This window comes from Callorhinus ursinus, unplaced genomic scaffold (genome assembly GCF_003265705.2).
Source record: "Callorhinus ursinus isolate GAN/ISIS: 27379988/994484 unplaced genomic scaffold, GSC_fseal_2.0 scaffold11, whole genome shotgun sequence".
Lineage (NCBI taxonomy): Eukaryota > Metazoa > Chordata > Mammalia > Carnivora > Otariidae > Callorhinus > Callorhinus ursinus.
This window is the reverse complement of record NW_027397073.1, coordinates 31032401-31104489: the sequence shown is the minus strand read 5'-3', so window position 1 is coordinate 31104489 and position 72089 is coordinate 31032401. Positions and strand designations below refer to the sequence as shown.

Below are 72089 nucleotides of genomic sequence, written 5' to 3'. Positions count from 1 at the left end.
AAGAAATTAGGTCTTAAGTGGTTTGTAGACACATGGTCCCATATCACCTGCTACACTCACGTGAGTTAGCACAGCCAAGTCTTTTGCCACATGGGTCAGTAACCAGCACAGACTGACCCTAATGTCACAGACTGTGTGCTGAGAGAGCCTACCCTGGTTTAGGGTACACCACTGTGGTTCAAGCTTCTCAGAGTGCAAACAAGGGCAGATCACATTTACCTTGAGAACACAAGCCCACCTGAATTCCAGGAGTACATTGGCCAGACTGTGTACCTTAGAACTTGAGCAGAGCCAGCCTGGTGTCAGATGCACAAGGCTCACCCTGGACATCTACTGTGTGGATGGTCAGCCTGACCCTGATTCGGATCCCAGCCCCCGCCCAATGCACTGCCACTTGTGGCAGCTGCAGTTAGTATGGACGATTGGTTAGGAGGGATAAAAACAGATTTCCCAAACCAACTGTATTCAATGCAACATATTTTTCATATGTTTAATGGAACAGAAATTTTTATTTTAACCGACATTTATGGGCATTACTAGTGTTCTGTGGAGGGAACAGAAACCTGGTGGGGAGAGATAGCAGGTATAGGAATCATATTATTTTTATCATAAGATTAGGGCACTCTGTATTTTCCTCCCCCAAGGCTCCTTTCTCCTCCTCCCAGCCTAGAAAAACAAGAGATTATAGATGGAGGCTCAGCTGTACAAAGCCCCAGCTCGGTTAACCCTTCCTCCATTGCAGTCCGGGTACCAGAGATCCCATTATTTAATAGTAATGTATTGTTTTTCCACTGCCTGGCTCTGGGAGATCCAGATTCTTGGCGCCACAGACCCAAGCATCAGCCAAAGCAATAAAGAGGAGACAATTCTTCATTATCATCCCTGGAAGCTACTCCGTGACAATGAGGGAACTGTGGTTTGGGTTGTGTTTCTTGTATATATTCAGAAAGCATATCCTAAAGTTGTAGTTTTAGTGACAATCAGCTTTTTATCTACTTTAACCATCCTCCTCCCCTACTTTGCTTTAAAAAAATTGCAGCTTCCACGAGATCAACAGAGATGACAAACTTGAGAAGGAAGGTCTTTGAGACAAGTATGTCCTCTGCTTTAGCTCCCTCCTCCCCTCTGATTCCCACCACAACCTCGATAACATTTTATCCCTTGGCTCCTCTTTCCCTCCATCTCTATCTCAACTGCTCTATTTCTTCAGATATAAAGAAAACGCTGGCTGTGAATCAGCCTTGTAATCCTCGCTGTAACCTTACAAAGCTGTGTAAACATAGCTAAGTCAATCAAGCGCGGCTGCAGTTTTGTCTCCTGTGGAAGTGGCCCTGAGGCCTTTCCAGATCCACAGAATATGGAAATATGATTTCACATGCTTCCTGTGTGCTCTCTACCACCATAGTTTTAGAAGCAAGTAGGAAACACTGAGTAGGAACCTTCATTTCATTATTTTACCCCGATGAAACAATGCAAAGTAACATCCAAGTTTCTGGTAGTGGAATCATCTTTGTAAATTGCATAATCTAGTATAAACCTCAAAGTTCAATTTCTAAATAGTGTTTAGTATTTGCACAAAATCATTTGCTGGACTTCTATGCAGCTGGCCAAACACACTTAGCTGACCATTCGCCTGGACACTGGATAAATTAACACTGTGGATCAAAGGAAATGTGGACCAGTACTAGAAAAGCCAAAGGCAACCCCATGGGAGTAGTCTCATGTTTGTAGCGAAATCCAGATAAACTTTCCCTGTGGCAGTGTGAGCAAGGAAGCTTGTAGGATTAGGCTGGCACACAAGATGAAGTCCAGTGAATATTCCATCCTCCAATCTCTGTTCCCCATCATGTACTTCTCTTTGTGTGTGTTTTAATAAGGATTTGGAGTCATATATACTCCTTGGCTCAGAAAACTGCAGTAAAGTGGCCTCAGTTCTTTTCAGCCTGGCTCTGATGCTGAAAACCATACCTCTTAGAACTTATGAGCATATCACAGATGCTGAGCAGGTGAGCTTTAAAAAATGGGGTTCCATCTGAATAATCTGTCAGGCTACAGACGACAAAAAGCTACTTCTGACTCCAGCCGGAATGAGTGATTACTTTGATAACAAATTAAAACAAGCTTGGAAATTGGAAATTACCAGAATTAAGCTATCTCCAATGAATGACTAAGCTCCCCCCTTCAGTACATTTTCTTCTATATTAGCCATAAACATGAGCTCTTCATTAATAGAAATTGGTTCATTGCTACTGGCCACAAGGGGAATCTACTGGATGTGTGGCACTAACATTCAACCTGATCAAAAAGACAACTTGTTCTTAATGTGAGTGCTTTCTTGGGAACTTAAAAATTCTTTATGTCCCTTTTGGCTTCTTGCATACAAAGCCAATTATAATGTTTAACTTTAAATATTCGAATATATTCTTTGTATGTGATGTTTATGGCACCAAATAATTTCTAGATGATTACTGTTTTTAATAACTAGCTAATTACCATATTAATCAGAAATGTCCTTTTGGCTTATAGAAGGTACCAAGGGACAGAGGTAAGAAACAAAGATATTCCTGTTGCAAGCCACTTGCACAAAACTTCTGAGCTTCCTATTCAGAAGAAGTGTTGCTAATAGGAAGGCTCAATCCTTAGTAAAGAGGAAACAATTCAGCGTCCCAGATAAGTGTTCAAATCACTCAAAATGAAATGGGCATCCTGTGACCTCCCAAAGTCCCGTGTATCCTGAACACATAATTGAATCACCCTTTTGTACTTGAACTTTGTATGGTGGGGAATGTTGTCATTTGGTCTCAATTGTATTCAAACATTTTCTGTTACTGCTTTATTTCTTGATCCCTGATCCATAAGCAGTGACCTTATGCAATGATGAACCAGAGAGGCTAATATTCCAAAGACACTGTGATTTTTCTTCATATTTGTTCTAGCCTCACCAAGTTTCCATTTCATCAGGTGACCCTTGCCATCTATTTAGCTAGCAAGTTTTGTCTAAATCACAATGGCCACATTCCCTGCTGTCCCTCCTACCCCCATCTCCCTATGGTGGTATTTGTGGATGGGTCAGATATGGAAGTGATAATGACATCTGTTCTAGCCCTCTCTCACTCATTCTTATGGCAAGAATGTGTGTGTGTGTGTGTGTGTGTGCGTGCACGCGCGCGCGTGTTTCTAAAGAAATAATGAAAAATAGCCAGTGAAAATTTTGCAAAGTACTGAGTATATCATTAGTGGAACTGCACCAGTATTTTTTGTGTTTGATGAGATGGTGATTTTCCTGCTTCTCTTTCATACTGAGCTTGATGGACAAGCGCTTCTTTAATGTACAAATAATCTTTATGACCCTTGTAAGCAGGTCTGATGATACTCAGCTGAGTAATGTACCAGAACTGAAATTTCCATCTACTTGATGTTTTGCACAGAGGTTTTGATGAAGTCACTGTCACCTGCTATTAACTTAACATCAATTCTTATTAGGGTCCCTCTCTCACCATCTCCACACTGTTGGGGTCCAAATTAATTACTAAGTAAAAATTCTGCCACATAAATCCACACTTTCCAGGGAGAAGGGGGGAAAGTTTTTAATCTCATTGGTAGCTCAGAGTATGGCCTGTGGAAGAAGATTCACCTTCAAGACATATCTAAGAAGTCAATGAGAAAACCAAAGTTCCCTGAAAAGTGAGGCTCACTTCTTCATGCTCAAACCCTGTATCTTCTTTTTCTCAGCCTCTTTATATTTATTCTCAAAAATCACTAAACTCTTCACCTAGTGCTCTATGGTACTCAGGTATGCCTAGGGATAACAAAATACTCCTTAAAAATAACATGTTCATTAGAGGGCCCCTGGCTGACTCAGTCAGTTAAGCATCTGACTCTTGATTTTGGCTTATATCATGATCTCAGGTCATGATCTCAGGGTCCTGAAATCGAGCCCCGCATTGGGTTCCACACTCAGCGTGGAGTCTGCTTGAGATTCTCTCTCTCCCATTCCCTCTGCCCCTCCCTATGCTTGTGCTCTCTAAATAAATAAATAAAATCTTAAAAAAAGAGAAATAAGTTTGTTATTAAATGATAATAACCCTCAAGAGTCAGGGGAAGGGAAGAAGAGAATAAGAGTGATAAAAGGAGCTTAATCTCTATTAGGCACACATGACTTCTGTGAATTTGATTAGAATATCTCTGGTAGAGAAGACAGAGTGCTTAGGGTGTTCAAGAGAATGCAGGCCAGTGGGATACCCTATAATAGTTGAGAAGATGGTAGAGAGTCTTTCCAAATCTTTGGTAGAGTACTGAGAATAACTTTGCCTAAGTCACTATTCTTACATTGCAGACATCTGAGGACAAGAAAAGGAAACATGGGTAAAGAGTAATGTTAGGACCTACAAATTAAAAAATTTTACAAAAAGTGAAATAATAAAAAGCTCAGAGATACCCAAAAACCCCATTAACATGTAGAACCTTGACTTCAACTGCTTATCTGATGCTAACAAAACAAACAAATTTCTCATTTCACCCTTTCTCCTAAAATCAAAAACTGCCCTTCTGAAGCTTCTTTCAGATCCCAGTGGATCCCTTTTGTTGTCTCTATCTTCCATTTTCTTGGTTCTAACTGCCTACTTTTAGCTCTTCTTTAGCTGGATTTCTACCCTTAGCTCCTAAAGCCTATTTGCCAGCTCAGGGAAAACACAGAAAGTGCCTAGAAGTTGGCGTGGCCAGGCCCTTAGCCAACAGCTGACCACTAAAGGCCACAGCAGTATGACAGCCTTGCTCTCTTGCCTCAGGAGGGATGAGCCCTGAAGCATGACTCACACTGCAGAGTCTTCCTGGGTCAGACTGAGGTCACCCTCCTCAGGTACCTGCCTGAAATCTCAGTCTCACTTGGCTTCTTCCCTTTTCCTGAATTGCTTTACCCCCTTCCTTACTAGATTCTTTACAAATCACCTGTACATTGTTCATCATCTTAGGACTGCCTTCTGGGGAACCCAACTAAGATACGCTGTTGCTGGATATATCCATCTGAAGACCTGGATGAAAATTCCAACTTATTGTGACCAAAGCCAATGTATCACCATGCCCCACTTATCCCTTCCCCCTACCATTTCTGTTAGGAGTGCCAACATTTTTAGGGTTACCCAGGCACAAAGCTTTGGAGCCATCTTTAATTACTTCTTTTTTACTTAATGCTTATTACTAACATTTTATTGTCTACAAAACATTTGCAGTTATTTAATATCATCTGGTTCTCAAAATACACTTTAGAAATCTATAGGCCAGATTTGATCATTTCAGTCTTAGAGGGAGGCAACAATGGATAAAGGAAATTAAACAGCTAGTAAATTGAGTAATTAGAACCAGGACCTGTGCCTTTGACTTTGATTGACTACTTTTCTACAAACCCAGATGTTCTTCCTTCAGGATATCTCTCAGACGCTTCCTTTTTTTCCTGTTTCTTCCATACAACCTTGGTTTAGACCCTTGATATCTTTCTCAGGTTATAGCAATTGTCTACTAAATGGCTAGTCTGCCTCCATTTCTCCTTATTGTATGTCTGCATGCCCCTGCCAGATTACAATCCCTACATCACCTCTGATTCTCTTCCCTGTGGTCTGGATCCTGCAGACATTTCTAATTTTTGCTTGTTTGTTTGTTGTTTTTGTTTGTTTTTTTAAAGTAGGCTCCATGCCCAGCATGGAGTCCAATGCAGGGCTTGAACCCACGACTCAGAGATCAAGACCTGAACTGAGATCAAGAGTCGGACGCTCAACGAACCGAACTACCCAGGCACCCCCAGACATTTCTAGCTTTAACTCTTATTCTTCCCTTCAATCTAATTCTAGGGTTTGTTACTGAATCACAGCATAACTATGCTTAATAGTACAGAAACGGACACTTCGCAGTGGGGTGCCACTGTAACAAACACCTAAAATGTATGCCACTGACATAGGAACCAAACAATGAGAGGCCATAAAATTGATGTAAGAGGCTAGAAAGATTTCTGTGCATGTATGCTCTGAAAGAAGTACTAAAGTTCTTAGTAGAATGGTTGCCTGCTATATACCTGGGAAGGAAGATCACATGCCTAATGAGCTTATTGCACTAAAGGAAGAGGTTGGTAAACTTAATAGTATGCACTAGAGAGGTAATTTGTTTCTAGTCTAATGGGATGGTCACACAAATGATGAAGCCCCCTCTATGTCTGCACATGAAATCCACCCTACGCAATCCTGCAGCTCTCTCTCCCTCCAAAGGGACCCTGGAAGCCTTATGTAGAAGATAGCAAAATCTTGAGATGGAAAGAACCTCAACCCCAACAAGTGATAGAAGATTTGTCTCCAAGAAAAACTGCCAGGACCTGAATTGGACTCAAATGAAAGGTAAATAACCTGTAACTGTGTTAAACCCTGAGACGCTGTGGTTTGTCTTGATACCAAAGCATGTCCTAGGGCATCCTGTTTGAGAGCCCACAACACCTACATCTTCCATTCCAGCACCAAGCAGAGCGCTATGCATAGAGCTAAATGTTCAGTGCTTCTTAAATTAAATAGAAACAAAAGCTCCTATCATAAACTGATTTTAATGAATAAAAAGTACACAGCCATTAATGGATACTAGGGCACAATAACTACATAATACAAGAAATAAACATCAAGGAAGAAAATGGTGATTATGTTTAATATCTCAAAATAATTATTCTTAACAGCTATGATTCAAATTATTCAATTATAACAAAGTGAACAGAAAACAACAATTAGTTGAGACATTTTCAGAAAATACTCATCATAATCCCCCAAATTATTTTTATTTATGTAAATCATTAAGTAAATGGGTGAAATATATAAGCCACACTCTTTATAACATATTTATTATTTTCTTACTTAATGCAATAAAAATATCCTAGTGGTGATTTATTCCCTGAAAGGGGTAGAAAATATTAGTAAACAATCTCAGCGAATAGTTCAGAGCAAGGGAAGTCAGGCTTGCTGGAGTGTGTGACATCCACAGCATTCAAGACTGTGTTCACAAAACCGCTTCTGCATTGACTCTGGTTTGCAGTGTCTGTTTCTGGTGGCCCTATCCTGCTGCATCAGTCAAGGTGAGTTCCTTAAACATGACGAAACCTGACACAGTGACATGTTACAAGCCAGCAGACACCACGGTTCACAAACTACTAGAGTGACTTTCAGAGACACAGCCTTCCCCACCCTACTGGCCTCCAAAGCTGCCAGTTTGGTCTCAGCAGAATGTATCATCCTCCTTCTCTAAGTCTCATGGCTGAGAATTCAAGGACCTATTATAGTAAACCAAACCTAACTCATTCCAGGTCACTATCATTTAACCTTCTAATCACACCCTCTGGATGCCTTCTTCTCATTCTACCCATACCCCAATGTCTGGTTCATTAATACCTATATAATGAGATCATGGCTTTTTGTCATTAGGGTTCTTTTCAGCTTCTCTTCAAGTTTTGCTGCTCCATCTCTTACACTTCTTGCTAGAGTCCACCCTCACCCTGCTTCCACTCATCCCAGCTCTCCAGTGTACCTTTCCTCCGGTCAGTACTGCAGCTCCCCCTGCACTGAGTTGTCTGATACCAGCTTGGGCTCCAGAATGCTGGCTCTGCCTCTGGGCAGACCTCCATTTCATCCCTGAACATTAGAACTCTCACAGACACACACGGCACCTCACACTAGCTTCTTCTGGATGTAGTTAAAGCAAATCCTTAAAATGTGGACCAGTGAAGCTAGTCAAGAGCATTAAAACTGACAGGTGTACTCTTGGGCTATCCTTCTCAGTGCCCCAAAGCAGAGTCACTATGGTATACAGGGTTTCTGATGCTCACCTAAGACACTCCCATATGCCCAAATGCAGGAAACCATAGCCTCGTAGTCTTTCCTATATTTTCCCCTACATGGCCTCCAGCCCCAACTCCTGTCCCACAGGAGACTTGGTGGATCTCACATAAATGGCATGAAACAGGTCACAAGGCAGAAAATATCCCAAGACTGACTACTGGTAATATTAACATATACATGAATATTGGCAGGAAGAAAAAAGAATGATGGTATGCCAAGTGTAATACAAAGCATTATTTATTTCAGGAACTATACGGGATAAAGAAGTGACTGTTTTCCAGAATTTCTGGGAAAATATCTCCATGAACAGTGGGGCATCTTGTGTCTGGGCAATTTGCCTAGGGAATTAGTGTCAATAGGAAAACATTCCTAAGGCTCCAAAATGGTCTCAGATTTGTTTAATTGTGCTTCCCATCTGTGAAAAGTGTGAAAGCACTTATCTCTTTTATATTTATAAATCACATCTATATACCATTATATGAATGCATTACATACATTATAAAACATATTCAATAAAAAATTTAAAAGATGGAAGAGAGGAAAAATAAACAAACTCTCTTTTTTTCCTCACTCCCAGTGAACTGTCTTATATACTCCCTGATGAACATGAATATCATTTTGGTATGGCTATTCTAACAAAAGTATTGTAAGCCATTGATGTGGCATTAAAAAAGTCAGTGACTGGGGCACCTGGGTGGCTCAGTCGTTGGGTGTCTGCCTTCGGCTCAGGTCATGATCCCAGGGCCCTGGGATCGAGCCCCGCATCGGGCTCCCTGCTCCGCAGGAAGCCTGCTTCTCCCTCTCCCACTCCCCATGCTTGTGTTCCCTCTCTCGCTGTGTCTCTCTCTGTCAAATAAATAAATAAAATCTTTAAAAAAAAAAAGAGTCAGTGATATGACCGACATCATTCAGTAAGGAATAGACACACAGGTGGAGAGGACTTTAAAATCCTATTTCTAAATTCCTGCTCTGTAGCTCAGAATAGAAGTTTTCTCTGCAGCTGGAACATGCCCATTTGTTTCCCTTCTATTGACAGAAATTATACTATATGTGTTATGGATGCCATGGGTAAATCTCTCACCATCTCATCATAAAGAAACCTAGGGGATATTCAACATTTCCCAGTCATCTTTGCCACCTGGTTCTCTTGCCCAGATTTCCAATTTGGATTGTCTCCTTGGGGATTCATGCCTCCCATTCTTTACAAGACTTCTTTCCATGTATCCGTCTACCAGATCCTTCTATGGGAAGATGTGAAGGTGCTGGTGGGGAAGGAGAATCCAGATGCCTTGGCATTTTTGTTTCCATATAATAGGCACCTACTGAAACCAGCTAAAGGGCATCGTGAGCTGTCCTTGAATCTCCAGAGCACAAATAGCATTTATCTCTGGGCAGCGGGCAGCTCCAACGCGGGTTTTTGTCAACCTGTCAATTTTTTTTCTTAAACAGAAAGCAGAGTTCAGTAAATAAAGATAAATGATTGTGCTCCTTCTCTGCAGACCCTGGAGCTAAACTGAACAGGCCTCTTATGGTTTGGCCCTGCTTCATTGACTGTTCAGACAGCCCAGTAATACGACAGATGTACCCGGCCGTTCCCTCTTCCCCGCTGTCCATTAGATTATGTTCATTTTGTCTGAGATGCCATTAGAAGTCTCAAGGTCAAAGAAGTCACAGGGAAGAAAAGAGGATGACTAATTTTTTCCTGCAGTCCTTCATTGCCCAAAGAGCCTCCAGACAAGTGGGCTCTTGCTTTGTGAGGGGCACAAATGGCAGGGAGGAGGCTCCACACAATTTACTTGAAATAAAATGCAGGTGTGCAATTAACCCAGACACTTCTGGCAACCAACACAGCCCGGCACTGAAAGTTTCATTTTCATTTGAATCAGGGGAGAATACCATTTGGGATATTTTCCTAAATGACAAATGAATGATTTGCCTGCAACAACACACTGAGGAAGAGCCTGGGGAGCAGAGGGGGCTTATATTTCTCTCTTTCTTTTTCTTTTTCTTTCTTTCTTTCTTGAAGAAATAAAGGTAATTTTGGGGGGGGGTCCCAAACAGTGTTGCCCTTGGGATTTCTTGAAGATATCATGCAAATAGGGAATTTGTCCATGCTTAGCAACTGTGATTATGCACGTAATGGTCCTTGAATTTAGATAGTGTGTTACTCCTGAGCTCAAAGCACTTAATGCACATGGCCACATCATTAACACTTAGAATCATATAACGTGAAACCTGGAAGAGACTGAGGATCATCTGCTTCAATTCTTCCACAGACAGAAAAATAGGCAGTGCCATCATATGGGGGCCTTTACTTGCTTCATGCATATAAAGGAGATTATCTTTCTAAACAATGGCAGGGGCTACATTTTCTTCATCTTTAAAAGTCCCCACAGCATCTAGCATAAGCCTGAATACAAGAGAAACAGAGACAAGTCATAGCATTGACTGGTAGTCAGAATTATAGAGCCAACAGTTGAAAACTAAAAGACCACCTAATCTCTCCAGAACTCCAGGAGTTCTGCCCAAATGTCCAGAAAGGGCGTGTACAAGGGGAAATTACACAGAGGACTCCAGGGTCCATTACTATTTCAACCAGATCCACTCTCACTTAATTTTTAAATAGTTTGCAAGATTATACGATATGAGATTATTGTTTGAAGAAAAGTTCTCCACTTGTTTTAAGAAAAAAAAAAAACTTAAAGAAATCCTCATATAGCATCTCAGATTATCAACTAACTTTCCCTTGAGCAAGTATGGGAAAAACAACAGAATTTAACTCCTGTTCTGTAACACCTTGCTGAGTTAGGGCCGCATGAAGCAAAGGCAAAATGTAACAAAATGTACAGAGTCATCATGTGCATGTTTCTGATGCTCTTGTTCCTTTCCAGCTGCATTCAGCAAGTATTTGTTGAGCATTTTGTGATTACTACTGCACCAGAATGAAGGTTGTGTGGAATACCAGAAAATAAACTCCTTATGAGCTTTGAATGTATCTGAGCAGAGAAAATTCGTAACATACATAAATGAAACAATTAAGAATATAAGCACTAATGTGCATAGTTCAAAACATAAGGGAATAAACAAAAGTTAAATGAGGTCAAAAGAGGGGAAACGAAGTCTGTTGTACTTAGGATCTTAGATACCATTTCTTTATCAGATGGGTAAGCATGGTATGAAAGAACGTGATAATGCTCAAGATTACCCAACCTAAAAGAAACACAACTGATGGCTATTCCACACATCTCCTCGCCTCCAGTTTGGTGTCCTTTTGTAGAATGTGCTATCTTCTTTAGACTATGAGGAACTAGACTAAAAAGAAAGCAGGGTTTAAACCAGGAAAGGAGAGAGGAGAGTTCTTTCAGTGAAGGAAGAACACGGAGGCAGCACTCAGTAGGCCAAAACCAACTCTCCCAGTAAAGGAAGTTAGATGATCACAGAAAACAACTGCATTTGGCAAGTCATCAAGTCAGATCCCTCTGTAGGGCACTGTGCAAAATTCTGCAGGGGTAACAACAACAACAAAAAAAGGTAATGCAGTTTCTGCCCTCAAGTAACCCTCTCCTTGAGGGTAGCAGGGGGATGAGAAATATTGCGGGGGGTGGTGAGAAATATTCACAGATAGATATAATCCAAAATAAGGTGAGTGCCATAGTAGAGGGGCAATCACAGTGCTTGGCAGACTGAAAGTATCTACAAACTAATGACTGTCAAATCTTGTCCAGATTTAGCTCCTGCATTCCAGATTCATACATCCAACTGCCTGTTCCCATCTCTACCTGGATGTCTTACACTCTCCTCAACTTTGAAAATCCCAAATGGAACTCATCACTGCCTCCTCCTTCCTACATCTTCCACTTCCAAGTTCCTTGTCTCAGCCACACACCTCAGGTACCCATCTTAATCAGGGGAAACATGACCTCACCCCACCCCATCTCTACAGTTACTCAAGCCAGAAACCTGGGAGTCAGCCTTGACTCTTCCCTCTCCTTCACTTTCTTTATTTTTTAAGGTTTTATTTATTTATTTATTTATTTATTTAATTTATTTATTTTAGAGAGAGTGTGTGTGCATGAGTGGGGGCTGGGGCTGCAGGAGGAGAGGGGGAGGGAGAGGGAAGAGGGGAAGAAAGAATCTCAAGCAGACTCCATGTGCTCAGCCCCATGCTCAGCCCCAATGCGGGGCTGAATCCCACAACCCTGGCCTCATGACCTAAGCCAAAACCAAGAGTTGGAGGCTCAACAGACTGAGCCATCCAGGCACCCCTCTCCTTCACTTCTTATATCCAATCAACTCCTGGGGGTTTCGTCTCTGAAATAGCTCTAAATTTGTCTATTTTACTCAAGACTCACTGCCAATATCCTAGTCTAAGATGTCATCATCTCTTGAACCTGAGCTGTGATCTCCCTGTTTCCTAGCTTTTCCCCTCCAAGATGCACCTTAGAACCCAATCGATCACCTTAAATTCACATCTGATTATTGTTTCCTTCTCTTACCACTGCTCTTAGGAATTTAGTACAAAACTGCTTAATGTGTTACAAAGTTTTTCCCTATTCCCCCCTACTCACCTCCCCAACCTCATTTCCCATGAACTTCCTTCCCTCTTAAACTCTCCCATCTTAATTTCCCATTAATAATAGGCTCTGCTGCATTCCCTGATTTTGTCCTTATTGTCATATTTTATTCCCTTTGCCCATGCTGTTTCCCTCGTTGAATCCCTGTTGTACCCTCCCACACAGTCAAACAGCCACATGCACACTTCACACAATTAGCTCCAATTCATCTTCAGAGTTGAGCACCAATCCCACTTACTCCAAAATTTCCCTGATCCTAGACTAAGTTCAGACCCTGTCTCCATGGCATCTTATTTGCTCAGACTGTTTCTTTAGCATCTTATTGCTCTATCATAACATACACACTATGTAGTAATTTTTTCCATGTCCATCTTCCTCATAGGACTTTGAAGTCTGACTTGTGCCCTGCTCCATCCCTAGTGCTTAGAAAAACAAATGCACATAGTACTTAATAAATATTGAATGAATGAATGATTAATCGGGGATAAACAGAGCATTTAATCTCAGGTAAGCAAGTCTCCAAAGGTTTAAAGAAGGACACTCTTTAAGTGAAAATTAGGTATATCAGAAACAATTTAAAAGGGTCTTATCCCAGCGGGCTGGTGCCATGCCTGGATCAGACCACAGCTGAGATTGTCATTTTACTGAGCATTAAATTCATTCACAACTGTTAATGGGTCTGAAAAAAAATAATTACAATGGTAACAAATTAGAGGTCTGTTACACTAACTAACTTTTCTCTATTAACACAGAATTTACTTTGAAGAGCAGAAAGAGCCAAGTGAGCAGATTTCATAATTGCAGAACTTTATTTTCACTTTGCTCTAACTTTCCCAGTGAAACAGAACATAAAGAAAGCCTTTTGCAAATGGATAATTACACACTACATCTCAGGATTATGAGATACTGTGTAACCTTTTCTCCTCCTTTTCTAATGTGACTGAGCACCATCACAGAGCTATTCTTGCACTTATGAGGGAAAAAAAAGCATTTCAAGTCACTCTTCATATCTAATAGCATGATTTCATGTTTATTAACATATACCCATAAAATGTATAATTTTTCAGCACCTGAAGGGACCATACGGATCAGCTAATCCAAACTTCTATTTTAAAAAGCTGAAACTAAGGTCAAGAAAAGTTAAATGATTCTTTGTAACACAAAAATTCTGGAATAAGGGAAACTTCTATCAAATGAACAGTAATGGCTGCCTTTTTGGAGAAGCGAAGTGCAGGGTCATCCTTACATATGGGAAGAGAAGATGGAGTGAAAACAGGTGTCGAATTAAAGGTAAATCAAAATTTGATTCACAGGTCTGTTTGCTTAGCTCAGACGGTTTAAGATAAATTATTTATTTGACATTTACCCCCTGCACATACAGGAGGGTAAGATATTATAACGTTAGGAGTACAGAATATGGAATCACACAGACTTACCTCCAAACCAAACGAATCCCAACCTACCACTACAGCCTTTCTCTGATGTATGTTCCAGCTGCTCATCACACAAAGTTTCACCTATACATTATACGTGGTAACTTTAGCAACTCTCTCCATTGTCATTACCAAAGTGTCCAGAATTAATCATATGTGTGGGCAAACTCCCAGAAAGCTCTGTAATAATGATCTTTCAGATGGATTCTCCTCCTCTTATCTAAGTGTTAGGACAAATTTGATTAACTTCAAATTTTTAGATTTAAAACCCTGTCTCTCAGGCCTTCAGTGTTTATTGGGGTGATACCTATCTGAGTGCCTATTGTGGGTAACCTTACAGTTCAATCAGTCATTTGGAGTAACACAGACCAAACAACAGGTTGAGTGCATCTTATCTTTTCAGCACCTTGTATTTGACTTTGTCCATTTGAGAAGCTTTCCACAGTCAAGCAAATTAGTTCATTTTTCTTACTAAACACAAAAACTTAAATCCCTTCTAAAGAATCAAGGTATCAGAAGATCCATCAGTAGAATTCAAGGAATAAAAGATTCATAAGATCTCTTCTTCACTAAGAAAGTAACATTTTTATCTTCACAAATAAGAATTCAACTTTGGAAACCTTTGATAAATCTACCGAAACAACTCTCATTAAAGTCAGTGATGACCTTTAGTTGCTAAATATAATGATTAAACTTAAGTTTTCATGTGGCCTCTCCCAGTGGCAGTATTTGTCATGACTAATTACTCCTTCTTCCTTGAAGTCCTTCCTTCTTTTGACCTTTGGGTCACTGTTCTCATTTAATCTCCTAGCAGAATGACTCCTGCTTCTCAGATCCCTTTTCTATTTTCTCCTCATTTTACCGAACTCTAAATACTGGGCTGCACCAGGGGTAAGCTTTAGATATTTCCTTTATATACACATATATATCCAAGCTTGTGGCTTTAAATGTTATCTAAGTGCTATTAGCTCTCAACACAGACTTCTCCACTAAAATGCATTATTTTGTAACTATCTGCCTTTCAACATCACCAACTGGATGTCTAACAGGCATGAGACTTTAACCTGTATAAATTAATACTCTTGATTTTACCCAAACCTCCTGCTACCTTCTCCATCACAATAAATAGTAGTTCTATTTTCCCACGTGTTCAGGTTTAACATCTTGATTTCTCTATTTTAAACTCGTGACTTATTTCCAACCCCAAAACAAATCCCATTGGCTCTACTTTCAAAGTCAAAAGAGAATGTAACCATCTTTCTACCTCCAACAACACTTTAGAACAAGCTACCATCATTTCTTGGCAAGAACGGTGCAACAGCTTCTTAACGGGTCTCCCTATTTTTACATACAGAAATTTGAATAATTATTTAAAACTTATGTCTGATGACATTTTTCTACTCAAATTCTTCCACTTCCCACATCCCTGGAGTAGGAGACAAGTCTTCCCAGAGCCTACTGGATTCTACAGAACTGAGATATCACTACTTCACTGGACACATCCCCTGACTTCTTATTCTTCACTGGGTTCCAGCCATACTGGTTTTTCTGCTCTTTTCCAAATGAGGTAAGTCACTTCTGTCTCGAAACCTTTTTTTCTTGCTATTTCCCTGGCTAAGAAGACTCTTCTCCCAGATATATAAATGATTTGCCCCTTCTTTCTTTCCTTTCTTCACTAATCTTCCAAAAATATTATCTCCCTACTCTGGCTTCTTCCTATGCTCATTTTTCTGCTACATTTATCTCCACTGCACTTGTCATCATCTTATCTGCTATTTACTTATTTAATATCTGTCTTTCCCCACCAACTCCATCAGAAAGGTAAGTTCTATATAAGCAGGAAATTTCTTCTGTTCACTGCTAATCCTCAATACCTAAAATAGTGCCTGGCACATAGTAGGTGTGCAATAAAAACTGCCGTATTTGAATGAATGAATGGTAACTGTATTAAATAAGTCTTAATTTGAGCCTAAAAAGAACATGGCCTCTTTATTGTAAATGCTGTAAAGAGCCACAAGAATTGGGGCTCAAATTATCAGTCAAAATACCAGTGGTACAAAAACAAAAAAAATATCAGAGGTGCCTGGGTGGCTTAGTTAAGCATCTGACTCTTGATCTCAGCTCAGGTCTCGATCTCAGTTCAAGCCTCCATGCCCAGCATGGCTTAAAAAAAAAAGGATATCGGTGGTATAATTTGAGGAACATTGGGCAAGTTCTCCAGCCCAAAAAGAACCCTTAAGTTGAATGGCATTGAGGCTTAAATTTCATATCTAAATATTAAAAACCCAGTCGAAAGCCTGTCTCACTCATAAACCCACTTATAAAAAAATTAAAAAGCCATCTAGTTATGGTCACTGAAAGAAATCTTTAACATTTCCAGTAAACATGACTCTAGCAAAAAAAAAAAAAAGAAGGAAGGAAGGAAGGAAAGAAGAAAAGAAAGAAAAAGAAAGAAAGAAGAAAGAAAGAAGAAAGAAAGAAAGAAAGAAGAAAGAAAGAAAGAAAGAAAGAAAGAAAGAAAGAAAGAAAGAAAGAAAGAAAGAAAGAAAGAAAGAAAAAGAAAGAAAGAAAGAAAAAGGAAATTCCTGTTTTTCTTACACTGATGTGTAAAGACAAGTCATGATCTTTGTGAATATAGTTATGTGAGACAATTATTGATTCTTCACCATCATTCCAAGGTAAAAGTGATGATCCTGGTTAATTCTGCATATTGTTTTTATCTTTTAAATACTTGGGTTTTGATTTTTTTTTAAGTTTAGTGAGCCAGTTCTGAAGTCTGGCTCTCTTTGCAAAAATATTTCCTTTTCTCTTATGCATCCTATGACCATGCATAGGTGATTGATGGAATCATCATCAATTACTCCTCTGAATCCCTCAGCACTATGGCCAGCACTATACAATTAGCAGTGCTAATACTAATAACCAATGATATTCTCACTGATAGTATTTATTATAATTTCACGTATTTTCATCATAGTGATTGATTAGCACATTGCCCTTCTCATACTAGCTACATAATAAATATTTGTTAATTTATGTACACTAGTATTCATTTAAAAGATCTGGATTTGGAAGTTAAAGGAACTCTGTTCATACCCAGGGTGTGCTGCTTATTAGCTGGAAAACCTTAGGCAGCTTAATCTCTCTACACTGAGAATTTCTCATTATCATTGAGATAATGATGTCTATCTCCATTCACAAGACTGCAGTGAGAAATACAAGAGGTCATTCATGTGAAGCTCATAGCACTGCACCTTGTACATTACAGACATCTCTGCAGTTGGTTGAATTTGAGTTAATCTCTCCTGTGACTGCAGCCTCTCGAGCCTAAGTTCTCAACTCTGGCCATGTTGTAGAATCTCTGAATAAATTTTACAAAGCACTGATCCTCTGGCCTCACCCCAGATTAATTAGATTCTCAGGAAAGAATATGGTCATAGGTAACTTTTCAAATGTGTTCAGGTGATTCTAACGTACAAATAAGCATAAGAACCACATGCTGAAGTCAATCTGCCTAAGTTCATATCCCAGCTCCACCACTTACTTGCGATGTGACTTTGGTAAAGTAAAGTAATCCCAGTAGGCTTTATCCTCCCAATCTGTAAAATGGGATTAATAATGGTACCTTCTTCCCAGAGTTGGTATGCGAATTCAAAGAGATAATTCATAGAAAGTGCTTAAAATACTACCTAGTACATATTTTTCAGCTCAATAAATGAAAACCAACATTATTAATAAAAATCATCTCTATTTCATTCCTCTCAAGGACAGAGACTACTGTGTGCTCATTTCTCATCACAAAAATGAGATAATGTAACTAATACATGTTCCATTTATGATTACAGATCAGTTAGGGCCTTCTTTTGGGTATGTTATAATGCATAACCCTACAGAATAAAATCTCAGTGTAAACTATATCCACTCACAGCTCAAAGAAGATCAATTGGGAACCACTTAGGTTACATAAGACATTCACCTGGGAAATAAATGAGAAGAGAAATATCAAAAAGGGAAATGAGATATCATGCAAGCTCACAAAGTTATCTTTGGCTGGCCTTAGTGGGGAGCAAATGGGAAGGAAAAGAAAAGCTGTTTCAACATATTTAAATTATGAAAAAGAACAATTTGGAGGAATCCCAGTCTTCAAGACAAGGGCAATACTGACTATGGGGCGGGAAATCCCTGGAAGCTCACTTCTTTGACATGAAGACTGAACATTCTATTATTACATAAATAGAATATTAACAAGATGATATTAAAAACCTAGTGGTGATCTATGTTTCAATCTTCAGAGCAAAACTTATCAAGAAGGACACACTCTATAATGGCTAAATATGTTTTCTTCATTATATTGGCACTTTACAAATTCAGAAAGGAACATTTAGCTCACACTATTTGTTTTCCTCAGACAGTTCCAAGAAGAAAAATGCTAAATAATTATATTCTTGTTACTCTCCAGAATTTTCATTTGATATTCAATATGAAGACTAATATGAGGAGGTGGGACATAATTTCTCTTCACCTGTGTGATATAGTACTTTTATTATCCAAGCTCTTTACTGAAAATTTAATAGACTGCTTATAGCCTACCATTTAATCTATGAACTTTGCATTCTGTTAATTCCCACACTGACTACATAACACAGGGAGTGTTTTTCAAAAAATGAGTTTGTAGTAACAGTAACTAAGCTGACATACGGTGAATTGTTCTATTTTCTGGCATTTTTTATTGAAAAAACATGATGCTTGCTACATTATAGTAATGATGATGATTATTTCCAACATATTTAATAAAGTGCTTTAGATTTGACTATTTCTATTAAATTAACCAGATGGTGATAGCACATAATTTAACCCAGAAATGTACATTAATTATTAACAACAAATGTAGGGCAAAACAACAGATTTCAGCAATAGAACTGCACATCTGCAAAGGAGATTGCTGGCGATTTGAAAATGCTAATTCTGTGATTAATCTTCCATTTGGCTACTGAGCAGCAGAAGTCGTGCAAACAAGAATGATGGAGCATGCAGACTTCAAATTGGATTCTGATCTCAGACAGCAGGAGACTTTGGTAGGTGGTAGGAATTTCTCAACAAAAATATGTACTTTTATCACAGAACTAATCAGAGGAAGATGTGTTCTGTTGTCTTTAGTTGAGGCATCTGTCCTTGAGATAACATAGGAAACCCTTTCTTCCTTCTTTTCCAAAGATTTCAAATCCACCATCCTGTAGCCTCTCACTTCACAGAATTACCATTTTCACATAGCCTGAAATCTCCTTTCCACAATACAAGAAGATTATCCTCTATTGTTACAAAATCATGGTGCCTTCACATCTGAAATACAGCAAGCAATTCTGAGCACTTCACCTCAAAGGAGACAGAACAACAATGGAAAAGTTCTAAATAATCAGGTGGACTGATTAAGGACTTTCTGTGGGAGGACAGACTGGGAGAAAAGGAACCTTCAATCCAGAAACAAAGACAGAGGGGAAAGACAACCAAAGTCTTTAACACTACAAACGATGAATCTTAGGTCAACTCCACATTGGATGGGCAAAACTCAGATGGTAAGAACACAGATAATCAATTAGAGTTCATATTATTGGCTTTTTGAAATGGATATAACATAGTTTATAACTTAAAAAAGCAGACTGGGGAAAAATTTAAGGAAGTCCTCTTTACAACTTCCTGATCTTTGCAACCCAAGAAGGAACAGAAATCAAAAGTATAATTTTAGAAATTTTTCATGTTTTAAGTTTTTATTTGAATTTCAGTTAGTTAACATACAGTGTAATATTAGTTTCAGGTGTATAATATAGTGATTCAACACGTCCATATATCTCCTGGTACTCATCACAAGTAAAATTTTTTCATCTTAATTCACAGAGAATACATTCAAAATGAGTTATAAGATATTCTGGGAAAATAATTGGCCAAAGATAATTAATAATTTATCTTTATAAGGCAATGTGTGAACATCTTAGTCAGTCAGAAGGAATATATAGCAAAGTCCCTGTATCTCCTATTCAGGATAAACTTTAATAATAATTACAATCAAAATAATTGATAAAACTTTAGATAGACTTATCAATTAAAAAAATGAAGACTAAAATTATCAGAATCAGGAATAAAAGAGAAGACATTACTACCAGTCTATAAAAATGATTATATTACTATAAAAAAGATGATAAGGGCATATGATGTGTAATTTTATACCAACAAATTAGCTAACCTAGATAAAATGGACAAATTCTTAGAAAGAAACAATTAAAACTGACTTAGGAAGCAGAAAATCGGAAGAGAACCATAACAAGTAAAGAGACTGACATGGTAATCAAAAAACTTCCCATAAAGAAAAGCCCAAGACCAGATGGTTTCACATGTGAATTCTACCAAACATTACCAATCAGCAAATTTTTCACAAACTCTAACAAAGACAGAAAAGGAGAGAAAACTTACCAACTCTATGAAGCCAATATTCTATGAAGCCAATATTACTCTGATAGCTAAACCAAACAAAGACATCACAAGAAAACTATAAACCGATATCCATTATAAACACAGATGCAAAAATTCTCAACAAAGAATTGGTAGTAAGCAAACCAAAACCAGCAACATACAAAAAGGCTCATACACCATGACCAAATGGGATTCATCCCAAAAATGTAAAATTGGTTCGCCACATGAAAATCAATCAAAACTACCATACTAATACGTATTAATATAAGACAAAAAACCCATGATAATTTCAGTAGATACAGAAAAAGGATTTGATAAAATCCATAACCCCTTCATGATGAAAGCATTCAGCAAAATCAGAATAGAAGGAAACTTCCTCAACCTAAAAAGGGTGTCTATGAAAAACTCAAAATCAACATCATACTTAGTTGTGAAACACTGACAGCTTATCCCTTATGATAAAGATATCCCTTCTTACCATTCCGTTCAACATTGTATTGGAGCTACTTATATATAAAATTAGACAAGAAAAATAAATAAAAGGCATCTAGATTGGTAAGAAAAAAGTAAAACCAATCTCTTTTTGCAGATGACATGATTTTGTATAAAATATTCAGGAATTCACCAAAAAGCTCTTAGATCAATAAAAAAGTTCAAGATTGCAAGATAAAATATTAATATACAAAAATCAATTGTACATTACAATACAATAGCAATGAATAATCCTAAAAGGAAATTGAGAGAACACTTCCATTTACAATAGCACCAAAGGATAAAATATTCAGTAATAAATGTAAAAAAGTAGTGCAAGACTTCTATGCTGAAAACTATAAAACATCGTTGGAATGAATTAGTCTTAAATAAAAGGGAAGACATCCTGTGTTCATGGATTGGAGGACTTAATATTGTGAAACTGACAATATTCCCCAAATTGAGCTACAGATTCAATGTAGTCCTCATCAGAGGTCCAGCTAACCTCTTTGCAGAAATTAACAAGCTAACCTTAAAAATCACGTGGAAATTCAGGGGCCCAGAATGGCCCAAACAATTTTGATAAAGAAGAATAAAGCTGGAGGATTCACACTTGAGTATTTCAAAACTCACTACAAAGCTAAGATAATTAAGACAGGTTTGTACTGGTATAAAGGTAGACACATCAATGTGTCAATATAACGATGGAAAAGAATTAGAGTTCAGAAATAAACTTTTACATTTATGGTCAATGATTCTCAACAAGGGTACCAAGATGATTCAATGGGGAAAGGACAGTGTTTTCAACAACAACAAAATGAACTTGGACCTCCCACTTCACATTATATACAAAATTAACTCACAATGAATCACAAACCTAAATGTAAGAGCTAAAACTATAAAACCCCTAAAAGAAAACACAGGAGTAAATTTGTGACCTTGGATTAGACAATGGTTTCTTACACAAGACATCAAAATCATAGGCAACAAAACAAAATATAGAAAAATTACACCTCAAAAAAAAAAAAGAAAAGAAAAATTACACCTCATAGAAATAAAAAACTTTTATGTTTCAAGGGATACCATCAGTGTCCTTTTCCTTTACAATCAGGAAAGTAAAAAAAACAATCCAAAGAATCAGAGAAAATATTTGCTAATCATATATCTGATAATGTTCTAATGTCCAGAATATATAAGGAGCATATAAAATTCGTACCTCTGAAACAAATAATACATTATATGTTAAAAAAAAAAAGAAGAAGAAGAAGATAGCAGGAGGGGAAGAATGAAGGGGGGGAAATCGGAGGGGAAGACGAACCATGAGAGACGATGGACTCTGAAAAACAAACTGAGGGTTCTAGAGGGGAGGGGGGTGGAAGGATGGGTTAGCCTGGTGATGGGTATTAAAGAGGGCACATTCTGCATGGAGCGCTGGGTGTTATATGCAAATAATGAATCATGGAACACTACATCAAAAATTAATGATGTAATGTATGGTGATTAACATAATAAAAAAATAGTAAAAAAAAAAGACAAATAACCCAATTCAAAATTTGGCAGCACATTTGAAAATTCAAGACTTTTTTCAAAAAAAATATATAAATGGCAAATAAGCACATGAGAAGATGTTAAATGTCATTAGTCATTAAGGAAATAAAAACCAAAAGCACAATAAAATACTTCTTCACTAGGGTGGCTATAACCAAAAAGACAATAAATAGTGAGGATGTAGAGAAGTTGGAACACTCATTCATTGATGGAGGGAATAAAAGTGCAGCCACCTTGGAAAACAGTCTGTCAGTTATTTAAAAAGGTAAACACAGAGTTAGTATATGACCTAGGAATTTCACTCTTAGATATATGTTGAAGAAATTTAAAAGCATGTTTACACAAAAAATGTACACAAATGCTCATAATAGCATTATTCATAATAGCCAAAAAGTGGAAACAACTTAAGTGTCTATCAATTGATGAATGGATAAACAAAATGTGGTATATTCAAATAATGGAATATATTTGTCAATAAAAATGAATTAAGTACCAGAAATGCTACAACATGGATGAACCTTGAAAGCATTATGCTAAGTTTAAAAAAGGGTCAGCACAAAAGTACACATAATGTATGATTCCATTTGTATGAAATGTTCAGAATAGGCAAATCCAAACAGAGAAAATAGATTAGTGGTCACCAGGTGCTATGGGGAGGGGACAAGGTGAATGACTTAATGAATACAGGATTTCTTCTCCTTAGATGAAAATCTATAATTACAGAGTTCTGAACAAACTATGAATATATTAAAAACCACTGAATTACACACTTTAAATCGGAGACTTTCATGTTATTTAAATTATATATCAATAAAAAAATAATCACATATTACTTATGCTGGTTTCTAAGTTTACTATTTCATGGGTACAACCAGAAGTGGAACTCCTTTCAGACCATATATCACTACCATCCCCTTTTTAGGCAACTGGGGAAAAAAGGGTCTCATCCAAGAGAAAGCTCTCCGACATGGTCTATCTATTAAGATATCTTGTTACAACCAAGAAGAGTGACAATAATTACACCTAAACACAACTGTTCTTTTTACATTAAGGACACTGAATAATAAAATCCGTCTATTACTGACTGTAAAATAGTAAATAAGAACATTATGACATGGTTCAAGACATAAAGATTTTAGAATATCCTATGCATACATTTTCCTCTCTTCTTATAACTTTTAAGTATTCTAAGGGGAATATTCTGTTGTTCTGTGCTATCATAGTATGGTTTATCAAGTCCATTTGCTCACATATTAAAATATAGCTGCTCCTGTGGCCTGCTTCTCAAGGTTTGTTTTAGGGGTCATTAGCTGATCAAAAGTACTATGCGCCTTAACAATTGTCATTAAAAAAAAAAAAAGGCAATTCCTCTAATCAAGTTAACATGAATTATCTCTATTGCTAGTCTTTTGTACTTAAAGACAGAGGCCTTAAACTCCAGAAAATCACCATGGTGTGTCATAATCTACACTGTCACAGGACAAGAACACCAGGAACAGTGCAGGCAAAGGAGTAGCACAGGGACAAGGGGGATTAATTAATTGAAAATTCTGGTCTTTCTGAGAATAGTCAGACATCCAATGCACTGTATTCTAAAGGGAAAATAAATTATGGAATGGGTTTGCTCAGGAATCATTCTATTCATCCATCTATCCATGCATCCATCCACACATCTTTGTTCAGATCCAAATACGTTGTAGACACTAAACCAGGAATGAAGCATTTAATAGCTAAAGAGGCCAGAGTTGAGGGAGGAAAATAGTAGACATTATGGTAAGAATCAAAGTAATTTAGAAACTAGGGATATACATATGTATGTGTGTGTATTTGTATATATATATATCCATTATTGCAAGACCATGTCAGTAATAGAACGCCAAAAGATGCCAAGCTCTGTACTTGCTCCTTTTTGTCTATCAACCCATTTAACCCTCACAGAATGTGAGATGGGTATTATATTTTACAAATAAGGAACATAATGATCAAGGAAGTTAAATAACTTGCCCAAGGTGATTTAACTCGTAATGTTGGATTCTAACTCCAAAGCCCATGATTTTTCTATTATGCTACACTGTGCACAAGATTCCCTTAAGCAGCAGGGCAGGCAACCCTAGTAGACAAGCTGGAGTTCAAAACACAGTTACAGTCCCAGAAGTGAAAATGATTGCTATGTAAAAAAAAATGAGGTCATCAACTTAACAGGTTACCTAGCATATCAAAACACTAGAAATTAGGTGCCACAAATCGGTCAGTTAAAGTCGCTGGCATCTGTTGGTCCAGATCATCTCAGGAACTAGGTAAAAGTGATCTCAATGAGAGAAAGACATCATTAATTCCAGCTGAGAGGAACAACATGGTGGCTCATTAGGAACAAAGCCTAAGATATATTTCATTCTGAGTACTTGTAGCAAGGTTCAAATCCTTACATTCTCACCAAAAGTTGCAATGTTCTTATCTGAAATCTTTCTTTAGTATTAAAGGGGGTATTTACCTTTCTTCCTCCAATACAGAAACAATGTTTCTTCAAGCTGGCAACCAAAGAGTAAATACCTATTTAACTTATCTGCTGGTTGCAATGAACATTACTTTGATTTGGTAACTCTTAATGAGGACAGCAGACATCAGTGATACAGACAAACCACTGGGTTGAAAACAGAAATATCAACATAGGCACACTCTCCTAATTTTCTCATCTTTGGTGTACATTAGTTGGTTAATGGACTTGAGCCAGGATATCTACACAGACAAAACAAAGTGGATAATTGAGCAATTATCTGATGAATTTAAGCAAGAAAGAACGTGACTTTGGATAACTAAGATTTTGTTCTAAACTGCTGGAGCATCTTTCTTTGGGGAAAAATCATACAGACACGAGCTGAAGTAGATATGTATATTTGTTTTTTCCCATTGCATTCTACAGCAGCCTGAAGAGATTTAGCAGGGCTGGGAGAGGGATCTAACCTTTGGACTGTTTTCTACAAACTACATGCCTCTCCGCTGCCCTCATTGAAAGCCAGAATACAAAAAGAAATAAGACATGGCAGAATCTTAGCTTCAGCACTTTTCTGGAAGTTTAGTGCTTATGATTTGACAGAAAAACAGTCCCCCTCCCCTGGAGTGGTTGGGGATCCAAGCCTTGTAGTTGCAATAATACAAGGTGTCAATTTAGTGGCAGGATCCAACATGCCAGCACTCTTGGTTGAGGAAGCACCAGACCCTCACATGGCATGATGGATATGGGGATGGGAGTGTTGGGATCTAAGCCCTGCCATATGGCACTTGTCCATAATTGGTTCCCACAGAGCTCTGAAGGCAGCCAACCACTTGGCAAATGATCGGGCTTGAATAGGTTAATCCTTATCTATCAGTATTATTATCCATGTTTGATAGATGAGAAAACTGAGGCACAAAGAGATTGAGTAACTAGCTCAAACACATACATCAAACAACTGATAGAACCAGGGCCAAGTACCAGGTCTGTTTGACTCCAAAATTGCTGTATTCCAATGATCTCATATACCCCTAAAAAACCCCAATTCCCATAAAAGTGAAAATGAAATATATAATTATGTAATTTATTATCTCTCTTGGGATATTTTCATTGTTAATATAGGATAAGGCAGTTAGCTTAGTATACTGCCACAGACATTCCCTAATTATATCATGGAGTATTCAGGCATGACTGGCTCATTGGACCAGAATGATCCAGGCTGCTAAACAATGTACCAGAGACTGTCCCTCAGAACTTAAAATGAAAAGAATTAAAACCAGATACAAAGGAATGGAGTATGTTACAATTATCTGAATTATTCAAGTAAACAAAATCGCCATGTACACACAAATTCAAATATTCCAAGCAGGTCAAAATATAAACTTTAACCATATTTTCATGGATCAAAACAGACTGAATACTGAAAATTCTATATGATCACACTTTAAACTTAATACAAAAAATTAAACTTTAAATTAATCAGTTTACAATCAAGTTCAATTATACTGAATATTACCTGTATCAACATAGCCAAGATTCCTCAAGGTCGGCATAGTCCTCCAAAACATTAGCCAAAACCTAAACAAAAACAGATATGCATGATGTTGGGATTTCTTCAGACATCTGAAAAAGAAGTTTTACATCTTCAGTAACTACTTAGCACAAAACCATATAGCTGAAGTTGTAGAGGACAGTGGTTAGGGATAAATATCAATCCTAAGAAAGTTTACTAGCTTCTAGAATTTCCTAAAGAGTAAAAGCAGCTAAAAATGGTGCATGTATATGTCTAACACCAAGTATAACAAATATCCACACAAAATACTTTGTTTTAAATTGAGAAATGAGCAATTTTGAGTGATTATACTAATTCAGGTCTTTTTGCAAAGGGGGACTGTTATAGAACTTCTATGTAAGGATCTGTTTTCCAAGGACAGCTCAGAAGTTCTCTTTTGGAAAATTATGGCCACTGAATTTTAAAAAATTAAAACATCCCAACTTGAAAAGCAAAGCAAGGAATGAATCATACACAAATTTCAAGAATGAAAGGGAATTATATGTCATATGTAATATCAAGTGGCAATACCAGGACACTAGACTGGACAAGAATTACTATGAAAAATTGCCTGGTTTAAATAGCAATTAAGGATTTAATGGGGGAAAGTAATCAAGAATATGGGTGATCTAGCCAGTTAAAGAGCATTAAATGAGTGATACAGTACTCAAAATATGCCCTGTGAATATTCATGAGTTGATCTTATTGTGACTTATCTACATGGTGACATTTTCCAGTAGGAAAACATTTGACTAAAAGAAAATAGCTCCTGAGCTTCTGAACATTATCAAATTTATATTGTAAAGGAAGCAAAATTAAGTGCTGTAAGTAAACAATGGGCAGCTGGATAAAATGTTACAGAATAGGGATGGTATGATTTAAAATGGCGATTTACCAATTCAGAAAACTCCATGTGGTTTGATATGTTCATCCCAAGAAACAGAAAACACATAAAAGGTGGCTGGTTTAAAAAGACAGAAATATCTTCCTGGCCTACCTCTCAAACATTTTTGCATATGCTTGTTCACTAAGATAATTGCTTTCATTAAAAATGGAAAAAGGTTATAAAGAAGTTTCAGATAATAAAAAAAAAAAAATTCATGTCCAAATTAAGAAAAGTGTGCCCTTTTGCTCTCATGAAGCTACCTGGAGGAAAACAATAACAGCAACAGAAGCGGCAACAAAAGTCCACTTGGGGAATAAAGGATCAACTCAGGAAAATGACATAATTTCAGAGCCCTCAGTGGATATGGAAATCAGGAGAACTAAAATACATGTGTGCAGGTGAAATGCTGGCTGCACTTAACTCATGCAAAAGAATCTGCTGAGAAAATGCATCAAGGTTGACCTGAATTAGCCAGACAGGCTGTCTAACACTGTGTCTGCATATCAGCAAATGGTATAAGAAGACTAAATAAATATATATGTAGTTTGTTGCCATAGAACTTCCTTGTGAACATACTGTCAACACTATTTTCTTTTTACATCTTGGTCCAAAACATGACAGTCAAACAGAGTGGTTTTCCCAGATATATTTGTTTTTCTTTAGAAAGTGGATGACCATGGTTTCTGGAAACACAGGAGGCATTCCTCCTCTTTGGTTGGTGTTTACAAGCCCACCATTTACTTCTGAAGCTTTGCCTTACAGAGGTGCTAATGACCACTCCCAGCCAACTTTCCTTTCTCTTTTTGGCATCATAATCATGAATGCATTCAGAATCCAAGACTGAAACAAAGGAACACTTCTCTGGCAACTTAACAGAAAGGAAAATCTTGATCACAGCCAAAGAATTTCTGTGCCCTTCAGCCTCAAAAATGAAGTCCAACGTGTTCCCATTCATACTAATTGGATTTAGGGTTCAGTCCAAGTTCTGTGCAATGCCATGAGAAAAGGAAAATGTACATTCCTGCCCTGCCCCTAACACCTTTTATACAGAAGTCTGAGATTTACAGATCTCTAAAGTTAATGGGAAGATGAATTTCCACTTAAAGGTATTGAAACTTAACAAGAACTCCAAACATTCTTCCTTTCCATCAAAAGTAAAATTCTTGGTCGGTTTGCTTCCTGGGGAAAAAAAAAGTACATGATCACTAGGGAAATGGGCATTTGTAATTAATACACCCTGTGAATGTCAGCTTCAGCGTAACTTTTCCCTCCACACTTGTCAGAGTGTCGCATTCATCCTTGAGGGATCCATCAATTCACACGGTAGCATCAGGAGGCCAGAAGGAAAGTTTGTCTTCATTTCTACCTTCTTTCCAAGGTTAACTACCTTCAGATCCCATTCAGACTAAAATAAGGAACTCAGAGCTTTTTTCCTAGTGTTTTAGTTCTTAAATGTAAAAAGAAAAGAAAGAAAAATTAAGCCTAAAGTAAGTGTGATACATACTCATGAAGGTCAAAGCCATGCTCAAGTTATAGCAGTGTTAGTGACCTTGAGCTATATCAATTTACTGACATTCATCTGTAAAGGATCTGAAGAAATGTACACCAAAGATACTGAATACCTGCAGACATAATGATACATGCATACATTTGTACTAGTAAATAGTGGTAAATTTACAGTAGTACTGTAGTACTGTAAATACAGAATCACAGAATGGTAAAGGTATTGATTACAACAATGCAATGACAGTGACTCATTTCACTACAATGAAAACTTCAGCCTAAAGGAAGAAGCATCATTTTCTGCTGGTCCAAAAATGTAAAAGTAAAGTAGAAGCAGAGCCAAAGTTGTCTTCTTTCTGCTATCTGCTACCTTTATGTTCTTGTCCCCAGGCATTACACACTAGCTCTTTCCTTATTCTTAATTTGTATATAGCACTAAAAATCCTTGGTACTGTTTTTTTTCTTTTTTTTAAACTGGTAAGATATGTTTTATTTATTTATTTATTTTTATTATGTTGAGTTAGCCACTGTATACTACATCACTAGTTTTTGATGTAGTGTTCAATGATTCATTGGTTGCATATAACACCCAGTGCTTATTTTCAAATATTATTTCTGTGAGCCTTCTCTTTTGCATTTCCTCTTAGTCAGGTATTCCTTCTTTCTTCTGTCCTTTGAATCTTTGACTTCATCTGATTTTAAAACCAGCATAGTCAAATTTTCTCTAAATGAGTCTTCATGCTCTGAATATATAATCTGAACTTTATTTTTCAGACTCTCCCATCCCCTCTTTAGCCACAGGACTGCCTCAATACAAATTGAATGGTATTTAAAAACTCATAGTGTAGATACTCTTCTAGCTTCTTCTCTACCCTACAGATCTCTTTCTTTCTTACCTATCTTTTTATTTTCCCTGACTCTGCTTCCTCCATGTCTTGATACTCAACCACCTGCAACAACTATAGCTCTTCTTCCTGTATCTATCCATGTCATTGAGTCTCTTCCTTGGCAATATTATCCAACGCCATAACTGACTTGCTATTCCACCAGCAACTCAAAATCCACATGTCCAAAACCTAGTTAACCTTCAAAATGTCTGTAAGCCTCTGCCCAAATGAGTTCTCCTTCTACAGAGGGTTACATTTCTCTTGTAACTAGCATAAATAGTTCCACAAATTCGGGTTATAAATATGGTCAAACAGAGACTCAACACACCTGCAGAACAAGAAACCCAGAATTTTAGCCTTGAGGTTCCCTTCTACCCTGGAACAGTTAAAAAGCCCAGGGTAGCTACAGTCCTAAAAGTGAATTGTCCCAACTTCTTTTACTCCCAATCAGAATCTAAAAAGTCTCTTCCTGACATTGTTGCTTTTTTTTTTTTTTTTAAGGGGCAGGGGATTGTCACAGGGGGAATCTAAAACTGGGTTGCTCTGGACAAGCACTTTGTGTGTATTGTGTGTACTGTGGCTCCAATCATTGAAAGGAAGATCTGGAACTGCGGATTCTCTAAGAGCAACTGACCTCACCCTCAGGGTCCTTCCCCTACCCCTTGACACCACAGAGATTCAGCTACATCATCAGTTATGGGTGAAGAACATATTTGTAGTTTACAATGATATCCGAGCGATTCTGGTACACCTTTAACTTCTTGTTCCACCACACTGAGCACCTCGAGTTCAGTATTAGCTTTTCTTTCTCTTTATTATGAATTCCAGAATGCTATGATCATTTTGTCCCAAGGTTGTCACTTTTTAAAAATAAAAAATAGTCCAGAATATCAGCGTTTGATAAAAATTACATGGACAGAAGGTTATGTTAAGTATGTAGCTTTTACTTTTAGCAAAATTAGTTCTGCCATATATAGGAGTATCCCATCCCTAATACAGACATTCTGTGATCTGTATTTGAAAAGCACTGTCCACATCTTCCCTCTGCATGAGTTCTGCAGTATACTCCTGCTACATCACTGATTGTCTAATTCCTCTTATCTGAGTTCAAATGCTTCTCACCATATCCACTACCCCATTTTCATTGATTTTTCACAGTTACAGACATTTTGAAGCTGTAAAACTTTTCCTCTTCTCTACCTATTAAACTATCTAAAGAACAAATTATGTCCTTTCATTCATAAATCTTGCCCTGCCAAGTCTCAATAGAGACTTTGGCAATTACATTTTGTATATGTCTGTTTAAATATCATTATCTTTGTTCTCTTCCACTCAAAGTAATTTCTTTACTTTGAATTCCCTACGTTGTCTCAGATTTATCTTATCTCTTGTTTCCCTTGTCAATTACTTTTTAAAATACAGTTTCATGATGCTTCCATTCTCTCTACTATACTGAAATACAGAAAGCTAGTCTTCAAGTCCTTTTAATGTTTCCATTAGCAGAGGGCACAATTTCACTTATAGCAGATCAAACTTGGGGTAAAACAGACATCTAATACATCATTATACATTCCTACAACGGTGCCTGTGGTTTCCAATTTTTATTTAAGTGTCAGATGAATTATATGTCCTCATTAACACTTCTGCAAACACCATCTATAAATTTCCTTGGAAATTCTCCTATTTCTGGAGTTTGGGGAGGTAGATCCAGAGAACAGAAGGAAGGGGTTGTTCAAAAATGCAATTTCTGTCTCCCTTTCCTCCTTTTAGGCTGAGATAACTTAGTTTACCAGACACTCAGGGCAGGGTGTTTAGTCAAGGTATTTATTTCAAGTTGTCAGAAGCAAGAGGCTAGGAAGAGATTAAATGTGCTGCACAAAGACATGTTTTTACATAATCTAACTAGAAATTTCTCAGAAGCAGACACATGCTGTTAAAAAAAAAAAGCCCACAACCACCACAAAAAACACTCAAACAGAGGATGCAGAGTCCTTCTCCCACTACTTGCCACTGCAGTTTCTCAAAGTGAATAGACTCAGGGGCAAACCTACAGCTAGGCATCTGAGATATGTTACCATAAGCGACTTGGAGTATGGAAGCCAAATTCACATCTTCAAAGGTATAAAGGAATAACCAAGCCTGTGGTCAAGGTAAATGTATATTTTGAATTCAGGAAATCAAGCAAGCAAGAGATTGACCCTAATCATCACAAGGAAGAGTGGAGTTTAATCCTGCGGCAAGGATGATTTTCCCTTTGGCATCTGGTGATTGTCATATATGTTCTCTGCCTAGTTGGAGATGACTCAGCACTTGAACAAAATATATACCTACCTGGGGACCACAGCGCTACTGTAGGCATATTCTGGTTAAAGCTAAGGTGAAGGCAGGAATTTTGTATGTGACTACTCCTTGTCATCAAGTGGGTAAATGTCACTAGTTGATAAAGTAAAGTAGTACACATGTAAAACATAATTGCTACTACAGTACTGGCTTTGAGAAAATTCAGAGAAGAAAGTGATGAAGATGGTCTGACATAAGGACTGTAACAATAATGATAATATTTATATATTCTTAATATTATTACTATTTACTGAGCACTTTCTACATGCCAGACTTTGTTCTAGGTGCCTTATGTCATCGAATCATCACATGAGGCCTGTGAGACAGACACTATCACTAGTTTCATTTTTAGATCAGGAGAGTAGATTGGAAGAGGCAAGTAAAGTTAGACAGACAGTGAGGTTGGGCACAGAGTTGACAACCCAGAACGGTCAGACCCTTAACCGAAACTGTCAGGGGATCCTCAGTAGGGTCCTGAAGAGCAGAAATGACGGGGAAGGCAAAGGGGAGAATAATAAACCATTAAAAATGACACAAGATTAGCTGGATGAGCTCGGAGCACCTCCACTTGGAGAAAGGGAGATACACAGAGGGGTCAGATCGTAGAAGGAAGGCTGCAAGGCAGTCCTGTAAGTGCTTAACTTCGTGGGTTTCTGGTTTCCCCAAAGTCTCAGCCTCAGGAATTTCTAGAATTCTTTTCTTTATTAACCCAGCAGGCATTTATTATCATCCAAACATGAATTTAATTCTTGTCTTCATACATGAGGAATATCTTTTTTTTTAAGATTTTATTTATGTATTTGAGAGAGAGAGAAAGTGAGAGAGCACAAGCAGGGGGAGCGGCAGAGGGAGCAGGAGAAGCAGGCTCCCCACTGAGCAGGGAGCCCGACATGGGGCTTGATCCCAGGACCCTGGCATCACGACCCGAGACGAAGGCCGACACTTTAACTGACTGAGCCACCCAGACCCCCCCAAAAACTATATTTTTATTTCTTCCTTCATACACACTTTGTTACTGATGTTATAATTTACATCTTTTTATGTTGTGTATCCATTAACATATTTTTATTATAGTTATTTTAATACTTTAGTCTTTTAACTTTTATATTAGAATTAAATAATTTTAATACCACTGTTACAGTATTCAGTATTTTGTACTTGTATATAAACTTATTGGCAAGTTTTATCCTTTAAATGCTTTTGTGTTGCTGTTTCAGTCCTTTGTTTCAACTTGAAGAACTCCCTTTACCATTTTTTTTGTAAGGTGGGGCTAGTGGTGAGTAACTCCTTCACCTTTTGTACAAGAAACTCCTTATCTCTTCATTTATTTTTTCTCCAAGTTTTTATTTTAATTATATGGTGCTCATCAGGACACATGCACTCCTTAATTTAATCCTGTTTCACCCATTCCACACCCATGTCCCCTCTGGTAACCATCAGTTTGTTCTCTACAGTTAAGAGTTTGTTTCTGGGGCACCTGGATGGCTCAGTCAGTTAAGCATCCGCCCTCGGCCCAGGTCACAATCCCAGGGCCCTGTGATCAAGCCCCCATTGGGTTCCCTACTCAGCAGGGAGCCCGCCCCTCCGTCTCCCCACTACTCGTGTTCTATCTCTCACTATCTCTCTCCCTCAAACAAACAAAATCTTATTAAAAAAAAGAGTTTGTTCCTTGGCTTATCTTTCTCCCCTTTGCTCTTCTGTTTCTTAAATTCCACATACAAGTGAAATCATATGGTATTTGTCTTTCTCTTATTTTACTTAGTGTTATACTCTCTAGCTCCACCCATGTCTTTGCAAGTTGCAAGATTTTATTCTTTTTATGGCTGAATAATACTCTACTGTTTTTTTTTTTTTAAATGATAGTGTTGCTGGTTATAGTATTCTTGGTTGACAGTTTCTTTTCTTTCATCACTTTGTATGGTTCTACTCCCTTCGGCCAGCAATGTTCCTGCTGAGAAATCCATCGATAGTCTAATGGAGGTTCCCTTGTACATATCAAGTTGCTTTTTTATTGCTGCTTTCAAAATTCTTTGTCTTTGATGTTTGATAATTTGATTATGAGTCCCTGTGTGGATTTCTTTGGCTTGCCTATTCTGAGATTCACTGGGCCTCCTAGGTCTGGATGTGCATTTCCTTCCCCAGATTTGGTAAGTTTGCAGCCATTATTTCTATAAACTTTCAGGCAAGCTCTCTTTCTCCCTTTCCCTCCTTCTACCCCCTTTCTCTTTCCCCTCTCCCCCTGCCTCCCTCTTTCCCCCTCTTCCTTCTCTTTCCTTTATCCCTCCCTTCTTTCTTTCCCTCCCTCATCTCTTCTCCCTCTGGGACTCCTATGAAGTATAAATTGCTCTGTGTTCCATGAGTCTCTTAAGCTTTCCTCACACACTGTATTTGTTGTTAGTGGCCAACAGTCATCTAGAATATGCCAGGTCCCATCAGCACTCTGAGACAGATGACACAGAAGCCATTCCCTTAGGTAGCACTCTGAAACAGTCATGAGAGTAGCCAATCCTTTGCGAAGCTCCCAGAAAATGTACAACATTTCACACACGGTTCAGTTCTTTTCCTCCCTCCCCAGGGAGAAGCTGGGACCTGGGGGTTTCCTGCCAATTGTGTGGCAATGTGCTATGGGTAGGGATTATGGTGAGAGAATGTTTTGAATTTTCCTACTGGCTTTGATGTGGCTGATCTCATACATGCCTGGGATGTAAGAGTTCCTTGACTAGGTTCCAGATTTCTCACAAAAGGAATAAGTCCACGTATTACTGTTGAATTGGTGTGTCCACGGGGGAAGGAGGGACCAGGCTTCTTATTCCAACATTTTGCTGATGTCACTTCCATATTTTCCTTTGTTCTGATCTCTGTTTTATATTAGAAGCTTTCCTCAGAGGTCTGGTGATCCTTGTCTCTCTAGCTCTAAAAGCCTAACTGGGATTTCTGTGGCCTAGTTGGGGTTTGTCACAAGTTAACTTCATTGTAGGGTGTTCTTGTCGGTTTCACTTTAGGGCTACTGAGGTCGGTATCATTAGATATTTTCTTTAGGGTTGTTTTCAGATTTGTTAGGAAAGAATCTTCCATTCTCCTGCCCAAAAGTTTAAGTCTGGGTGCTAGTTTTCTAGAAGCTAAATAATCTGATCCTCTGAAGAGTTCAGGTGATGGGAAACTACTTAAACTCTCTTCAAAACTCTTGTATTCTGTGTAAGAGTCTGTGAACGAATAGCTCAGAAGAGAACTAGAAATACCATGCTGCACATTTAGTCCTGACACTAGCTCACTATTGAATGAACTACAGTCAACCTGGAGGTCATCAGTCACTGACTCACTCAATGGAGCAATATTCTCATCCGGGGCCTCCATTAGTGCTATTTTCTTGTAGCCTTTTCTGTCCTGTAACTCTTAACTGAGTGCTCGGTGGCCTAGAGCTGCTAACTCCCTGCCCACTGCACTCTGCTTTCTCTGAGATCTTCTGCAAACGGTGCACGTTTCGTTTCAGTCAGTGTGCAGAGTACCTTCTGCCTGGACCTGGCAGAGCCTCTGCCTTTGAGGTGGGGCCTAGGTCCGGCATGGGGGTTAGGTTGAACCTCTGGCCGACCCGCTTCTTGCGGGTGTAGACCTGTAGTAACCACATTGCCACCCTACCCCCATGGCCTCGGAGACCTCTTGGGCCTCCACAGCCTCTCTTCGCCTTCCTGAGGAAACGAATGAGGAATATCTTTTGACAGGTCACTTAACTGTTCCAAGTCTGTGTTCACATCTGTCACGTGGGGATAATAACAGTGCATATGTCATAGGGCAACTGTGAGAATTAAATAATTCCCAAAACACATCCAGCCCCATGTCTGACATACAGCAATCAGCCACTAAATATTAGTTCTTATCATGACTCTGCAAGGCACTGTTGTAAGAATAAAAAGAAGCATCAAGTATAGTGTCAACCCTTAAATTGCTTAAGTTCAGAAAAGGAATATTGATATAGTTGCTGTTTTGCAGATAAAATGACACAAGAGGAGTCTTTTCCATGAGGAGTCCCAGGAGTTGAAAACAAGCAAGAATTGCTCCCCTGCTCAGCTTATACCCTCATAGCCCTCAGTTTGTACCAAGCCTGTTGATATGTTGTATCGGGCAAAAAAACAGATACTCCACAAGAAGGAGGCCTGTGTCCTCTGTGTGGATAGCTGTGGGACATGGGAAACAGAGTTTGAAAGAACAGGTTTAATGCTAGACAAAGTGACTGAGTGGTATGTGTAGCAAGCTGGTAATGTTCTCCAGGGACCAGTACACAAGGAAGAAAGAACAAGGTTAAATTAATTCGTTAGATCAATTAAATTAGGTTATCCTGAATGTCTATAGTCCTCTTCCAAATCTATCAATTTAAAAAGCTGGTTTGGGGTTGACTCCTGTGTCCCCACATAGCTCCCACCATCTAGTGAACTCATTGCCATGCTTTTCCAGGGACTCAATATATTCATAGTCCTTTCTGTGGGGAACAGTCCTTTGTTTAACCAGGTTTGTCTTCCTCAGAGACTAACTTACTCAAAAGTCACTTTTTGCTTTCTCCCTAATTTCCTTTTTCCCTGTCCCATATTATTATTTATACTCCTTAACATATCTGGTCTCTGCTATATGTCAGGAGGGAGGCAACATAGTTAAATAAACTTATCTAAGGTGAGAATGACTGATCTTACCAGCATCATGCACACTTTGATATTGAGTGACAGTGTGTTTAGAATCCAAATTCATCTCTAGTCAGGAGAAATCAAGTTCTTTTATACACTGAAAGAAAAAAGAGAAGGCAATACAGGAGAGAGATTACAGGGGGTTTCTGGCAGTGTGGACAAGTACCCCTTCTTCTGGCATGTCTGACCCAAAATGTCCTTGTTATATTGGAAAATACTCTCATAGAATACTGTTAATGTGACACCTGTAGTTAGAACCCAAAGGAATTCTAATTTGAGAATATACGCCAGTGGTGTTGAATTATGCTTTCTGGGAAGATGGTGATGATTCCAACAAAATTTCAGCAACAAAGCAGCACAAGGACCAACAGCATTCAGATTGGTTTGACATAAAGATAACCAGGTAGACAGAAACATTCTGACTTTTCATCTCAGCTTGGGACTTACAGGCCCCCTGATGAAAGGGACTCAAGCCACAGCACTGAGGACCACTCGATAAAGATGTTTTCCCAGCATGTGGCAGCAGTTAAAAAGCAAATAGGTTTCCGGAATATAACAAAAAGGGTTGGAAGATACAGTGGCACAATGAACAATGAGGCTTTTTTCTTCAGAGGGACTGGACGCCTGCCATCTTACCACCTGAAAGCTACGGAGCAGGTTGAAAGAATCCCAAGCAACGCGTCTGAGACAGCTCGAAGTGAAGATGATCTATTCGGAACGTCTGGGAAGGCGAATTACTGGCAGTCAGATGGAAGGATTCACAATTATGAAAGGCATAGCGAAAGCTGATCAGATTCTCCTTTCTACTAGGCTTCATGCTTCAAAACAACCAGAACCTCATTTTATTAAAATGCTCATCGCTGTCAGTTAGGGAGACAGGAGTCTGCCCCTTGACAGCATTGCCTAAAAGGCATTGTTAGGGATGCTGGCAGGGATCTCAGGCCACCTGACCTAGACAGGGCTCTTGCTTATGCATCCTCATAGCTCAGTCCTGGAAGTTAAAATAAATTGTGAAGACAAGTCAGGCTGATTTCTAGATTAAATTCCCCTGTCCACTGCTGTGTGCTTCACCAAATGTGGGAAGCTGAGCATGAACTTCAGCAAAAGGGCTGTTGAGCAAATAAAGGCAGATAAAGAATGTTAAAGGACTAAAAAAAAAAATTATAAATTGAAAACTGTCAGACCATCCATAGCTCCAGCCAAGTCCAAATGGCTTCATTTTCCTTTTCTAGCCTGGCCAGTCCACTTGAGTCTCTCCCACTGGTATTTTTGGGATACAGTCCAGGACATTATGAATAGATCCAACAATGTGCAGTGATCTTGAAGCTTGCAGAAAAGTTTGGGACTACTTAAATTACACCCCATTTATCTTTGCCAGGGGATTGTGTAGATCTGTCAAAAGTATCCTTGGTTCCCCAGTGAGCTAACTTGCAGTAATTCTGCCATTTGGGAAAGATTTAGAGGTACAGTTCATAATAAATGCTCAGGATTCAGTATTTCCTTTTAGTTGAATCTTCGGTCCCCTTCCATTTCAACAACTATAACCTCTTTCCCTTTGTAACATATAGCTATTCATCCTGGGTGTCTTTTCAGCTAGATATGGAATGATGCTCCTTTGTCAACCTTAACCTTCACCCAGACATGGAAGGCTGTTTCCATACTCAAACAAGCCATTTGTTAAATGTTTATTTGCCTGGGGTATAGTTGGTTCAACTTCCTGTGTTCCTGAATGTGATGTTTTTCCTTTTCAGATTGGCACTTAACTAAAATGATATTGTAGGGTAACTGCTGGAGTTTTCAAGGATCCAAGTGCCAGAGTATGTGGTCTTAAGGCAAGAGCCTGTGTCCTAGAGCCAGGGGAGCTGAACTGGATACCAGGTTCTACCCTTGGGAACTTTGCCATTTGTTAGAGAGTTCATCTGGCTCAGCCTTAGTTTCCTCATCTGTGAAATGAAAACAGTGTCTTCCCTCAGAAATGTATTAATAATTACCTGACATGATACACACAAGGTAGTTCACATAATGCCCTGCCTCGACTCATTGATCCTTTTCTGCTTCTCCTCTTTTGCTTTACTCCTTACCTACCTTTTCTCCTCTCATCTTCTCCACCTTTCATCCCTCTGACCATTTTCTATATCCTATTCTGTCTGCAATATTTTCCAGCTACCTCCACTCTTGCCAGAGAAGTCTATTGCAGAACCTATACGTGCAACACGCATTCCTGTAGACTTTTTGCTTATGTGGTCCCTTAATCATGTCTGCAATTGTCTCTCCATACCCCAAACATTATTCAAATGCTGCTCTGCCTTTAAGATTCTGCTTCAGTCTCACCTTCCCTGTGTACACTTGTCTGATGATTCAACCCAATACTCAGCTCTTTTTCTATCTCAGTTCTTACTATACTTACTGTGTGTCCTTTAAGAGTCAGTCACTCTTCTGCATGTTTTTATTTGTTTGGGTTTTGTCTACATAGTTAGACTCTAAGCCTCACTAAGATCAAATTTGTAAATGGTTTGCATTCCCTGAAGCACCTATCCTATCTGTAGACACATTATAGGTCTTAAAATATGTTAAACAATGGGTAACTAAATATTAGTCCACTTTTCCACGTTGGCCTTAACTATTTCAATATTTATATCTCTAGGTGAGAGAATTCCCCCATTCTCCTAGAAGGTTCTCACTTCATAGGCCTACTATTGCCATGTTTCTAGTTCATAATATTTAGCTAAAAAATTTTTTAAAGAATAATTTTTAAAAAAAAGAAACCTTCTGAATAAAATTTTGCCTCCTGTGTATGGCTTTAATGTTAGGGTATTATAATATCCAGTGATGCTCTGGTAAATGGTTAACACCATTTTTGTAGGAAAAGGGGGGGGGGAACAAAACAAAACAAAAAACAAAAACTTGATCTGTACTGTTTGTCAATTTCCATGGTGCAAAAAGTCCCATCATGGCTGACTTCAAGCATCTAAGAGTGATGTCACAGAGGGCAAAGTCATGCACAAAAATGTGTGTGCACATTCAGCCTCCTGAGTCACTACATACCAGCTCCAGCTCACCACTGAATATCCCACCATCTTTAAGACAGGTGACTTTCTCTGTTTTGGAATATCTTAAGACCTAGTCTCTCCAAATAGCTCTAAAACCCATTCATTCTGTAAATATCATTCCCATTGACAAAAACAAAAACAAAAATAACCCAAAAACAAAAAACAAAAACAAACAAAACAAACAAACAAAAATCCCCACAAAAAACAAAACCACACACAAACAAGAGCTATCCAGGGACGGATCTGAACTTTCCACTTTAGGAAATTTTTTTCAGAATTCTTTCCTAGACTGCTCTAATAAAGACTGACATGTTTGTCCTTCGACATGAAGAACTGAAACCTCCAGAATGAGAGTTCACCTGTAAAATACTAACATTGCTTTATCCATCTCTAATAGATGGTTCTATTTTTATGAGCATATGCTAGAGAAGTGGATTCACTGTTTCATTTTAAAAGCTGTTGGCATACAGCATTAGTTTGGTATACTTACATACCAGCAAACATTGAATTTGTCACTCCAGGTACTGGTCTTAATTACTTAAAACTCCTCCTTTCTGGGGCACCTGGGTGGCTCCATCAGATGAGTGACCAACTCTTGGTTTCCACTCAGGTCATGATGTCAGGGTCCTGAGATCAAGCCCCCCCGTTGGGCTCCTCCCCTGCTCACACTCTCTCTCTATAAAATAAAAATCTTAAAAAAAAAAAAATCCTCCTTTCCTAAATATACCTCCAGTCAACAACACTCTGATAAATGTTTTTATCTCCAGAGTGGTAGACTCCAGCATTTCCCACCATGGCTGATTTTAAGCTTCCAACATGACATCAATAAGTTAACAAAATTCCTGAAAATATATTAGTTAATTCTGGTGAGCTCAGACTCTAAGACAAAAACAGTCCAGCTTTAACACATCTTCTCCACCCCACATGTACCTATGGTGGTACCTTATGGTACTAATGCAAAGTGGGGGAGGCATCTCTTCATTAATTCTCCTATTCTATTCAATACCATACTTCTAAGGGTTGTCTAATTCAGAAAGTATACTTGAATTATGTTCAAAGGATCAAAATTCTAGTCTGGATCTTCCATAATTAGCTATGAGACTTTATGTCTATCCCTTAACCCTCTTTGGACACAGCTTCTCCAACTGAGGACGAAAGACTACAACATATGTGAGATGCCTTTCCAGCTCCAACATTCATCTTTCTGATATAAGTGTTGAGAAATGGGCTCTGCATTAATAAGCAAGTACCCGTTCTTGGCATCTGTATCAAATTTTACACATCTATAGATATTACATCTAGAACATCTTCAAAGTTTCATATAGTTTGAAAGTTTCAAAATTTCAAATAGTTTCAAACTTGCCAAAAGATGCAACTGAAGCATAAATTGTCAGTATGTATTAGTTTATCAATTCCCTCTGCAGAAAACATCTCTAACTGGCATTTTACCCATTCTACTTACTTCTGAAATCATCTTTGTAACTCTTTCCCCATCAAGACTGTTGCTTTATTTCTCCTCTGTTTTGTTTTGTTGTTGTTGTTTTGTTTCTCTCTCTTTGACACACAGTGATAAAAGCAAGACCTGGGTAATAGGTTTGATTAACTTAAAAAATTCATGCTACTAGCCACCCATCCCAGCAAATGGATCACATGCATCACAAAATATTTATATCACTGTTTCTGTCCTAAGATTATAATTCTTATATATCTGACTCTCCTTTGTTAGGCCATTCTATTATTTAACATAATGTATACTAACAGCTTCGCACACTAAAGGTTGAAATACTGGCTGTCTCTAGAGAATATGGAAAGATAATATACTTGTTTTCAGCAGAGTTAACATTACTTTATATGACCTCTGTACTTGTAACAGAGCAAACAGCAACTCTAAACTAGTGCAAATCAAGAATTCAGCTCAGGCATCTAACCTCATACTGTTCACATGTCAAATGTGAGCTCGAGCAGCAGGAAACTGGCCTGCTCTTTCTAATTACAATTATGATAAGAGTTTAGCACAAGTCTACTTAAAATCATAAAACCTTTTGGTGCAAGATTGGTGCTTTATCTCATTGTATATTCATATGATTAGGTTTATTTGACTGCTCAGAGAAAAAAATGACTCTCATTGTCCAACATATTCTTATTTAGGATGCTACGAAGAGTAACCCATGTGCAATCACACATTGTCTAGTTTTCATGCAAATAGCACAAGCATGAAAAACAAGATGATGGGAAAGGCTTTTCCTCTCCTCCCTAAAACTAATCTCTCCCTTCCAGGGAGACCACAAATCTCAGGTTCAAATAAAAAAGTCTTTAATTGGATGGAATTTCTATGCAGAAAACTAATGCTACTTGGACCAGCAGGCAAGTGCAATTCTCCATCTCGCCAGGGAACCACATTTTCCTTACTAAGCTGGGTCCCTCTTTCCCAGCACTGACAAGGCAAAAAGTGTTCCAATTAGTGAAGCTGATTTTTCTCCTATCACTCTTCTCTCGTGTGCCAGTGTGGGGTAAGGAAGGGTAGGCACGGGAAATTGCTTTAAGTCATTGATGGAAGAACCAACTGATTGATTGATATTGGGCTGAGGCAATCTTCCTGTTCACCCATTGGTTTGCCACTCATCGGGAAGCCAAGAGCACTGAAAGTAAGCCAAGCCTGTCAGATGTGCCACTGAGAACACTGTTCTTTGCGGAATATTTTTGGATGCCAGATGCCAATCATTCATGGGACTTCACCGCCCAATAAGAATTTCAGATGTGGACTTTAATTATAGTCTAGCAGAAAAAGGATGATGGAGGGAGCAGAAGCAGCTTTATTTTTAGCATACCCAGCTCTTAGCCACCACAAACCCTGTGAATCTATTTTAGGAGCTTGTCATTGTTGTTTGGTGACTTTCATCAATGTTGCTAAAAAGTATCAGGTTGACAGTTTGGGAGTCAAAGGTCTTCAACCTAGAGAAGTGGAGAGACAACAATGACCACATTTGGCAGGAGCTAAGCCCTGACGTTCTAGTGTTAATGTAGAGAACATGCTGAAGCCCGTCTAGGAGATGTAGAAAAGTTTAGATTTTAAGAATAATCAGTTGCCTTTAATAATCTGCCTGAAAATGCTTTAGGGAAGGAGGGCAAGTTTGTCAAGGAGTCTACAACCAAGCGGGAGAATAAAGTAGAAATTAAAGGAGAGAAGAGTGCTAATTTTATTAACATTTTAGTCTCTATGTGGACTATCATGGACCACATAGATTTCTGGTGAAGCAGTCATTAGTGGCTGAGGCAATCAGTAAGATAATGACATTTGTTGAGCACAAACTACATCCTAAGTAAGAAGAAACAGAGCACAAAGACTCTCTCCTCAGGACTTCCACATACGTAACTGGAGAACATGTCAACAGGTAGAAATGCATACTTCTATTATATATTAATAGTTTCACAGAAATGCTAACTGGGTTCAGAGAAACAGCAACAAATTTAGTGGTGATATTTAGGAAGTCAGCTTTAAAAAGATGGCTATGGTATATCCCACCCTGACCCTGCATATATACACACCCTAGCTAGGAGTTAGACATGAACTCTCTTTTTATACCATGCAACAGCCATCAAAAAGTAAAGACTTGATTATCTGTGAATTGGCAACCTACTGCCAAGAGGCCCCCTCAGCCCATTACCATTTTCAGAGCTCTGCATCTTGCATTTTTGAGCTTAATGTTAAAGGGCAATGAGCCTAAGACATCCTACTTAGAGGCTGCTGTTTTATTATTTATTTGTTTTTTTATTTATTTATTTATCACATTCAATGTGCTGTCTTTACATACTCCTCATCTTAAAAACCATGGTCATTACAGGCCATCAATATTTATTAGACAAATAAGGCTTGAATGATACTGCTTTGAAATTAAGGAAAATTATATCCTGAATAGATGGAGAGCCCTGGAGGAGCCTGCAATCAAATGAGAGGAGTCAAATGATTCAGCACAGGCTTCAAAACAGATATAAAGACTTCCTGTTTACTATTCATTTTCATTCAAAAACTATACATTAAACACTTACTGTATTTGATCTCTGATGTGACTTAGGTGATTTTGGGGATTTGGGGGATATAAAGTAGACACACAATGCAGTAATTGCCATCTATTATAGCATACAAGATAAAAATGCACTGCAGATGCAATTACGTATAATAAAATACCAAAAAGAAGGACTTAAGTAATATGAATTACCTAAGATCAGATCAGAAGGAGATCATTATGGGCTGAAGTATTTAGTAAAGATTTCAAAAACTCCACAGAGATAAGGCAGTTATCTAGCTAATAGCATAAAAATAAATAAATTGAAAAACTTACCCTTTTAAATAATGGACTTTTGGCCTGAATTATCTACTTCATGATTCTGGTTTGATCAGAAAAATGAGATGTTTGTACATAGATCTTGGGTAGTCACAAAAACACTGTTAATTAGATGGATTTAAGTTTAAAGCTATTTCACCATATTACAATGGTAATAGACTAAAAGGACCTCTTACTAGTATGCCTTTTCAGTGCTATGGAAGTAATACATGCAGTTCCCTTTTCTGAAAAGACCACTGTGATCTGAGGTGACCATAATGCAGAGTCCAAGTTCCACTGGCTCGCCTCCTAGCCGTGTCTGGAATAGTTCCTATTCTCATACTATGTCCATATGAAGTGGGCAAAACTACCACCATCTGTTCAAAGCAGCAAGGGACAACCCATAGCAGCAAGTCCTAATGACCTGTCTCAATCAATTCATCACAAGTATTCACTGAATTCTTGAGACGTTCAAGACAATCTTCAGAGGCATGTGGAATACAAAGAAGATTCCTGCCCTCCAAGAGCTTACTATAGAGTAGGGAATCAAGACATGCACATATAAAAAATAATTAATTGTAAACAATGTAATGAATAATAAGTCAATCTTATTTACTAACAGATATGGTAAAGGGGACCGGTTTGAGAGAAATATTTCTCCCTTTCCAAGTTCTTTAAAATTACCAGCACAGGAACACCTGGGTGGCTCAGCTGTTAAGTGTCTGCCTTCGGCTCAGGTCATGATCCCGGGGTCCTGGGATCGAGCCCCACATCGGGCTTCTCTCTCTCCCACTCTCCCTGCTTGTGTTCCCTCTCTTGCTGTGTCTCTCTCTGTCAAATAAATAAAATCTTTAAAAATAAAATAAATAAAAATAAAATAAAATAAAATAAAATGAAATAAAATAAAATAAAATTACCAGCACATTTTTTCCCCTTCTCCACATAGCAGTCAGGCAAAGGCTAGCTACAGACAGAAATCCATTTCCTGGCCACCACCCAAGTCTGCTTTCAGATTTGCTTGCCTCCTTAACCCTATACTCTGGCTATCAATAGTTAGTTCTAGAGCTCCTCAGTTTGGCAACTTATGGAAACTCTCCTTTCTGATTTAGTAAAACTGGTTTCTTCTTGACTTTCCATTTTGTACCCTCCCCTGAATTCCATACCATCCATGGATTCCATAAGAGACTATCATTTCCCCAGCCTAACAGAAGATTAAAAGCTAGGTTACCCTGGCCACTCCTGCCAAACAAAAGTAGTGTCAGAGTAACGAGAAAAGGACAATTAAAACATGCATAATGTGTCAAGGCACAGGAAGACCAAAATAAAATCACTGCCAAGCAGTCAAAAGTTCAGAGTTAGAGAAGGAAAGGATGATGTTCCTCCGACTTGATCATCTTCCAAAACGGCCAGTGAAAAGAAGCTTTAAGTCACTATCTTGAAATCCTTTTGTAAGCACTTAATGTTGAACAATGACTATTTGTTGGGTTAGTGCTCAGAGCTTGGTCACTTATCTACCCAATTGTGCTTCATTTTGTTCTATGGCTTGACTGGCCCATGCTAATAGTGTGTCTATGGTCATCAACCTGTTGCATTCTCTGCCTTTATGATTTTGACTCAGATTTACTGATTCCCATTCAAGACAAAAAGAAGTGACTTCTAGAGCACAGACAGAATTCTTAAGCATTGCAGATACTCACCTTCTCAGCTATGATGTAGCTTCTAATGAAAAGGACTGTGCCTGTGGTTCTAAGTCTTGAAAACAAAAGAAAAGTGAAATGAGAATATTTATTCTTTTACCTCCATATTTACCTTCTTCCAATGACCAAACTCTTTCATTCCTAAACCTCAGAGACTTTGAAGAATTGCTAAGAAAATTCACGGAAGAAAGGAATAGGAGAGCAAAGTAGGAAAGTGGGTTGTTTGAACGTGCTTTCAGAAGAAAAGAATCAATACTTCCCCTGACTCTCGACATCTTAAGAAAATGTGGCAGCTCAGTTATGGGTGATGGCTAAAGGACTCGCTCTATGACTCTTTTATGACCACTCAGAATGTGACTCAGGTGCTCAAAGACCAAGAAGACAGATGCTGTAAGCAATTCTAATGTGTCTGGGGACAGCTGTGGTGGCCAAGCTGTCAGCAAGGTTGATATGTTGACACAGTGTCTTAGAGTAACACCAACAGTCCTGTCTCCTAAAAACAAAGCCTTTGCAACAATTACTGGGTTATTATGTCATAACATAGAGATTCTTAAGGAAAAATCAAATATGTGAACCATTATCACTTCCTATTATTATTGTTTCAATGACTCCCAAGGTGTCCTTTGCCTTTAAAAAAAAAAAAAGCATGGACTCTAGAGCCAAAGAATCTGAATTTGTTTCTGTACGTGACATTGGGAAGAACTGAATCTCTCTTATTTGTATTTCCTCAACTAAAATGGGGATAATAAGAGGACCAGGAGCTGCCCCCAGATGCAGAGGTGAGGCAGGACGTCTGCATTCAGAGAAAGCAGCAGGTACGTTTGGCAAAACGTCATCTTCATGTCAGAACTGGAGGAGATCGAAGAAAAGAATAGCAACAACTCTATGAACAGAAAAGCGACCACTTTCTGGAAAGTAGGACCTGCGGAGAAGTGAATCTCAGGTGATATTCGGGAGGATAGACGGCAGGGGAGGGGGCCTACGTCGGCCGCTTCTGGCAAGTGATAGAGCAGCTGAGCACAAAATTGGAACTTTTAGACATCGGCTCCTCTGAGGGACGTCACTCCAGTGGCTAAGCGTGGGGTGGAACCCTCGCGGGACAGTGTGGTCTCAGGACCCTCGGGGTCACAGAAAGACCAGGGGTGCCTGAGTGCGGCAGAGCTCCCAGGTATTGGAGCAGGGAAGCCGGCTGCAGAGCCGGAGCCGAGGCGCGGGCTCTCAGCTCGGGGTTGCCATAAACTGTGATCCGCGGAACAGTCGGGCCACTTCTTCTCCAGCAGGGACCCAACAAGCGGCAGAGCCGGGGAGACTCCCCTTCCTCCCCAGGGAGGAGAAGAGCGGGAGTGCACCACAGGGATCGGCTGGGTTTGGAGACTCCACACCGAGTCGGGTGCCAGAGATAGAAATGCACGGTCACAGGCCGGGTGAGCACAGAGTGCGGCCAGAGACGGGGGAGATGGGAGTGACTGACTGCTTTTCTCTGGGGGTGCACTGAGGAGCGGGGCCCGAGTTCTCGGCTCCTCTGGGGGAAGATTGGGAGGCTGCCATTTTTACTCTCGTCCTCCAAGGCTGTAGGGAGAGCTTGCAGGGAACAAAAGCTCCCAAGAGCAAACCCAAGAAGATTACTTAGCCTGGGCGAACAATGGTGAGGCAATTCCGCCTCCCGCAAAGACATTTGGGAACCACGGCAACAGGCCCCTCCCCTAGAAGATCAGCAAGAACAGCCAGCAAAGACCAAGTTTACCGATCAATGAGAACGGCAGAACTCCAGTGCTAGGGAAATACTGCACATAGAATTCATGGCTTTATCAAAAGGAATGAGATCTTGCCATCTGCAACGACGTGGATGGAACTGGAGGATGTTATGCTGAGTGAAATAAGTCAATCAGAGAACGACATGTATCATATGACCTCACTGATATGAGGAATTCTTTTTTTTTTATTGTTATGTTAATCACCATATATTACATCATTAGTTTTTGGTGCAGTGTTCCATGATTCATTGTTTGTTCATAACACCCAGTGCTCCATGCAGAACGTGCCCTCCTCAATACCCATCACCAGGATAACCCATCCCCCTACCCCCTCCCCTCTAGAACCCTCAGTTTGTTTTTCAGAGTCCATCATCTCTCATGGTTGATATGAGGAATTCTTAATCTCAGGAAACAAAATGAGTATTGCTGGAGTGGTGGGGGTGGGAGGGAGGGGGGGCTGGGTGAGAGACACTGGGGAGGGTATGTGCTATGGTGAGCGCTGTGAATTGTGCAAGACTGTTGAATCACAGATCTGTACTTCTGAAACAAATACTGCAACATATTTTAAGAAAAAAGAAAAAGAAGAAAACAGCAGGAGGGGAAGAATGAAGGGGAGTAAGTCGGAGGGGGAGACGAACCATGAGAGACGATGGACTCTGAAAAACAAACTGAGGGTTCTAGAGGGGAGGAGGGTGGGGGGATGGGTTAGTCTGGTGACGGGTATTAAAGAGGGCACATTCTGTGTGGAGCACTGGGTGTTATGCACAAACAATGAATCATGAAACACTACATCAAGAACAAATGATGTAATGTATGGTGATTAACATAACAATAAAAAAATAAAAAAAAGAATTCATGGCTTTTTTACCATGATTCTTTAGTCTTTCCAAGTTAATATTTTTTAACTGTCTTTTTTTTTTTGAATTTTTCTTTTTCCCTTTTTGAGCCAACATCTTATCAATCCCTTTTTTAACAAAAACATTTTTATTTTTCATTTTTAGAGTCATATTCTATCCCTTCATAGTAGGTACACTTATTTTTGGAATATATATATAAGTTGTTCTCTCTTTAAAATTTTGAGATACAGTTTCTTCTAACACATCTAAATATACTCTAAATCTCTAGTGTGTGGCTTTGTTAGAGTCTCCTGCCTGATCACATTCTCTCCCCCTTTTTTTTTCTTTCCTTCTTTTTTAATCCTCTTCTTTCTTTTTTCAAACAACTTCTTATCAATTCCTTTTATAAATTTTTTATACATTTCATCTTTACACTCATATTCCATCCCTTCATTTTATCAATCCTTATTTTTTACATATATAAGTCTTTCTTTCTTTAAAATTTTGGGAGGCACTTTCTTCTAACAGACCAAAATACACCCAAAATCTAGTGTGTGGCACTGATCTATGCACCAGCCAGATCATACTGGATCATATTATTTTTTTTGTTTTGTTCTATTTTTGTTTGTTTTTATCTTTATCTTTTTCTTTCTTTTTTTTCTTTTTTCTCTTTTTTCTTTCTTTCCCTTACTTTTCCCCTGGTTTCAGGTCTTTTCTGATTTGCTTAGAGTATATTTTCTGGGGACATTGTTACCCTGTTAGGATTTTGTTATCTCATTCATCTATTCTCCTCTGGACAAAATGACAAGACGGAAAAAATCACCTCAACAAAAAAAACAAGAGGGAGCACCGTCAGCCAGGGACATACTCAATACGGACATTAGTACGATGTCGGACCTAGAGTTCAGAATCACGACTTTAAAGATACTAGCTGGGCTTGAAAAAAGCGTGGAAGTTATTAGAGAAACCCTTTCTGGAGAAATAAAAGAACTAAAATCTAACCAAGTCGAAATCAAAAAGGCTATTAAGGAAGTGCAATCAAAAATGGGGGCACTAACTGCTAGGATAAATGAGGCAGAAGAGAGATTCAGCAAAATAGAAGACCAAATGATGGAAAGTAAAAAAGCTGAGAAAAAGAGAGATAAGCAACTACTGAATCACGAGGACAGAATTCGAGAGATAAACGATACGATAAGACAAAACAACGTTAGAATCATTGGGATCCCAGAAGAAAAAGAAAGAGAGAGAGAGGGGTAGAAGGTATACTGGAGCAAATTATAACAGAGAACTTTCCTAATGTGGGGAAGGAAACAGGCATCAAAACCCAGGAGGCACAGAGAACCCCTCTCAAAATCAATAAAAATAGGTCAACACCCTGACATCTAATAGTAAAACTTACGAGTCTCAGAGACAAAGAGAAAATCCTGAAAGCAGCTCAGGAGAAGAGATAGGTAACCTACAATGGTAGAAACATTAGACTGGCAACAGACCTATCCACAGAGACCTGGCAGGCCAGAAAGGACTGGAGTCATATATTCAGAGCACTAAATGAGAAAAAAATGCAGCCAAGAATACTATATCCAGCCAGGCTGTCATTGAAAATAGAAGGAGAGATCAAAAGCTTCAAGACAAACAAAAACTAAAAGAATTTGCAAACACGAAACCAGCCCTCCAAGAAATATTGAAAGGGGTCCTCTGAGGAAAGAGAGAGCCTAAAAGCAGCATAGACCAGAAAGAAACACAGACAATATACAGTAACAGTCACCTTACAGGCAATACAATGGCACTAAATTCATATCTTTCAATAGTTACCCTGAATGTAAATAGGCTAAATGCCCCAATCAAAAGACACAGGCTATTAGACTGGATTAAAAAACAAGACCCATCGATATGCTGTCTGCAAGAGACTCATTTTAGACCCAAAGACACCCCAACATTGAAAGGGAGGGGGTGGAAAACCATTTACCATGCTAATGGATACCAAAAGAAGCGTGGGATGGCAATCCTTATATCAGACAAATTAGATTTTAAAACAAAGACTGTAATAAGAGATGAGGAAGGACACTATATCCTACTTAAAGGGTCTATCCAACAAGAAGATCTAACAATTGTAAAGATCTATGCCCCGAACATGGGAGCAGCCAATTATATAAGGCAATTAATAACAAAAGCAAAAAACACATTGACAACAATACAATAATAGTGGGGGACTTTAACAGCCTCCTCACTGAAATGGACAGATCCTCTAAGCAAAAGCTCAACAAGGAAATAAAGACTTTAAATGACACACTGGACCAAATGGACTTCACAGACATATTCAGAACATTCCATCCAAAAGCAAAGGAATACACATTCTTCTCTAGTGCCCATGGAACATTCTCCAGAATACATCACATCCTAGGTCACAAATCAGGTCTGAACCAGTACCAAAAGATTGGGATTATTCCCTGCATACTTTCAGACCACAATGCTTTGAAACTAGAACTCAGTCACAAGAGGAAAGTCAGAAAGAACTCAAATACATGGAGGCTAAAGAGCATCCTACTAAAGAATGAATGGGACAACCAGGAAATTAAAGAAGAATTAAAAAAATTCTTGGAAACCAACGAAAATGAAAACACAACTGTTCAAAACCTTTGGGATGCAGCAGAGGCAGTCCTAAGAGGAAAGTATATAGCAATACAAGACTTTCTCAAGAAACAAGAAAGGTCTCAAATACACAACGTAACCCTACACCTAAAGGAGCTAGAGAAAAAACAGCAAATAAAGCCTAAACCCAGCAGGAGAAGAGAAATAATACAGATCAGAGCAGAAATCAATGAACTAGAAACCAAAAGAACAGTAGAACAGATCAACGAAACTAGGAGCTGGTTCTTTGAACGAATTAACAAGATTGATAAACCCCTGGCCAGACTTATCAAAAAGAAAAGAGAAATGACCCAAATCAACAAAATTATGAATGAAAGAGGAGAGATCACAACCAACACCAAAGAAATACAAACAATTCTAAGAACATATTATGAGCAACTTTATGCCAGCAAATTAGATAACCTGGAAGTAATGGATGCATTCCTAGAGATGTATCAACTACCAAAATTTAACCAGGAAGAAACAGAAAACCTGAACAGACCTATAACCACTAAGGAAATTGAAGCAGTCATCAAAAATCTCCCAACAAACAAAAGCCCAGGGCCAAATGGCTTCCCAGGGGATTCTAACAAACATTTCAAGAAGAATTAATACCTATTCTTCTGAAACTGTTCCAAAAAATAGAAACGAAGGAAAACTTCCAAACTCGTTTTATGAGGCCACCATTACCTTGATCCCAAAACCAAAGATCCCATCAAAAAGGAGAATTACAGACCAATATTCTTGATGAACATGGATGCAAAAATTCTCACCAAAATACTGGCCCATAGGATCCAACAGTACATGAAAAGGATTATTCACCGCGACCAAGTGGAATTTATCCCTGGGCTGCAAGGATGGTTCAACATCCGCAAATCAATCAACGTGATACAATACATTAACAAAAGAAAGAACGAGCATCATATGATCCTCTCAATAGATGCAGAAAAAGCATTTGACAAAGTACAGCATCCTTTCTTGATCAAAACTCTTCAGAGGATAGGGATAGAGGGTACTTACCTCAAAAGCATAAAAGCCATCTATGAAAAACCCACAGCGAATATCATTCTCAATGGGGAAAAGCTGAGAGCTTTACCCCTAAGGTCAGGAATGCGGCAGGGATGTCCACTCTCACCACTGCTATTCAACATAGTATTAGAAGTCCTAGCCACAGCAATCAGACAACAAAAAGAAATCAAAGGCATCCAAATCGGCAAAGAAGTCAAACTCTCACTGTTTGCAGATGATACGATAGTTTATGTGGAAAACCCAAAAGACTCCACCCCAAAACTGCTAGAACTCATAAAGGAATTCAGTAAAGTGGCAGGATATAAAATCAATGCACAGAAATCAGTGGCATTCCTATACACCAACAACAAGACAGAAGAAAGAGAAATTAAGGAGTCGATCCCATTTACAATTGCACCCAAAACCATAAGATACCTAGGAATAAATCTAACCAAAGAGGCAAAGGATCTGTACTCAGAAAACTATAAAATACTCATGAAAGAAATTGAGGAAGACATAAAGAAATGGAAAAACATTCCATGCTCATGGATTGGAAGAACAAATATTGTGAAGATGTCAATGCTACCTAGAGCAATCTCCACATTCAATGCAATCCCCATCAAAAAACCATCCACTTTTTTCAAAGAAATGGAACAAATAATCCTAAAATTTGTATGGAACCAGAAAAGACCCTGAATAGCCAGAAGAATGTCGAAAAAGAAAAGCTGGCGGCATCACAATTCCAGACTTCCAGCTCTATTACAAAGCTGTCATCATCAAGACAGTATGGTACTGGCACAAAAACAGACACATAGATCCATGGAACAGAATAGAGAGCCCAGAAATGGACCCTCAACTCTGTGGTCAACTAATCTTCGACAAAGCAGGAAAGAATGTCCAATGGAAAAAAGACAGTCTCTTCAACAAATGGTGTTGGGAAAATTGGACAGCCACAAGCAAAAGAATGAAAATGGACCATTTCCTTACACCACACAAAAATAGACTCCAAATGGTTGAAAGACCTAAACGTGAGACAGGAGTCCATTAAAATCCTAAAAGAGAACACAGGCAGCAACCTCTTCAACCTCAGCCGCAGCAACTTCTTCCTAAAAACATCGCCAAAGGCAAGGGAAGCAAGGGCAAAAATGAACTATTGGGATTTCATCAAGATAAAAAGCTTTTGCACAGCAAAAGAAACAGTCCACAAAACCAAAAGACAACCGACAGAATGGGAGAAGATATTTGCAAATGTCATATCAGATAAAGGGCTAGTATCCAAAATCTATAAAGAACTTATCAAACTCAACACCAAAGAACAAATAATCCAATCAAGAAATAGGCAGAAGACACGAACAGACATTTTTCCAAAGAAGACATCCAAATGGCCAACAGACACATGAGAAAGTGCTCAACATCGCTCGGCATCAGGGAAATCCAAATCGAAACCTCAATGAGATACCACCTCACACCAGTCAGAATGGCTAAAATTAACAAGTCAGGAAACGACAGATGTTGGCGGGGATGCAGAGAAAGGGGAACCCTCCTACCCTATTGGTGGGAATGCAAGCTGTTGCAACCACTCTGGAAAACAGTATGGAGGTTCCTCAAAAAGTTGAAAATAGAGCTACCATACAATCCAGCAATTGCACTACTGGGTATTTATCCCAAAGATACAAATGTAGGGATCCGAAGGGGTACGTGCACCCCGATGTTTATAGGAACAATGTCCACAATAGCCAAACTGTGGAAAGAGCCAAGATGTCCATCGACAGATGAATGGATAAAGAAGATGTGGTATAGATATACAGTGGAATATTATGCAGCCATCAAAAGGAATGAGATCTTGCCATTTGCAACATCATGGATAGAATTGGAGGGTGTTATGCTGAGTGAAATAAGTCAATGAGAGAAAGACATGTATCACATGACCTCACTGATATGAGGAATTCTTAATCTCAGGAAACAAACTGAGGGTTGCTGGAGTGGTGGGGGGTGGGAGGGATGGGATGGCTGGGTGATAGACATTGGGGAGGGTATGTGCTATGGTGAGCACTGTGAATTGTTCAAGACTGTTGAATCACAGATCTGTACCTCAAACAAATAATGCAATATATGCTAAGGAAAAAAAAAAAAGAAGAAGATAGCAGGAGGGGAAGAATTAAGGGGAGGAAATCGGGGGGAGACGAACCATGAGAGACGATAGACTCTGAAAAACAAACAGGGTTCTAGAGGGGAGGGGGTTGGGGGGTTGGGTTAGCCTGGTGATGGGTATTAAGGAGGGCGCATTCTGCGTGTAGCACTGCGTGTTATGCACAAACAATGAATCATGGCACACTACATCAAAAACTAATGATGTAATGTATTGTGATTAACATAACAATAAAAAATTTAAAGAAAATAATAAAATGGGGATAATAACAACGTCTATTTCACAAGGTTGTTGAGATGGATTCTGTAAGTAAAACATTCAAAGTAGGGCCTAGAATATGATAAGTGCTATTAAGTGTTAGCTATGTGTGTTATTATTACAACTTGCTGAGTATTTATAGACCAATACCCTGCTCAGAAAGCAAAAAAAATCCTTCCATTGTCTTCTAGAAAAATTTCCAACTCCTTTGATGAAAATGTTATACAAATCAACAAACATTTAATTTTGTTCAAAGGGGAGGGATTCAGAGAATTAAACACAAATCGTTCTGAGCTGCTTACTCAGCCTAGAGTTTCACAGGAGGCACAATGCTGTCCACATTTGAAATCTGTTACCAGCTCAAGCCCCAATCTGTGATTTATTCTTTTTACAAAAAGGCAAATATCAACACCCCTCCTCTTCATTTCCAAACATGACTAGATTAAATGGGTTTTTGCCCACAGAATTCAAAGCACCCAGAACCACAGAACCTCACCAACAAAAGAAGACACATTCTAATGTCAAGCATTTGTACAACTCTTGTCAAAGGAACCAAACCTCCTTCAGCCTTGCTTTGCTGGAAGAAAACTCTGAGCCTTCTTTTTTCCTGTGCTGCAACTGAGATTGCTGTGGAACAAGGGCCCCACTACAAGGAAATTGCACCCAGCATCAACTGCCATGGGGCAAGGTCGCAGCAAAGGATTAGCAGAATTTGAATATTGAGAAATTCAGACTGGATCTAAACAGAAAAAATGTCCTAACTGTAATAGGCTAACGCTTCTCACTAACTCCTTCCTGGTAAGGTAACTAGAAATGACTATCAGGACCATGTTATATTCCACATACAGAACATGCTATCCTTTCTGTTTAGCTGAAATAAATAGTATATTAAGAAAGCTGAGGGGCGCTTGAATGACTCAGTTAGTTAGGCATCTGCCTTTGGCTCAGGTCATGATCTCAGGGTCCTGGGATCGAGCCCCACTGAGCAGGGAGCCCGCTTCTCCCTCTCCCTCTGCCACTCCCCCTGCTTGTGCTCTCTCTGTCAAATACATAAATTTTTAAAATCTTAAAAAAGAGAGAGAGAGAGCTGACATACCATGGTGTATGTTCTCTTAGTCTCAGCCTAAACTATGTGTGTTTTTAGGAAGTCTCAAATTAAAGAACCTTCCAAAAGGTATTAAAAGGAGCTATCTGAAATAGTAGGACTCTTCCTCATGACTGGAGCCAAGATCTTGATATCCAAAGTGGACAAAACTGGATAAGAAACACCTAATACAAAAGGTTCTCTTAATATTCTGGGAGCGCTGACAATGGCCTTGCACCTAGGCCTCTGTTTTCCCACTGCAGTGTTATTTGCTATTACTCTCTTCTGCTCTCTGCATTACTGTTTGTTTGTTTTCTTAGATTTATTTATTTATTTTAGAGAGAAAGCAAGTGTGCAAGAAGGGTAGGGGCAGAGGAAGAGGGAGACAGAGAGAATCTCCGGCAGGCTCCCCACCAAGCACAGAGCCCAACATGGGGCTCAATTTCACAACCCGAGATCACAACCTGAGCTGAAATCAGGAGTCAAACACTTAACCAACTGAGCCACCTAGCCACCCACCTCTACATTACTTTTTAAAGGTAAGTTGGTTTCTCCCCTCTTTGACATGCATCACAATTTCTGAGATCTGGAATAAGGTCTCATAGTCCTCATCACTTACTGCAATTTCCTCTCTCCAGTTAAAATTCAATTCCTACCTTTGCATAACATCATCCCTGATCATCCCAGCCTAAAGAGGCACTCCCTCCAATTTTATAATTGTGAGCCAGTTAAGAGGAGTCACTTTATTGGTTTGTCTTTCCCTTTCCCCACTGAACCTTGCATACAGTATTTGTTAAATGAATTTTATCCCTTATAAATGCTACTATATTGTGATCATTTCCTTATCTCATTTATGCTGCCTCTAAATATATGTATAAAAGACTATATCACAGCTCAGATGAGTAAGCTAGAAGGTAGGGAAAAAAAATGAAAAAGGCTTCAGGACCATGCTGGGACATAAGGAAGTCCTTGCTCTTGAAAAGGGCCTTGGCTTTGACTTCATGAACTTTACCAACAGCCAGTGTTTTTTTTCTTTTAATGATGTTATTTTTAATAAAGTAGTTACAAAGCTAATCTTTGACAAATGGAGGGAAAGGAAGGACTCCTTCACTTTAGAAATGAAATCTTGTTTCATTTCCCCTTTGATGTCTGTATTTAGGTTGTCTTTTGTGACCTTGGCGAGCAAATTCTACCACTGTGCAGCTGAGGTTACAAGACAGAAGGGCCTGGCCTTCTCTAAGCAGCGTTTACTCACCCCACAGAACTTATCTGGTGATTCCAAGGAACAAATGGCTTTTGCTGGGCTCTTCAATAATATGATTTGCATGCTTGAAATGAGATCGCCAAAGTAATTGTAGAATATTGCTTGCCATTACCATCATTAAAAACAGGCAGATGTAGGAGCACTCCCAGGGAAAATCTTCCTGCTGGGTTTTCATGGAGATAAGTGCACAAAATCCACTTTTGAAAAGATGTTGAATGGAATGAATTTGCCATTCACTGGCTGTCTGATGATGATTTGCTTGTTAATTGGAAGTTTAGGCTTTAGAGAAGCCTTAACAAATTTGATTGCTAAATTCAGGAGGTTTACTCCCTCCTTACAAGCCATATTCAGAGGCATAAATCCAACTTTTTGCATGTGTTTCTATGTGTTCATTTAGAATCTCTGTAAAAGAAACCAATCCCTGACCCTCTTGTCAGTGCCACTTTTTGGAGTGACTTTACCAACAAACAAGGACAAAGTATTTTGTCCCTTTGTAAGTGTCTCTAGGGCCCAAATATTCACTAACGGGAGGGGACAGAGCCATGAGACAAGCTGAAAGAAAGGGCAGAAATGTTATTAGGTTATTTCAATGCATATGGCTGTTGATTATCCCATACTATGCTTCCAATAACTGGGAGGCTGGACCCCACTTCTGGGCACCATTTCGTTTACTTTGCAAATTAGCTCCACTGCTGCTAATAAACTCAAGTAAACTTTAAAAAGGGGCAGTGGGGGAAGGAAGTCAGTGAGCAAACATTTGTTTGGAAATCCTGCTGCTTTTCTTTTCTATTCAGACATAGCTGAGTGTCCTCTGATCTAAACAATGTCAACTAGCTGGCAAGGTTAGCAGCCCCCTGAGAAGGGTCTGCTTTATTTTTAATGACCAGAGTTGCACATCTACAAAATGACTTTATTCATCCCTGTCATTACTTGTCCAGATTAGTTTCCTCTAAGTGATGATAAATTTATTGCCAGCCATGGAGAATGACAACTGCCACATGGAGCTACATGAGCAGTTACATAAACAATCTAGACAAGAGCTCCTATATAGTGTCATATAGCATTTCCAAGATCTAATGGTTCTAGGAAAGAATAGCCAAATAGCCTTTCTTTTTCCATCACTCCCAGGGATTGAATTGTACATCATCTAACAAGCCTGCACTGAGCATTATTTATACAGCAAATGATACTGGCATGTAATTATATATAACATTGAGTTCCATGCAGATGCCTACAAATAATAACTGTTTTAAAGATTTAGTAAATTAAAAGCCTCTCCATGATCCTTAGTCATTGGAGTCTTTGTCATTACAAATAACACACCTAGGCACTCCTAAACTACAACAGCCAGGAGGAGGTAAACCTGCCCCTCTAGGAGGTTAAAACTCCAGCCTCACAACCTTCTGCAGCTTGTGAGACAGAGACCACTGTGGTTACATTGATTTACTCGAAAGTATTTATGAGGTATTGCCTATGTGCCACAGTCCGTGTAGATGCTTGTGATATAATGGTGAGGATGGTCTCTTCTTTTAAGGAACATATGGTCTAGTGGGGATGAAATGAAACTGAACACTGTAATGGTAAAGCTTAACAAGAATCACTTACGAGGGAGGAGGAGCCAATCTAGTCTCAGAGGTCTAGGGAAGGCTTCCTGGAAAAGGTGACCATTAACTGAACATCTAAGGAATGACGACGAGTCGCTCCTAGATGGTTTTGGTGGAGAAACATCATGTACAGAGACTCAGTTGCAAGAGACTGAAACATGCTCAAAGGCTAGGTGATGTTCAGTAGAGCTGGCAGGAAGCATGAGCAAAGAAAACAGCAGTGCTGGTGAAGAGGGGGATCCTGGGGTTTTGAAGGAGACAGGCAGGATCCTGAAGGCTTTTGCATCACTGGCTCCTGGCCCAGTGATTGCTCGTAAATATGAAGAATGAATGCATGCATGGATGAATGAAAAGTGACATACATGAAATCCTGGCACTAACGAAGACCAAGAAGAAACATTCACTTTGCTCAGAGTTTAAGGACACAACCAGCTCCCCTACATACCATTCCTGTGACTCTAAAAAGGGACCAAAACAAACAACTGTGAAGCAAAACATATTTATACCAAAGCTTTGTTGAAATCATAGAAAAGTCACCTCAATGGAAAGGGGCCCCAAAGGCTTTGCCTCTGACTTGCCCTCTGGGCTTCCTAGAGCTGGGTTCCTCCTAGTGAGGACCTGCCTACTTCCTCAAGGGTGATCTAGACACTTCATTTCTGGTTACCTAATGTGGAAAGTGAAAACAGATAACACTGTCCCCAATGATGTACAGAAATTAAGTGAATTTTCAAAAATAATTTAAAAGAAAAGACCATTTTCCCAGGAGAGTTCAGGGTAGGAGAGGGGGAGCACAAAAGTAGAGAAAGGAGAAAAAAGGGAAAGACTCTCTCCTTCAATCTACCCCACTCATTGTCCCTCCAACTGACCCTTTCTCACACCAGCTCTCTGAATAATGCTAGTCCTTAACAAGGAACTTCATCACCTCTGGAGTTGTAGCCACACCCCAGAGGCACAGGAATGCATCCTTTCACAGATACATGCTGTTGCTTGCCTGATATGAAAGAACAGATCACTGATGGGGCTTGATATGAAAATGATGCTAAGGAGACCCTTGGCTGGCAAAGTAGTGACTGCAAGGGAGCAGAGTTCAAAGAGGACAGGGTCTCTCTTGCCACTTGAAAGGAAAGCAGGTCTCCGTCCCATTATAGCAAATGAATTCAGTCACAATATTTAATTTATTTTGAACTGCAAATTATAGGAAAGCAGCACATGAGATTTTTGTCAGAAAGAGACACAGTGTTACAAAGGCTGAGAAACCACACACAAACCCTGCCACACAGCCTGCTATCTTTCTGGGTTTCTTTCCACTCAAGATTTTTAACATCAGTGGTTCTTCACAGAACACACGCATGCACATGTGCCCGTGCACGCACGCGCGCGCACACACACGCACACAGAGTACAATAATGCCATTTATTTAGGTAGTGTTTGCCCTGTATAATATAGGACAGTCTATCCTCCTTTAATCTATATGGGATAACCACTCTCCTACATCCTATGAACTTAAGATAAAACAGAGTGTTTATGCAACAGAGTTGAGGAAAATTAAACAGAGCAAGCAGGGCTAGTAAAGAGTTAACAAAGTTCTAGCCAAGGTCGGCTTTGCTGGTTAGTGGTAGACCTGGAAATAAAAGTCAGGATTCCCCCCCTTCGTTTTTCCTGTCCTGTGCCCATTGGACCAAACTGCTCTCAATCAATAGGCAGCCAGTTATGACAGATTCACATTCTACCCAGTGTCAATAAAAACAAAAATCAAGTTTTAATCAAAACACATAACCAAGATCTACATTTCTCTTAGCCACAATAAATCTTCCCCAAAGGAAGCGGGCTAAAATTCTTTACATTTAAAAAATGAGCTCCGCTGGGACTCCAAATTCCAGTTCGATTTTTGAGCCAAGGCATTTTTTTTCTTTATCATGCACTAGGTGCTGTACTGTGATAAGGGCCCCATGCAGACCATAAAACTAATTTATCATCTGTAAGGTGTACAAAGAAAATGGTAGCTGCCTACTTGTCTGCTTGACATATGAGGTCATTTTTGCCGCTAGCTTTCTAATACTGAGCAATTTTATCAGCTATTTATATACATTAATTGTGGGTACCCATATGCTCAATGTTGTATTTAATAATGCATTGCATTGAATATGCATTCCTTAAGTTTTAGCATGCAGCAAGCATCTTGCATTTAACTATTTGGTTTGCCTATTAAAGCCCATAATTCAGCTATGCCATGTTACCTACTCTCTCAACTGAATTTATGTTTCTTTAAATCTGGCTCACCCTGCTGAAACCCACTGAGCTGGACAAGGCCACCTCACATGTCCCAAGGGCTCCAAGCAAAAACAAGCAGAGGAAGTGCCATGGTCCACTTAATAATACTCAAGCAAAAGGATTATTTGATGAATCCCTTTCCCCAAAGGACAGTAGCATATTCACGCTTCACAGTGTAAATATAAATATAGTTCTCAGGCAACAGAGACACAGGATGCTAGATAAAGTGTGAAAAATACCACGGCAAACTGCTATGCTAGAGTGATTCCTTAACTATCAAGAGGGAATCAGTTCAAACATCCTAAGCAATCCCAACCCCCTACTCCCCAAGGCTTCCCCAATTTATCCCTCAGAAAAGAAAACAAAGTCAGTTTAGCTGGTTCTTTGACCAACTGATTACTCTAGCCATTTCTCCATGCTAGAAAACTCACTTCCTGATAAGAAGCCCAGCTCACCAAGACCCTAGGCAATATCTCCCCACAAGCTCACATACCTCAAGTGTTAACATTTGCATCAAAAAATTAACTGCTGTAGGACAAAAACTTAAATGGCCCTGATCAAAGACAAACAATATCTATGGGTATAATAATCTATAAAGTATTATTCCTTGAATGCCTTGGCTCAGAATACATTTTCAGAGGAGCTTTTGTTACCCAGCAGAAAAAAAGAATGGCAGATTTTTTATCCCGGGGGAGGGGTTGTCGGGGGCGGGGGGGTGGGGAGGTGGGATGAAGGCAGCCAGGCCCAAGTAAAACACAGCAAATGGTGGATCAGTATACTGATCCACTATAGGCAAAGCCAGCCTAATGGCCCAGGTGGTGACATGGGCAGATGACCAAAGAGAAAGGAAGGCACTGAGCTTTAGTCTAGGCAGGAAGACAATCACGTTTCTTTTCTTGTTGGAGTCCATTACCTATGTGGTTTGGGTCACATAATCTGGCATTTAAATGTGTTCACAAGTCTTGGTACAACTGGATAACTTGAAACCATACAGAAAATAAATAACGTGGTACCCCCTCCCCCAAATTCCTCACTCTGGTTCAAGGTATGTGTACTGACTATTTGCCTGATACAACTGCTGTCGCTATGAATGGAAAAATCCACATATAAATGCTGACATTCCCTTGGTTTTTCTGTAGAACTCTGAACCTCTAGCTTCCATGTAGGGTAAGCAGGATATTAAAAAGTAAGCTGTGATGAATACGCCCGTGAATCCTTCTAGTCATCAAGCCACTAAGCAGGGCTATCTGAGTTTGCTCAGCCCTACCAGACATTTCAATGCTAAATCTTTTTATTTGATTTGATAATTAGTTAAAGCTCCTTTGGCCTAGGCCCTATAACATTAGTCAAGGCAGCCTGGGTCAAAAGATACTCTGTGTCATTGCACCTGATCCTTTCAATGTCCCCTCATCGCATCTCTAAGCTCTTATAGCACACAGCCTTCTACAGTTATTGTTTCTTTTTCTTCAAGAGAACCACTTAGAGCCATTAGTCCCATGTCTGCCCAGTCCTTTGCTTGCTTTCTCCTTATAAAATTTCCCTGAAAACCCAGATACGCCTGGATTAGCACTAATAACAGATGAGGCCCCACTATGAAAATATCCTCTAGTATTGACATTTAACAATGTTCTGTTAGAAAATCATCTCCTCAATCAATCTGAAATGGCTCCATGCTAAGGATGAGGAGCCTAACCACACAATCATGTATAGTTTGGAACTCCTATCCTAGCCCCCTACCCGGTATGTTAGAATCATTGCCAAATTTATCAGGAGCAAAAAAATGTTTGATGTCATAGGAGTTTATTTAATACATTTAAAATTAATGCAAGGCAGGGCCCCTGGGTGGCTCAGCTGTTAAGCGTCAGCCTTTGGCTCAGGTTGTGATCCCAGGGTCCTGGGATCAAGTCCCACATCAGGCTCCCTGCTCCGCGGGAAGCCTGCTTCTCCCTCTCCCACTCCCCCTGCTTGTGTTCCTGCTCTCGCTATCTCTCTCTCTGTCAAATAAATAAATAAAATCTTAAAAAAATAATAAATAAAAAATAATAAAATAAAATTAATGCAAGGCAATCCCACAGACTTTGGTTAAAATACATAATCAAGCAGGTAACTATTCCAGAAAGAAAATTCCTCAATAATTTCAGCTCTCTCTGGTAACTCAAAAAATAAAAGTAAAAATTAAAAAACTATTAAATATAAGAAAATATTTTCTTAGACCTAACATAAACTCTCTTTTGCCCAAGTTATGCCTGTTTAGCTTTGATACTTTTATGAGCTTTTACAATTTTAAACCTTCGCTTCATTTTTCATAATTTTTAAACTACAGGATGCCAAATTTGGTAATTAAGTTCATGAAATCATTGAGGTTAGGAAAATGCATTAGATTACTTACAAGCAACTGCTAAGTAGAAGAGAAAGGATTGCAGAACATGGTTAGAGGAGCCTAAGAAGGAGATTGGGAAGGAGCAACTAAAGATAATAGGAAGAAATCTGAGAATGCAGTTTCTAAGGAGCCAAAGAAAGAATATTTTAAGACTTGAGAAGTGGTTAACGTTCTCAAATGCTGCTAATAAGACAGGCAAGGTAAGTATCCCCAAAATATAGAAACAGAAAGATCTTTTTTTTTCCAGTTTTATTGAAAAATAATTGATACACATCACTGTGTAAGGTTAAGGTGTACAGCATTATGATTTGATTTACATATGTTGTGAAATGACTATCACAATAGGTTCAGCTAACATCCATCTTCTCATATAGAGACAGTAGAAAAAGCAGGGGGCAAAAAGAAAAAAATATTCTCCTTGTGGTGAGAACTCATAGAGGAAAGTTAAGAAAGCAAATCCTATATCATGTGGCAGCATTAGCTATAGTCATCATGTTGTACATCACATCCCTAGTACTTATTTATCTTATAACTGAAAGTTTCTACCTTTGACAAGATTAGCTGTACTGTGTGATAAGGGTGAGAGCCAGGGGGGAATGGGTTAAGAAGGGGAAAACTGGGAAATACAGTGAATGAGGAGAAAAACTCTGTCAAGATGTTGATTGTAATGGGCATAAGGCAAATAAAAAACTGGAAGTTTGGATTTTGTTGTTGTTGTTTTTGTTGTTGTTTTAAGATAAGGCAGAATATGTAATCCCAAGGAACCCTGAAGACCCAAAACAATCTTGAAAAAGAACAAATTTGGAAGTCTCTCCATTCCTGACTTCAAAACTTACAACAAAGCTATAATAATCAAAACAGTGTGGTACTACCATACAGACACATAGACTAATGAAACAAAACAGAAAGCCCACAATTAAACCCATGCATATATGGTCAAATAATTTTCAACAAGTTTGCCAAGACATTTCAATGGGAAAAGGACAGTCTTTTTGATAATGGTGCTGGGAAAACTAGATATCCATATGCAAAATATTTAAACTGAACCCTTCCCTACACTACATACCAAAATTAGCTCAAAATAGATTAAAATTAAGAGAGAAAATTATGAAACTCTTAGGAAAAAACACAGGGAGAAATCTTCATAACACTGGATTTGGCAATGATTTCTGGGATAGGACACCAAAAGCATAAGCAACAACAACAAAAAAAAATAGAAAAATTGGATGTCAACAAAATTTTAAAACTGTCTGCAAAAGGACATTATCAATAGAGAGAAAATGCAACTGACAGAATGGGAGAAAATATGTGCAAATCAAATATGTAATAAGGCATTAATATTAAGAATTTATAAAGAACTCCTACAACTCAGTAACAACAGAAAATAACCCGATTTAAAAATGGGCAAAGGAGGGTCACCTGGGTGGCTCAGCTGTTAAGCATCTGCCTTCGGCTCAGTCATGATCCCAGGGTCCTGGGATCGAGCTCTGCATCAGGCTCTCTGCTCAGCGGGAGGCCTGCTTCTCCCTCTCCCACTTCTGCTTGTGTTCCCTCCCTCACTGTCTCTCTCTGTCAAATAAATAAAATCTTTAAAAAAAAAATGTGCAAAGGATTTAGAAGACATACAGATGTATAAGAGACACAAGAAAAGATGCTCAACATCACTAATTATCAGGGAAATGCAAATCAAAACCAGAACGAGATATCGCCTTATGCCTGTCAGATGGATAGAATCAAAAAGACAAGAAATAAGAAGTGTTCCTGTACTGTTGGTAGGAATGTAAAACGGTGTAGCATCTGTGGAAAACAGTATGACAATTCCTCAAGCATAGAATTACTGTATGATCCAGCAATTCTTCTACTGGGTATATGCCCAAAAGAACTGAAAGCACAGACTCAAAGAGACTTTTGTACATCCAAGTTCATTGCAGCATTATTCACAATAACAAAAAGGTGAAAGCAACCCAGTGTCTAACAACAAATGCATAGATAAACAAAATGTGATATATTCATATCACGGAGTATTATTCCAGTCTCAAAAGGAAGGAAATCTGACACAAGCTACAACATGGATGAACCAGAAGACATTATGCTAGGTGAAATAAGTCAAACACACACACACACACACACACACACACACACACAAAATACTGTATGATTCCACTTATATGAGGTGCCTAGAGTAGTCAAATCCATAGAGACAGAAAAAAGAATGGTGGTTGCCAGGAGATAGGGATAGAAGAAAATGGGGAGTTAGTGTTTAATGAAACATTTCAGTTTGGAAAGATAAAAAATTTCTGAAGATGGATGGTGGTGATGATTGCAGAACAATGTGAGTGTACTTAATACCACGGAACTGTACATTAATAAGTGGTTAAAATAGTAAATTTCATATTATGTTTATTTTACCACAGAAACAAGAAAAAAATAACAGGGAGGGTGCCTGGGTGGCTCAGTTGGTTAAGTGTCTGCCTTCAGCTCAGGTCATGATCCCAGCGTCCTGGGATCGAGCCCCACACTGGGCTCTGTGCTCAGCGGGAAGCCTGCTTTTCCCTCTGCCCTCTGCCTGCCTCTCTGCCTACTTGTGATTTCTGTGTAAAATAAATAAATAAAATCTTAAAAAAAAATGAGGGAGATTATTTAGGAAGGAGACTCACAGAAGACCCTAGCTATGAATCAATTCCTGTATCTCAATAGGACGTGTGAAGATAAAAATAATAATCAGGGGCACCTGGGTGGCTCAGTTCATTAGGCATTGGACTCTTGACTTCAGCTCAGGGTCGTGGGATCGAGCCCCACATCAGGCTCTGCACTGAGTGTGGAGCCTGCTTGAAATTCTTTCTCCCTCTACCCCTCCCCCCGCAGCCCCCTTCTCTCTCTAAAAGAAAAAATTTTTCAAATAAATAATAATAATTTACCATGTGAATAGTGTGCATCATTTCCTTATGATTGGTAAATACTATCATTCCCATTTTTCAGATAAAAATACTGAATCGCAGACAGGATAAGTAACGTGTCTAAGGTTTTCCGTAGTTTGCAAATTCTTATGCCAGCACCTTTCTCAAGAAACCTACAGAACCACTGCCAATGATACAGTGCACACCCTGCAGTTTTCCTTGTGTGTCTTACCATGAAACCTTCCACAATGGCCTGATCCCTTCCTAATTCCAACTTCCAATTCCTTACTCCCTTCCCTCTTTTCTACTGAGCAAAACCACTCAGATGTATAATCCCCTATCTAATTGGCTTGCCTTTGCCCCATAGCTCTCTTTAGACTTAATTGGAGAACTGCGCCTTCAGGGCTGTTTTATATGATTATGGTATCTAAGGGCTGAGGAGAATTGTTGCTCTATGAATGCCTGTGATTGAGTTGATTCTGATCCATGGTGCCCTCAGCCAATGTGCTCCTGGAAGGGATGGAGAAATAGATGTGCACTTGCCTCAGAAATGCTACCCAATTCTCCAGCTTGTTGCCTTTACATCCATCCAGTGTCATGCAGAGCTCTAAGTGGAGCCTGAGGTAAAACTAAGAATCAGTAATACTAATCCTGTCTTATTTTAAAATTTTGATATGTTGCTCATCATGGATTTTTGCACTGATTTTAATTTTTTTAACATTACATTAAAATATTACTTATCTTGATTACTGGGTTCTTTAGTGCCCCCTTAAATGTGTCTGAGACAAATGTCCCTCACTCATCTCACCCTAGTTCTGACCCAAATCTATCTATCTCCATGACTAAGAAGGAAAGAAGAAAAAAAGGAAAAACAGAAAACAGCCTTCCCTATATCACTTACTACAACAAAATAGTGAAGTCAGGTGCCAGTCAAGTGTTCTGGGGATAAGAGACGTGAGGAGGATCATCTATAACCCTAAGTAGAAAAGAGCCCAGCGTAAATGTCTTTCATGTACCTTTTTGACAAGATCGTTTCAACCTAAAATCAAAAGCTTATATTTAAACACCATAAATTGCATATCTATGAAAAATGAAGTCCCTACAGGCTAACTTTCTGCATTTTTGTTCTCTTTAAAGAAGGTATTAGAGCAATTTGGACTGTCTTCTTAAAAGATTTTTCTTGTTTTGTGATAGGGAGGAGGAAGCTATCAACTGAATATGTAGCCAACAGGTCAGAAAGAAAGCAATGTGGCTTGACTGCTAAGTATGTCAATTCTGTCTTCAACTGACCGGAGGCCCTTGTGTGTATGTGTGTGCGCACACACATGTTTTGCATTTCTCACCCCAGGCCTTGTTTATCAGCTCACAGCCAAGCAACCTGAAAGAGCTTTGTTTTCTAAGCACTACAGACCTTTTCTCTTTGACTAAGAAATCTGTCAGGAGACCTGGCAGAACGTTCTCCCACTCAGTGACAATGGGGATGAGCAAGTCTGCTCTCCCCTTTCCAGGGAATGCATTTGGAATCAGCTTGAGAATGCTCTGGTCAGATCTCAAAATGCAGGATTGTTGAGAGAGGAAAAACTGTCTCTTCATTCCTCAGGCAAGGCAAATGCCATCACATTGAAGGCTCTGTGGGAGAGTGGAGATAATGAGGTATTTTGAAACAGCGGACATCGTCAGAAAGACAGAAATTGGGAAAAGGGCTGAAGTAGTGAGTGATTATTTCTCAAAGGAGCAATGGAACACAAAATGGGTCTCAGATTGGGTTAAGCAAGGGAGATGAGAAAAGGAAGTGTGTTATGAATTATTTACCACTGGATATAGTTTAGCTTTGATCTTAGTCCTAATTGTGCTTTGTCTTGGTGTGGATGAACTAAAATGAGTTGCCAACTCTTCTGACTGTGTATTCCCATGGACACACACATACCCTAATGTTCCTTAAAGGATATTCAAAGGCCAAGTTTAAATTCACTTGTGAAGTGTACAATTCAACAGGTAATGGGAATATGATCTACCAATATATATCTTCCTCATCATGGGCTTGAGTGTCTAAAATCCTATCATTAGAGATGCATTAATATGGGTTAATTGCTATTTTTCTCACTTGATCTTTTTATTTATAAGTAAAAAGTGCCTAAAGCAAGAGGCGGCATTTATTAGGTCACAATGAAGTGTCTCCAAAAACCTAATACAGAAAGTCTTTAACACTTAAGATGACTATACATCCTCCTCTGCCCAAGACAGTCTTGGGTTATGCCTATTATGCCTATTATCCTGAAATAATAATTAGCAACCTCTTTCATATTAAAAGTCACATTAAATAATAAATTATACACTTACCCTATAGACACCATACTTTCTGTCAGTCTATTAGTTTGCTGTCCTCAGAAAAAAACCCTAGAGAAACATGATGATAATGGGTCTTTGGTTACACAGCTGTGCTAGTAAGAGAGAAGTATTGAGCACTGAAGATAAATGTCACCTATTTCATAATTTTGCTTCAGCCCTGGACTCGTCTGGGACTTTTATTCTATCCATACCTTGTTTCCAGCACTTCCCTCATGACATGTGAAATGTAATACAGGACTTCTCATACTTGGTTATAACCACTCTATCAATTAAAATCAAACAAGAAGGGGTGCCTGGGTGGATCAGTCGTTAAGCATCAGCTTTCGACTCAGGTCATGATCCCGGGGTCTTGGGATCGAGGCCCACATCAGGTTCCCTGCTCCGCAGGAAGCCTGCTTCTCCCTCTCCCACTCCCCCTGCTTGTGTTCCCTCTCTTGCTATATCTCTCTGTGTCAAATAAATAAATAAAATCTTTAAAAAAATAAAAATAAAATAAATAAAATGAAATAAAATAAAACCAACCAAGAAAAGCATACAACAACTAAATAATACATTTGCAGGAGACCGTGCATATCATCTGCTAAGCAGAAACATCAGAAGGGTACAAAAGGCCAAAATGGCCACCACTGCTGCTAGCAGAAGAAGAATTAGAGAGGAAAATGGGGAAACCTGAATAACTCAAAAACTCAGTAATAGTCTCACAAGGAATGGAATGTTGCTTGGGTGTTCATTCAGCCAGCATTAATTGAGTAGATCTCAGAGCAAACTTGGCTTCCTCCAGACACTTCCCCTTCCCTTTGGACTAGGCCAGATACCTCTGTGGGATTCTCCATAAATACTCCAGATTTCCTTTCTCATAATCCTTGCCCCACTTTCCTGTTATTATTTTTAAATCATCCATCCTTCAACTAGAATATAAACCCCATAATCATAAAAATAATTAACATGTGTCAGGCAGTTGTCAAAGAACTTTCTATTAACTCAGTGAATCCTCAAGGTCTCCCCACCAATGAGATTCCTCTTACTTCTGATTCAAAAATAAATGAAACTGAGGCACAAGCAGATTTCTCCAGGTCATGCATTTTCTAAGGGGTGTAACTAGTATAATATTCAAATTCAGATTGTACGCTATGTTGCCTGCCTTAGAATTAGGCTGTTGTGTTCTTTATTACTGTTTGCCCAAGCCTGCCACAACGCCTGCACCATAATTAAGGCCCAAAAATATTTATAAAATAGATGAATAATAAATACCTTTTGTATGCTGGCCACCATGGAAAGTACTATTCCAAAGAGTCAAATAAGTCACAGCTCCTGCCTTTGAGGACCTCACACTCCATCAATTCCCAATGAAACAGAGAAAACCTAGTCAATAAGATGAAGACAGGGTGGATGCTTAAAGCTTTGACCTTGTTCCACATATTTTAAATTCAACAGCCTTGTTGTTAACTTTAAAATATGTTGTTATGATTGAGCTTAAATTTAAAGAGGTGTTTTGCAAAAGTAACACATTAGAGGGAAATAAAGGAGAATCTCAAGAAATGCGGTAAATTTACAAGTCAGGTACTATCTCATTGGTGTCACAACAGAAACACTGAAGAACTGTAATGCTGTTTTTCCTTTCCTCTTGAAGGTGCTGCATTGTCCTTCAGCAGCAGGTCAGTGAACAGAGAGAGTTGTGGACAACAATGGCTGGGGACAGCCCTGGGGAGAACTTAAGAATGCTAGATAGCTAGGAATGAATGATATACTATGATAGGACATGCTGTGATACTTTTACTTTTTATACCATGATTTAAAACACATGGTATAGTTTGTTTTGTTTGTTTGTTTTTAATTCTAAATTGTAATGAATAACCAGAAGGGAATGGTAAGAACATTTCAAAAACCAAAGAAACCACATTTAAGGACAAAATAGCCATCAGTCTAGAGAACTTTGAAAAGGCTGGCTATAGTCAATAGTAAAGAGTTGTGGGGGACACAACGAAAGGGTAGGACAATAACTCTGGATTAAATGAATTAGAAATAAGAAGCCTCAATTAGAGTTTGTCTGTGGGAAAGTGTTTGCTATCATGGTAAACAGCGTTAATGTAGGATCTTTTCCAGCCATATACGTGCCTAGAATTATGTACTATGCCTAAAATCCTCTCTTGCTTGCCAGCCCTCTAAGATGAATTCTCAACATTTAAAGAGACCTTTTAGTTCCCCCAATCTACAGCTACATGTCAACTCCATCTCCACCACACTGACACCATGATGACTGACGTTGGTTTTGATTTGACATTTCAACCGTTGAAATACACAGGCACACTCACTCACACTCACATACACAGAGCCTTCAACTTGAGACTTGATTGGCATCAGTCATTTCATAACCTGTCTCCTGGGGATTGGACCAATGGACCTTTTTAAAGCTTGCCTTATTGAACTAACCCTTCTGATCTGGACGCATGATTCATACTTGCTAATCTTCTTGGGAGCCTTCCTTGCTCTTAACAAGCCTGTCACTTCTTCCTTCCCTGAAATATTTTTCTCTAGGTACAAGGTGATTTAAAATGTTATTTTTTATGTCTCTTCTTGACTTTTGTGGAGAAAAAAATAATATAAATGCATAAAGAAGCAGCTATTCCACCTGATTAGTGAATTTCCCCAAAGGAATATAGACATCACCATAGCTGTGGATTACATTTTAAAGCCACACAAGCTTCACTTCAACTCAACAAATACAACACCGTGAAATGTTAGATCTGGAATGTTCCTTAGAGTTTTTGGTACAACCTTCAACCCAGTAAAAGAATCTCTATGTCACCTCTCTCAGATAATTAGCCTCTGTTTGAACATTTTCTGTTAATAAGTTATTTTGAAAACAAATCTCATCTGGTGTTCTTCTACCTCTTGAAAGTTCTTACTTAATACTGAAATCAACCTCCTTTAACTCCATTCTAAGTGCTAGTTTTGTCATCTGGAGCCACATAAAGTAAGTCTCATCTCCCCTCCACAAGACAACTCAGAGCTGAACTAAGCTGTATGTCTACATTTCTAAAGATTTAGATCTTTCTTATACTCAACCTCAGGACAATCTCTCCCCACTGTCATTCTTTATTGCCTCTCACATTCTCTGCAGGCACCCAAAGATCCACACTGTGAGAGGTTCTGTGATCATGCTTATAGATGCTCTTAGAATATAGCTCACCTCTTGCTATCTTCCTATCTCACCTCCCCTTAATCACAATGTGGTCTTCTTTTTCCAGTTTGAAAACCAAAACATTCCCTGGACAGAAAAGAGAACTGTCATTCTTTAAGGGCTAGATATGTGTCAGGCACTGAACTAAATGCAAAGATGGGAAAGACACAAATACAGGAGAAATACAATACTCTCAATTTTATAGTCTATTGGAGGGAAAGAGACACAGTTAAATATATAGATGAATATAGTGAATTTTAATGTGATAGGTGCTATTCCTTTTTTTCCTCATTTTTAAGTTTTTTATTTTAATTCCAGTGTTACATTAGCTTCAGGTGCACAATATAGTGATTTAACAATTCTATATGTTACTCAGTGCTCATCATGGTAAGTTCTATTCTTTCAAATGACTCAAGCAATTTATAATCATATAGGAGAACTATATGATTTCTGTCTGATGGAGGAGTGAAGGGGAGGGAGATATCCTCTACCATGGGAAACAAAAACAGGCAACATATAAAAAGCCACAACATGAGGAAATAAAAATCACATTTTATATAATAGCTATACTATCTATACATCTTTGATGTAGTAGTGATCTCCTCCTCTATGGTTTCAAACCTCTACCTTTCTCAGGATATAATTTATCCCATAAAACTCTCACAGGCTATTTTC

The 72089-nt window shown here is 38.9% G+C and overlaps 1 long non-coding RNA gene across 1 annotated transcript; it reads right to left on the bottom strand.

The window, feature by feature from the left end:
- Positions 1 to 38543: 38543 nt before the first annotated feature.
- Positions 38544 to 69571, bottom strand: LOC141373734 (uncharacterized). The gene is made up of 3 exons (XR_012380033.1): positions 69485 to 69571; positions 68225 to 68281; positions 38544 to 38625 (listed from the first exon to the last, which is right to left on the bottom strand). It is a non-coding gene; the product is annotated as an uncharacterized lncRNA (long non-coding RNA).
- Positions 69572 to 72089: the final 2518 nt, after the last annotated feature.